The sequence below is a fragment of the Hordeum vulgare genome, chromosome 4H (genome assembly GCF_904849725.1).
Source record: "Hordeum vulgare subsp. vulgare chromosome 4H, MorexV3_pseudomolecules_assembly, whole genome shotgun sequence".
Lineage (NCBI taxonomy): Eukaryota > Viridiplantae > Streptophyta > Magnoliopsida > Poales > Poaceae > Hordeum > Hordeum vulgare.
Genome location: NC_058521.1, coordinates 444,474,487 through 444,546,575, shown reverse-complemented (window position 1 = coordinate 444,546,575; position 72,089 = coordinate 444,474,487). Strand labels below are relative to the sequence as shown.

The 72,089-nt window shown below is 43.7% G+C and overlaps 1 protein-coding gene and 1 pseudogene across 2 annotated transcripts; one reads left to right on the top strand and one right to left on the bottom strand.

The window, feature by feature from the left end:
• Window positions 1-16,372: 16,372 nt before the first annotated feature.
• On the top strand, window positions 16,373-21,464 carry LOC123450600 (annotated as a pseudogene).
• Window positions 21,465-38,022: 16,558 nt separating this feature from the next.
• LOC123448880 (phosphoglycerate kinase-like) lies at window positions 38,023-48,752 on the bottom strand. Of its 2 annotated transcripts, none has more exons than XM_045125914.1 (8): window positions 48,569-48,752; window positions 48,163-48,356; window positions 46,772-46,849; window positions 46,408-46,671; window positions 40,196-40,301; window positions 39,817-40,024; window positions 38,625-38,789; window positions 38,023-38,493 (listed from the first exon to the last, which is right to left on the bottom strand). In XM_045125914.1, exons 2-8 carry the CDS (start codon window positions 48,352-48,354, stop codon window positions 38,394-38,396), a joined length of 1,113 nt encoding a protein of 370 aa, XP_044981849.1. In that variant the 5' UTR covers window positions 48,355-48,356; window positions 48,569-48,752; the 3' UTR covers window positions 38,023-38,393. The 2 variants fall into 2 exon arrangements, with proteins under 2 accessions (XP_044981849.1, XP_044981850.1); XM_045125915.1 differs by having other exon boundaries at window positions 48,184-48,356.
• Between the last annotated feature and the right edge of the window lie 23,337 nt (window positions 48,753-72,089).

Genomic DNA, 72,089 nt, shown 5'->3' with positions numbered 1-72,089 from the left:
AGGGGTAGCGAGGCACGCATCGTGTTGTTGCCATCAAGGGTAAAAAGATGGGGTTTATATCTATTGCATGAATCTATCCCTCTACATCATGTCATCTTGCTTAAGGCATTACTCTATTTGTTATGAACTCAATACACTAGATGCATGTTGGATAGCAGTCGATGTGTGGAGTAATAGTAGTAGATGCAGAAAGCATCGGTCTACTTGTCTCGGACGTGATGCCTATATGTATGATCATTGCCTTAGATATCATCATGACTTTGCGCGATTCTATCAATTGCTCAATGGTAATTCGTTCACCCACCGTAATAATTGTTATCATGAGAGAAGCCTCTAGTGAACACTATGACCTCCGGGCCTACTTCACATCCTATTTTCAGTTCCACAAAATTACTTTGTTGCACTTTTCACCTTCAGATCTCATCTTGCAAATAATCCTGAAGGGATTGACAACCCCTTTGTGGCGTTGGGTGCAAGTTTGTTTGTTTTTGCGCAGGTACATTGGTGCATCATCTTGATACTCCTACTGGATTGATACCTTGGTTCTCAAACTGAGGGAAATACTTACTGGTACTGTGGTGCATCACCCTTTCCTCTTCAAGGGAGAAACCAACGGAAGCTCAAGAGGTAGCAAGAAGAATTCCTGGCGCCGTTGCCAGGGAGTATTCAAAGTGAAGCTTATCCAAGTAACTATCGCAAACTCATCTCTTGCATTTACATTATTTCCTTTTGCCTCTCGTTTTCGTCTCCCCCACTTCTGAAAAAAAACAAAATTTACAAAAATATTTGCCTTATTCGTTTGCCTTTCCTTTGCTTGTGTGCTATGTGCCTTCAATATGCTTGCATCTTCGCTTGCTGAAAATCTATTGATATGGATCCTCATCCACTTGCTAATCTCTTTAAGAGATCCAATTATGTTGAACCAATTGCTAGTGAGTTCAGTGCACTTGACTATCTTTATGAAGTTTTGCTTGAGATGCGTGAATCTGAAAAATGTGATGAAGAAATTTATGAAGTGATTCAGTAGGGCTCCTTGAATGAAAAGCATGATTGCAATGGTTTCACTATGAATTCTATTAATGACAATCATGCTAAAAATATGCAAAAGCCTAAGCTTGGGGATGCTAGTTTTGCTATGTCCACTACTTGTTGCAATGACCATGATTGGAGTGATGATTTTTCTTACGATATTGAAAATTTGTTTAAGCCTCGTGATGAATGTGATATTGTTAATAATGTTTGCAATAAGATTGAAAGTGGGTTTGGAGAAGTCATGGCTTTAGTTGATGATAATCCCACTATTTTTGAAGAGCGCCAACTTTGCATGCATGTGGATCATGAAAAGAATATCCTATGTGATAGTTATATTGTTGAATTTTGATATTATCCCACATGTAATTATTATGAGAGAGGAAAATATGGTTGTAGAAATTTTCATATCACTAAATCACCTCTCGTTATGTTGAGATTGCTATTGTCTCTTTCTTCTTCCTTGCATATGGTAGTTATTGCTTGTCATGATAATTCGTTTTCCTATAAAATGCCTATGCATAGGAAGTATGTTAGACTTAGATATGTTTGTCACATGTTTCATGATGCTCTCTTCGTGTCCGATTGCTATCTTTTATGTGAGCATCATTGAATTATCAATGCCTAGCTAAAAGACTTAGAAAAGCGCTTGTTGGGAGGCAACCCAATGAATAAATTTATTTTTGCTTTTCACTTTCTGTTTTGTTGAGTCCGCACCATCATGATTATGTTATGATTGTTTTTTATGTTTCTTTTAGTGTTTGTGCCAAGTAGAACCTTTATGACTAGTTTTGGTGATGGTTGTTTGATTATGCTGAAAAAGACAGAAACTTTGCGCTCACGAAATTATTTTTCATTCCTATACAGAAAGATATTTTCAGTTTATTCTTTTTGCTGCTGGTTGATATGCAAATTTCCCTAATGGTCATAATGTTTCATAATTTTTGGGATACCAGAGGTATACGAAGTATACAGATTGCTACATACTGGTGTGTTTTTGAGAGATTATGTTTTTGTTGTGTTGATTGCTTATTTTGATGAAACTATGGATAGTATCGGGGGGTACTAACCATGGAAAAGTGAGAATACAGTAATATAACATCAATATAAATATAAATCAAGCTTACTACAATACCTAAAGAGGTGGTGGTTTTTTTCTTATGCTAATGCTATCACGAGTTTCTGTTTAAATTTTGTGTTGTGAAGTTTTCAAGATTTGTGTGATGTTCTCATGAACAATGGGATAAAGAGTGGAAAGAGCTTAAGCTTGGGGATGCCCAAGGAATGCCAATCCAAATTCAAGGACACCAAAAAGCCTAAGCTTGGGGATGCCCCGGGAAGGCATCTCCTCTTTCGTCTTCAATCCATCGGTAACGTTACTTGGATCTATATTTTTATTCACCACATGATATGTGTTTTGCTTGGAGCGTCGTGTATTATAGGAGTCTTTTCTTTTTGTTTTGTCACAGTCATCCTTAATGCACACCTTTTTGATAGGGACATGCACTCATCGTGAATTTGCTAGAATACTCATTGAGCTTCACTTATATCTTTTGAGTTAGGAAATTTAGCTCGCATGTGCTTAACTTATATCTTTTGAGCTAGATAACTTCGCTCTAGTGCTTCACTTAGATCTTTTTAGAGCACGGCGGTGTCATATTTTGAAGAAATAAGAACTCTCGATCTTCACTTATATCTTTTTGAGAGTGCTCTCTCTAAGTAACTTGGTAATTGGCGTGTGCCATGAAAGAGTCCTAAAGATGATATGCATCCAAAGAGGATATAATAAAAACATCCATATTCAAGTGCATTGATTAGTAAAGAGAAGTTTGATTCCTCTCAATTAGTTTTGAGATATGGATATGGTAATATTAGAGTTATGTTAGTAGGGTGTTGTGAATCTAGAAATAATTGTGTTGAAGTTAGTGATTCCCGTAGCATGCACGTATGGTGAACCGCTATGTTAGGAAGTCGAAGCATAATTGATTTATTGATTGTCATCCTCTGTGTGGCGGTCAGGCTCGCGCGATGGTTAACACCTACCAACCCTTCCCCTAGGAGTATGCGTTTAGCACTTTGTTTTGATTACTAATAAAACTTTCGCAATAAGTATATGAATTCTTCATGACTAATATGAGTCCATGGTATAGATGCACTTTCACCTTCCACCATTGCTAGCCTCTCAAGTGTCGCGCAACTTTTGCAGGTGCACGAACCCACCATATACCTTCCTCAAAACAGCCACCATACCTACCTACTATGGAATTTTCATAGCCATTCCGAGATATATTGCCATGCAACTCCCACCGTTCCGTCTCATGACTTGTGTCGTCACTTTCATATTGCCATTGCATGATCGTAAGATAGCTAGCGAGATGTTTCAACGTCATACGCTAAGCTAGATCGTTGCACATCCCGATACACTGCCGGAGGCATTTCCTAAAGAGTCATCATTGTTCTAAGTATTGAGTTGTAAGTAAATAAAAGTGTGATGGTCATCATTATTAGAGAATTGTCCCATGTGAGAAAAAAAAGAGGCCAAAGATGCCCACCAAAAAAAAGAGGCCGAAGAGCCCAACAAAAAAAAGAGAGAGAAAAAGAGAGAAGGGACAATGCTACTATCTTTTTCCACACTTGTGCTTCAAAATAGCACCATGTTCTTCATGATAGAGAGTCTCTCATTTTGTCACCTCCATATACTAGTGGGAACTTTCATTATATAACTTGGCTTGTAAATTCCAATGATGGGCTTCCTCAAATTTCCCTAGGTCTTCGTGAGCAAGCAAGTTGGGTGCACACCCACTAGTGGTCCTTTTGAGCTTTCACACACTTATAGCTCTAGTGCTTCCGTTGCATGGTAATCCCTACTCATTCACATTGATATACATTGATTGGCATCTCCATAGCCCGTTGATATGCCGAGTCCATCTCATCCTTTTTGCCTCACAACCTCTACCTCACTCTATTCCATCTATAGTGCTATACCCATGGCTCACGCTCATGTATTGCATGAGAGTTGGAAAGGTTTGAGAAAGTAAGAGTACGAAAACAATTACTTGGCCAATACCGGGGTTGTGCATGATTTAAATTCGTTGTGTGGGGATGATGGAGCATAGCAAGACTATATGATTTTGTAGGGATAACTTTCTCTTTGCTAGTATGCTTGAAGTACTATTGTTTTCATGTCAATAGTAAACTATTGTTTTGAATCTTACGGATCTGAACATTCATGCCACAAGAAAGAAGTTACAAAGGACAAATATGTTAGGTAGCATTCCACATCAAAAATTTAGGCTTTATCACTTCCCTACTCGAGGACGAGCAGGAGTTAAGCTTGGGTATGCTTGATACGTCTCCAACGTATCTATAATTTTTTATGGTTCCATGATATTATCTTGTCAACTTTGGATGTATTGTATGCATGATTATGCTATTTTATGTCTTTTTTGGGACTAACCTATTAACTCAATGCCAAGTGCCAGTTTTTGTTTTTTCTGTGTTTTTGACCCTTTTTAGAGAAGAATATTAAACGAAGTCCAAACGGAATAAAACCTGCGGAATGATTTTTTCCGTAACAGAAGATATGCAGGGAACTTGAGAACCAAGGCAAAGGACCCCAGGGGAGGTCATAAGCCCCCTAGCCGCGGCCTGGGGGAGCGCGCCTACCAGGCTTGTGGGCCCACGTGGCTCCTTTGACCTACTTCTTTCGCCGATAAATTCCCTAAAAATCCAGAACCACTAGAGAGAGCCACGAAAATACTTTTCCGCCGCCGCAAGCTTCTGTCTCCGCAAGATCCCATCTGGGGACCATTCTGGTGCCCTACCGGAGGAGGATTCGGACACGGAGGGCTTCTTCATCAACACCAATGCCTCTCCGATGATGCGTGAGTAGTTCACCACAGACCTTCGGGTCCATAGCTATTAGCTAGATGGCTTCTTCTCTCTCTTGGATCTTCAATACAAAGTTCTCCATGATCTTCATGGAGATCTATCTGATGTAACCTTCTTTTGCGGTGTGTTTGTCGAGATCCGATGAATTTTGGATTTATGATCAGATTATCTATGAGTATTATTTGAGTATCCTCTGATCTCTTATATGCATGGTTTCATATCCTTGTAATTCTGTTCGAGTTGTGGGTTTCGTTTGGCCAACTTGATCTATAATTCGAAGTGCTTGGTTTTGGGTTCATACCGTGTGGTGTCCTCACCGAGTGACAGAAGGGGTAGCGAGGCACGCATCATGTTGTTGCCATCAAGGGTAAAAAGATGGGGTTTATATCTATTGCATGAATCTATCCCTCTACATCATGTCATCTTGCTTAAGGCGTTACTCTGTTTGTTATGAACTCAATACACTAGATGCATGCTGGATAGCGGTCGATGTGTGGAGTAATAGTAGTAGATGCAGAAAGTATCGGTCTACTTGTCTCGGACGTGATGCCTATACGTATGATCATTGCCTTAGATATCATCATGACTTTGCGCGATTCTATCAATTTCTCGACGGTAATTCTTTCACCCACCGTAATTCTTGCTATCATGAGAGAAGCCTCTAGTGAACACTATGGCCCCCGGGTCCACTTCACATCCTATTTTGAGTTCCACAAAATTACTTTGTTGCACTTTTCACCTTCAGATCTCACCTTGCAAATAATTGTGAAGGGATTGACAACCCCTTTATGGCGTTGGGTGAAAGTTTGTTTGTTTTTGCGCAGGTACATTGGTGCATCATCTTGATACTCCTACTGGATTGATACCTTGGTTCTCAAACTAAGGGAAATACTTACTAGTACTGTGCTGCATCACCCTTTCCTCTTCAAGGTAAAAACCAACGCAAGCTCAAGAGGTAGCAGCAAGTCTCTTTACTCGTTCCGTAATACAAGATCTCGTGACTAACTCCTTAGTCACATTGATTGCAAGCTCATTGTGATGTTGTATTACCGAGTGGGCTCTAGAGATACCTCTCCATCATACAGAGTGACAAATCCCAGTTTCGATTCATGCCAACCCAACACACACCTCCGGAGATGCCTGTAGTGCACCCTTATAGTCACCCAGATACATTGTGATGTTTGATACACACAGGGCACTCCTCCAGTGCATGGGAGTTGCATGATCTCATGGTCGTATAAACACATACTTGACATGCCAAAAACAGTAGCAATAAACTGACACGGTCTTGTGCTACGTCCATAATTTGGGTCTTGTTCATCACATCATTATCCTAATGATGTGATCCCATTATCAAATGACAACTCATGTCTATGGCGAGGAAACCTTGACCAACTTTGATCAATGAGCTAGTCCTTAGAGGCTCACTAGGGACAGTGTCTTGCCTATGTATCCACACATGTATTTGAGTTTCCAATCAATAAAATTATAGCATGGATAATAAACGATTATCATAAACAAGGAAATGTAATAGTAAATAATTTATTATTGCCTCTAGGGCATATTTCCAACAGTCTCCCACTTGCACTAGAGTCAATAATCTAGTTCACATCACTATGTGATTCATGTTTTGCTTGTGAGAGAGGTTTTAGTTAACGGGTCTTAACCTTTCAGATCCGTCTGTGCTTTACAAATATCTATGTCATACTCCAGATGCTGCTACCATTCTCCATTTGGAACTATTCCAAATGACTGCTGCATTATACGAATCCAGTGTGCTACTCAGAGTCATCCAGATTTGTGTCAAAGCTTGCATTGATGTAACCCTTTATGAAGAACTCTTTTATCACCTCCATAATCGAGAAACGTTTCCTTAGTCCTCAAGTTACTAAGGATAATTTTGACCGTTGTCGAGTGTTCCATTCCTGCATCTGTCTTGTACCCCATGACAGACTCATGGCAAGGCACACAACATGGCATACAATAGAACCTACAGCTAAGGCATAGGGAACGACCTTTGTCCTTTCTATTTCTTTTGCCATGGTCGATCTTTGAGTCTTACTCAAATTCACACCTTACAACACAACCAAGAACTCCGTCTTTGACTCATCTATTTTGAACTCCTTCAAAAATCTTGTCACGGCATGTATTCATTGAAAGTTTTATCAAACGTTTTGATCTATCTCTATATATCTTGATGCTTAGTGTTCAAGTAGCTTAATTTGGGTTTTCTTTGAAAAATTCCTTTCAAACAACCATATATGCTTTACAGAAATCTACATCATTTCCGATCAGCAGTATGTTAACCACATATACTTATCAAAAATTCTATAGTGCTCCCACTCAATTTCTTGGAAATACAAGTTTCTCATAAAGTTTGTGTAAACCAAAAAGCTTTTATCATCTCATCAAAGCGTATATTCCAACTGTGAGATGCTTGCTCCAGTCCATAGAAGGATCGCTAGAGCTTGCATACTTGTTAGCATCCGTAGGATCGACAAGACCTTTTGGTTGTATCCCATACAACATTTCTTCAAGGAACCGTCGAGGAAATAATGTTTTGACATCCATCTGCAAGATTTCATAATTGAAAAATGCAGCAATTGCTAATCTAATTCCAACAGACTTTAGCATCTCTACGGGTGAGAAAGTCTCATCATAGTCAACTCCTTGAACTTGTCAGAAACCTCTTTGCGACAAGCCGAGCTTTTCTAAATGGTGACATTTACCATCATCGTCTGTCTTCTTTTTAAAGATCCATCTGTACTTGATAGCCTTACGACCATCAAGTAGTTCTTCCAAAGTCCACACTTTGTTTTCATGCATGGATCCTATCTCGGATTTCATGGCCTCCATCCATTTTGTCGAAATCCGGGCCCCCCATCACTTCTCCACAGCTCGTAGGTTCATTGTTGTCCAGCAACATGACCTCCAAGACAGGATTACCGTACCACTCTCGAGCAGTTTGTGTCCTTGTCGAACTACGAGGTTTGGTAGTGACTTGATGTGAAGCTTCATGATCACCATCATCAGCTTCCACTTCAACTGGTGTAGGCACCACATGAACAATTTCATGCGCCCTTGTACTCTCTGGTTGAAGTGATGGTTCAAAAACCTCATCAAGTTCCACCATCCTCCCACTCAATTCTTTCGAGAGAAACTCTTTCTCGAGAAAGGATCTGTTTTCATCAACAAAAACTTTGCTTTCGGATCTGAGATAGGAGGTATACTCAAGTGATTCCTTTGGGTATCCTGTGAAGATGCAATTATCCGCTTTGGGTTCGAGCTTATCAGGCTAAAGCCTTTTGACATAAGCATCAGAGCCCCAAACTTTAAAAAATGACAGCTTAGGTTTCTCTAAACCATAGTTCATACGGTGTCACCTCAATGGAATTTAAATGGTGCCCTATGCAAGGTGAATGTGGTTTTCTCTAATGCATAACCCCAAAACAATAGTGGTAATTCGATAAGAGACATCATAGTACGCACCATGTCCAATAGGGCACGGCTACGATGTTCGGACACACAATCACAGTATGGTGTTCCAAGCGGCATGAGTTGTGAAGCAATTTCCACATTGTCTTAAATGTATACCAGACTCTCAACTCGGATATTCACCTCCACGATCACATCGTTGACATATCATCCTCTTGTCACGATGATCTTCAACTTCACTCTGAAATTTCTTGAACTTTTCAACACTTCAGATTCGTGATTCATCGAGTAAATACATATGTATCTACTCAAATCATCAGTGAAGTAAGAACATAATGATATCCACTGCGTGCCTCAGCACTCATTGGACTGCATACATCAAAATGTATTATTTCCAATAAGTCACTTGCTCGTTGCATCTCACTGGAAAACGAAGCGTTTAGTCATTTTGCCCATGTGACATGATTTGCATGTCTCAAGTGATTCAAAAACAAGTGAGTCCAAAAGATCCATCTGCATGGAGTTTCTTCATGCGTTTCACACCAATAGGCATGGTTCGCATGTCTCAAACGATTCAAAAATGAGTGAGTCCAAAGATCCATCAGCATAGAGCTTCTTCATGCGGTTTATACCAATATGACTTAAGCGGCAGTGCCACAAGTAAATGTTATCATCATTACTACTTTGTATCTTTTGGCATCAATATTATGAACATGTGTATCACTACGATCGAGATTCAATAAACCATTCATATTAGGTGCATGACCATTGAAGGTATTATTCAAGTAAACAGAGTAACCATTATTCTCTTTAAATGAATAATCGTATTGCAATAAACACGATCCAATCATGTTCATGCTCAACGCAAACACCAAACAACATTTAGGTTTAACACTAATCCCGAAAGTAGAGGGAGTGTTCGATGGTGATCACATCAACCTTGGAAACACTTCCAACACACATCATCACCTTGCCTTTAGCTAGTCTACGTCTATTTTGTAGCTTTTATTTCGAGTTACTAACATTTAGCAACTGAACCGGTATCTAATACCCATGTGCTGATAGGAGTACTAGTAAAGTACACATCAATAATGCATATATCTAATATACTTCTCTTGATGTTGCCAACCATCTTATCTACCAAGTGTCTAGGGCAGTTCCACCTCGGCGATCATTCCCCTCATCATAGAAGCCCATAGTCTCAGGTTTGGGTTCAACCTTGGGTTTATTCATTAGAGTGACAACTGACTTGTCATTCTCAAAGTTTCCCTTCTTTCCCTTGCCCTTCTTGAAACTATTGGTTTTACTAACCATCGACACTTGATGCTCCTTCTTGATTTCTACCTTCGTGGTGTCAAACATCACGAATAGCTCAGGGATCATCTTCTCCATCCCTGGTATGCTATAGTTCATCATGAAGCTTAGTAGCTTGGTGGCAGTGACTTTGGAGAACTATGTCAATCACTATCTCATCTGGAAGATCAACTCCCACTTGATTCAAGTGATTGTAGCACCTAGACAATGTGAGCACATGCTCAACGATTGAGCTTTTCTCCTTTACTTTGCAGGCAAAGAATCTTGTCGTAGGTCTCACACCTCTCAACACGGGCATTGGCCTAAAATCCTAATTTCAGCTCTTGGAACATCTCATATGTTCGGTGACGATCAAAACATCTTGAGTGCCTCAATTCTAAGCCGTAAAGTATGACGCACTAAACTATCATGTAGTCATCAAAATGTGTATGTCACATGGGTGCAACATCCACAAACGGCGCTTGGCATAGCTCACTGAGCGATGCATTAAGGACGTAAGCCTTCTGCACAGCAATGAGGACAATCCTCAGTTTATGGACCCAGTCTGCATAATTTCTACTATCATCTTTCAACCTAATTTTCTCTAGGAACATATCAAAAACAGGGGAGCTACAGCGCAAGCTAATCATCTACAACATAATTTGCAAGGACATTTTGACTATGTTCATGATAATGATTTCAATTGATCATATTACTTAAGAAGTCCCACTCAAACTGACATCCCTCTCGTCATTTGAATCGTACATGATCCAAATTCACCACCCCAAGTCCGATCATCACGTGAGATGAGCCGGTTTCAATGGTGAACATCTTCATGTTCATCATATCAAATGTTTGACCTTTCGGTCTCTTGTGTTCCAAGGCCATGTATGTACATGATTGGCTTGTCAAGTTTAACCCGGGTGTTTCGCGTGTGCAAAACTGTCTTGCACCCATTGTATGTGAACATAGAGTCTATCACACCCGATCATCACATGGTGTCCCGAAACGACGAACTATCACAACGGTACACACTCGGGGAGAACACAATTTTATCTTGAAATTTTAGTGACGGATCACCTTATAATGCTACCGTCGTCCTAAGCAAAAAAAGGTGCATAAAAGGATTAACATCACATGCAAATCATAAGTGACATGAGATGGCCATGAACTTGTGCTTTTGATATCCATCTTCAAAGCATCGACATGATCTCCATCGTCACCGACGCCACACCATGATCTCCATCATTAATCTGCCATCAAGGTTGTCGCGCCAACCATGCTTGTACTACTATTGCTACCATTTAGCTATAAAGTAAAGCATTACCTAGCGCCTAATGAGTGACACGAAGGTCATATAATAATAACAGACAACCCTATGGATCCTGTCGGTTGCTGTAGCATCAACATGCAAGTCAATATTAACTATTACAACATGATCATCTCATACATCAAATATATATCATCATGTCTTTGGCATATCATATCACAACATACCGTGCAAAAACAAGTTAGACGTCTTCTAATTTGTTGTTGCATGTTTTACGTGGCTACTACGGGTATCTAGCAAGAACGCTTGTTACCTACGCAAAAACCACAACAGTGATATGCAAGTTGCTATTTAACCTTCTACAAGGACCACCTCCGTCGAATCCGATTCAACAAAAGTAGGAGAGACAGACACCAGCCAGCCATCTTTATGCAACAAATTGCATGTCATTTGATGGAACTAGTCTCTCGTACGTGGACGAGTAAAGTTGGTCTGGGCTGCTTCATCCAACAGTACCGCTGAACCAAGAAAAGACTAAGGAGGGAAGAAATCCGAATAACAACGCCCACAAACTCCTTTGTGGTCTACTCGTGATATCATCTACGCATACACCTAGCGCTGATACCACTGTTGGGGAACGTCACATAGGTAACAAAAAATTTCCTATGCTCACCAAGATCAATCTATGGAGACTAACATCTACGATAGGGGGTGCATCTGCATACCCTTGTAGATCGCTAAGTAAAAGCGTATATAATGTGGTTGATGTAGTCGAATGTCTTCACGATCCAACCACAACCCGTCCCGCGATCTCATCATGATCCGTCCCGCAATCCCATCACGATCCATCCCGATCTAGTGCCGAACGGACGACACCTCCGTGTTCAGCACACGTACAGCTCGATGACGTTCTCCGTCTTCTTCATCCAGCAAGAGGGGGTAGAGAGGTATATGAGTTATTCGATAGCACGACGGCGTGGCGGCGGTGTTGGTGGAGCTGATCCGGCAGGACTTCACTGTGCATTGCTGAGCCGATCTAGAGGAGAACCGAACTAGAGGGAGGGAGAGGGGGCTACGCCTTGGATTTTGTTGTTGCTGCCCTCTCTCCCCTCCACTATATATAGGAGGGAGGGGGACGGGTGGCACCCTAGGGTTGGCCGGCTATCCCAAGGTGGAGGAGTCCACCTCCAACTAGGAGGTGGGGCGCGCAGGGAGTCCTCCTCCAATTAGGAATCCTTCCCTCTCCCTCCCCGGTGGACCCTCGGAACCCATTCATCACTCCCGGTACACTACCGGTAATGCCCGAAAATTTTCTAGAACCCGTATACCTCTTTCCTATATATGAATCTTCGTCTCCGGACCATTCCGGAGCTCCTCACGACGTACGGGATCTCATCCGAGACTCCGAACAACTTTTGGTTACCAACATACATAACTCAACTATACCAAAACGTCACCAAACCTGAATTTTGCAGACCCTGCGGGTTCGAGAACTATGCGGACATGACCGAGACACTCTCCGATTAATAACTAATATCGGGACCTGAATGCCCATATTGGCTCGTACATATTCTACGAAGATCTTTATCGGTTGAACCTCTATGTCAAGGATTCGATTAATCATGTATGTTGTTCCCTTTGTCCATCGGTATGTTACTTGCCCGAGATTCGATCATTGGTATCTCCATACCTAGTTCAATTTCGTTACCATCAAGTCTCTTTACTCGTTCCGTAATACAAGATCTTGTGACTAACTCCCTAATCACATTGCTTGCAAGCTCATTGTAATGTTCTATTACCGAGTGGGCCTTAGAGATACCTCTCCATCATACGGAGTGACAAATCCTAATTTCTATTCATGCCAACCCAACACACACCTTTGGAGATACTTGTAGTGCACCTTTATAGTCACCTAGTTACGTTGTGACATTTTATACACACAAGGCACTCCCCGGTGCCCGGGAGTTGCATGATCTCATGGTCATAGAAACAAATACTTGGCATGGAGAAAACAATAGCAATAAACTGACACGATCATATGCTACGTCCATAGTTTGGGTCTTGTCCATCACATCATTCTCCTAATGATGTGATCCCGTTATCAAATGACAACTCATATCTATGGCCAGGAAACCTTTACAATCTTTGATCAACGAGCTAGTCCTTAGAGGCTCACTAGGGACAGTGTGTTGTCTATGTATCCACGCATGTACTTGAGTTTCCAATCAGTACAATTATAGCATGGATAATAAATGATTATCATGTACAAGGAAATATAATAATAACTAATTTATTATTTCCTCTAGGGAATATTTCCAACAAACAATTCCCATGCCCCGCGGCCTCCCCTCTCTCATGTTCTTCCTTGTTTGTAGTTCCGGAGGCACTTGATGGATTGCTCCACCACCATCTCCACTACGTTGTCATGCTGGTTGAGATCACATCTATTTTTCCTTCCTCTCTTGCTGGATCAAGAAGGAGAATACGTCATCAAGCCGCACATGTGCTGAACACGGAGGTGTCATCCGTTCGTCTCTAGATTGGATTGGATCGCGATTGGATAATGAAGAGTATGACTACATCAGCCGTGTTATATACGCTTCTGCTTAGAGATCTACAAGGCTATGTTGATGCACTCCCCCTCTCGTAGATGTTGATCTCCATGGATTGATCTTCGTGAGCGTACGAAATTTTTTGTTTCCCATGCGATGTTCCCCAATAGTACCGCCCTGGTCAGCGATGGTACTGCTCTAGGGCGGAAGTGCTTTGTCCAGTGTTGCTGCGTGAGGGTCTCGACACTTTTCGTGTCGTACTGATCCATTTCTAGAGCGGTAGTTTTGGGCGGTAGTACCGCTCAGAGAGTGGTAGTACCCCTTATTACTACCATGCCAAAACGGCTTAGTCTATTTGGGCTGGTACCGCAATGGATCTTGAGCGGATATAGGACGCGGTACTACCCCTTATGGACGGTAATACTGCTCGTGGCAGTGGTAGTACCGCCCCAGTAGTACTACCTCCTTGTGCCCCCGCCCTCCGATCTTCTACTCCTCAGCCACAACGGTAGTACTACTCCCCCTCTGAGTGGTACTACCTCCCATGGGTGGCAGTATCGCTCTCTAGAGAGGTAGTACCGCTCATGTGCGGATTGAGTGAGTGGGTAACGGTTGGATTTGTCCCCCGCTATATAAAGGAGGTATTCTGCTCTAAGAAGCTCACATTTCCCAACCCTAAGCTCCATCGTTGCTCCAAACTTCATTTTCACTCGATATCTCTTCCTAGCCAAAAAAACTTATTGATACTCTAGGGTTTTCTTGAGAGGGCCTTGATCTACACTTCCACCAAAAGAAATTTGATTCCCCCCACTAATCACTTGCGGATCTTGTTACTCTTTGGTATTTTATCACCCTAGACGGTTGAGGTCACCTCAAAGCCAAATTTCTCGGTGGTGAAGCTTCGTGGTTTCGCTAGGAGCCTTTACTTAAGTTGTGGAGATTGCCCCAACCTTGTTTGTAAAGGTCCGGTCGCCGCCTTCAAGGGCACCACCAGTGGAATAATGGCATATATCATTGTGTGAGGGAGTGAGGATAATACGGTGGCTTTAGTGGCATCTTGGGGAGCATTGAGCCTCCACACCGCTCCAACGGAGACGTACTTCCCCTCAAAGAAAATGAACTTCGGTAACTCATCCTCGTCTTCATCGGTTCCACTTGTGGTTACTTCTTACCTTTAGTTTGTATTTGTTAATTGCTTGTTGTTGTTGTTGCTGTTATTGTTGTTGTTGTTAGCATATTATAGGTTGCTCACCTAGTTGCATATATAGAGGACCTATTTGTTCTTAAACTTAATTTGTTGTAGAAAAGCTAAAAAATTCTAGTTGCTTATTCACCCCCTCCTTTAGTCAACCATATCGATCCTTTCACATGGTATGCTCTCCTCCATGGCAGTTCGAGAGCTCCTAGAGCTCCAACATCGGGTATGCCCAAAGTTAACTTTTTATTAGAGTCACACTTAAATAAGTAAAGGCTGATGAGCTACGTTGTAAAGTAGGCTTTACTTCTATTGTTTTATCTAAGAGTGATGGAAAGGCTGGTGGATTTGTATTATTTTACAGAAGGAAAATAAAGTTGTATTAAATTATTTGTCTCCTTATTTTATTCATGTAATGTTCATGAATGAGAACAATGTGGATTGGCGTTTTACGGTAATCCGTCATGGAATGATAAACATTTTTCTTGGTCTGATCTTTGCACTTTAAATTCTTAGGTATCTCATCCTTGGGTTAAAATTGGCGACTTCAATGAAATAATGTACTCTCATGAAAAGGAGGGAGGTAACCCAAGACCAAATGCAATGATGCATGAGTTTCGAAATTGTTTGAGAGAGAGTGGGTTATACGTCATGGGTTTTATCGGCGACTGTTTCACTTGGAGGAGAGGAGATATTAGGGAGCGAATTGATAGAGTTGTTTCTAATGCCGAATGGTCAAATAAATTCCCAAAAGCGGCTATTATAAATGAGGAACATGTGCACTTTGATTGTCACCGTGTAATCCTTGATAGAAATTATTTTGACGGGAATATTTTAAATATATGAAAAGGTCGTGTGAAGCACTTTGAAGCTAGCTGGCTCAAAGAGGAGACCGTGGGACAAATTGTGCAAACAGCTTGGGAGAAGGCCAAACTAGCGGGTGTTGGCCCATCTATTCCCGCGAGAAGGAAGTCCTCGTTTTGATTGAGAATTGGTTAGATCAAGAGGAAATCTTCTGGTTACAAAGAGGAAGAGCTATTCATTCATGCATGGGGATCGTAATACATTTTTCATAATGCAACAATGGCGAGGAAAAAAAGGAATAACATAAAAAAACTCCTTGATGAGTCTGGTGCTTGGCAACAAGGAACGAAGTTAAAGGATCATATAAAGGGGTATTTATCCAACCTGCTTAACTGTGAAGTGGTGCAACTAAATAGGGAAGTCATATCTCACATTAGGAAAAGAGTGTCGCATGAGATGAATAATGCTCTTGTCGTGCCCTACACGGCTGATGATGTGTGTAAAGCTTTTTTTTATATTGGAGATTTAAAAGTCCGTGGCCGTGACGAACTCCATGCTATTTTTATAAAAGATTTTTTCTTATGCTTGAGGATGATCTTGTTCAAGAAGTTTTTGAAGCGGTGAATACGTGTACCATTCTGGAAGGGTGGTACCACACTGCGATTTTCATGATCCCAGGTCAATTGACCAGACAAGGTAACTCAATTAATACCAATTAGCCTTTGTAATGAAGTGTAGAGAGTTGTACTAAAAATGGTTGTTGCTCGCTTAAAGATTTTCCTTCCAAAAATTATCAGTCCAACTTAGAGTGTGTTTGTGCATGGAAGAATGATTACTCATAATATGTTAGTGGCTTATGAATGCTTTCACAAAATAAAGAACAAGAGCGGTGGAAAGGAAGGTATGTGCGCTATCAAACTTGACATGCACAAAGCATATGATCAAGTTGAGTGGGTGTTCATGAAGGAGATTGTGTTGTAATTAGGCATTCAAAAGAATTGGGTAAATTTTATTATGCAGTGTGTGTCCATCGTTAAATATTGGGTTAGGTTTAATAAGGAAGAAATTGGGAGTTTAAAACCGACAAGAGGATTAGGACAAGGCGACCCGTTATCTCCCTACTTACTTTTGCTACGTACTAAGGGGTTGACCACTCTATTGTCACATGCGTAGGGGAGTGGAAAAATTGAAGGTGTGAAGGTATGTAAACAGGCTCCATCTATTACAAATATTCTTTTTGTAGATGACTCATTCATCCTGATGAAGGCAACCTTTCACAACGCACAGGCCTCGAAAGATATTTTGGACTCCTATTGTGCAGCCTCTCGGTAATTGGTCAGTGTTGATAAATCAAGCATATTTTTTAGTTCCAACACAAATGTGGAGGTTAGGGAGCAACTTTGTGACATCCTCAAAATTATGAGTGAAGCTCAGAATGACAAATACTTAGGGCTACCGGCGAATGTGGGTATGGATAAGTTTGACTATTTTCAGTACTTGATAGATCGTATCATCATGAAGATAAGTGGATGGTGAAAGGATCGATATGGTTGACTAGAGGGGGGTGAATAGGCAACTACCAATGTTTACTCTTCTTAAAAAATTAGGGTTAGCAACAAAAGGTTCTCTAGATGAACAACTAGGTGAGCAACCTATATGATGCTAACAACCATGACAACAAGTGAAAGCTAGGAATACACCACAACAAAAATAAATACAAAGTAAAGGTAAGAGATAACCGCAGGTGCAACTGGTGGAGAAGAGGATGTGTTACTGAAGTTCCTTCCCTTTGATAGGAAGTACATTTCCGTTCGAGCGGTGTGGAGGCACAATGCTCCCCAAGAAGCCACTAGGGCCACCGTATTCTCCTCATGCCCTCACACAATGCGAGATGTTGTGATTCCACTATTGGTACCATTGAAGGCGGCGACCGGACCTTTACAAACAAGGTTGGGGCAATCTCCACACAATGCTTGGAGGCTCCCAACAAGACCACGAAGCTTCACCACAATGGAATGTGGCTCCAAGGTGACCTCAACCGTCTAGGGTGCTCAAACACCCAAGAGTAACAAGATCTGGAAGGGATTAGTGGGGGGGAATCAAATATCTCTTGGTGGAAGTGTAGGTCAGGGCCTTCTCAACCAATCCCTAGGAAATCAACAAGTTTGATTGGCTAGGGAGAGAGATCGGGCAAGAATGAGCGTTTGGAGCAACAATGGAGCTTAGGGGGCAAGAGGTGAGCTTCCACACGAAGGAGACCCCTTTATATAGTGGGGGGGAATCCAACCGTTACCCTCCACTCACAGCACTAGCAGAGCGGTACTACCGCTGCGAGGAGCTGTACTACCGCTTCTAGGAGCGATACTACCGCACAGTAGGTTCACCAACCACGGTAGTAAAAAATTAATACCGTGCCTACCACTGCTGAGGGAAAAGGATGTGCAAAAAGTCTGACGGAGCGGTAGTAAAAAACTACTACCGCCGTGAGAGCGTTACTACCGCCCAGAGAGCGATAGTAAAAAACTAGTACCACCTAGAGAGTGGTACTACCGTCTTGCCTATGGTACTACCTCTGGCACCAGCAGTACTACCTCTGGCCCTTCTCCACAGACAGTAAAAGACATGTTGGAGCACCATTGAAGTAAGGGAAAGATGGTGCAGTAGAAATGTGTACGTGTTGATTCCACCCAAACCTTTCCGATGCGGACCCCCTCTTAATAGTACGGCTTTCCTACAACTCAAATCCACTGAAGAGAAATGTAGAAAGCAACCATCTATAAAAGTCTCCAAGGGGCACCGAAACGTCTTGTGCCTTGTCATGAATTATCTGAAATGCTCAATGCACGCGATTAGTCCGCACACGCATTGTCATCAATCACCAAAACCACTTAAGGAGAAATATGCCCTAACATATGGAAAAAAACTTTATACGCGGGAGGGAAGGAAGTCCTCCTAAAATCTGTTGTATAAGAGATCTCCACCTATGCGATGCCCGTCTTTAAAATTCCTAAAAAGGTTGTAAAGTAATCATTGATGCGATGTCTGATTTTTCATGGGGAGACAAAGACAATGAGAAACGGATGCATTGGATGGCCTGGTGGAAAATGTGCGTACCCAAAAACCAAAGTGGGTGGGATTTCGAGATATTCATTGTATTAACTTGGCAATGTTGGCGAAACAAGCTTGGCGTATTCTTGAAAATCCAGAATCTTTATGTGCGACCGTGTTGAAAGCTATATACTTTCCAAATGGTGATTTATTGAATACAAAGCTAAAGAAGGGCTCCCCCTTTACATTGCAAATATTATTGTAGTGGTTATTTGTCTAAATCATGGCTATATATGGCGTGTTGGTGATACGTCCCAAACGAATCTATAATATCTTCTTGTTCCATGATCTTTTGGGTGACATTGTCATATGTTTTGCTACACTTTTATATCATTTTACACATATTTGGACTACCAACTAACTCAGTGCACCCAGTGCCAGTTTCTGTCTCCTGATGTCTATTTTGCACGGGCTTTTACCCAATTTTCCGAAGCCCAAAAAATACAAAAAATATATATAAAAATCAGCGAAACAGAAGCTTCCGGATCACCGAAGGAGGGCCAGAGGGGGGCGAGGAGCCTCCCAGGTGGCCTGCTGGCGCAGCCAGGCCCTAGGCCACGCCAGGAGGTCACCTGGGTGGGTCCCACCTCCTACAGTGCCCTCCTTTGGCCTATATTTAGAGTCCCGAGAGGAAACCCTCGCAAACTTTCTGGAATCGCGAATTTCTCCATCGTTCCGCCGCCGCGGTGCTTCCGAGATCGGGAGCGTCAGGAGACCTCTTCCCGGCACCCTGCCGGAGGGAGGATTAACCTCCAGGAGCTTCTCCACCGCCATGTACGCTTCCCGGACGTGCCGTGAGTAGTCCTCCTTGGACCATTAGTCCATGACCAGTAGCTATGTGATGTCTTCTCTCCAATCTTGTGCTTCAATGGTTAGTCCTTGTGAGCTGCCCTACATGATCAGGGCATCTATGTAATTCTCTTGCTATTGCTATGCTCGGTTTATTGGGATCCGATGGATTATGAGGTTATGTTAAAATTGTTATGAGTTATATATTTGATTATCCTCTTATATTATGTTCCTTAGTGATTCATGCATGTTCTCGCTTTTTATTGCTTTGGCCAAGTAGCAGATCGTGACTCCAAGAGGGAGCGTTATGCATGATTGTGGGTTCATGCTCCTCGATGTCTAGCTTGAGTGACAGAAACATGAGACTAGGGGATGTGCTTGTTGCCACCAGGGAGAAAACAACGGTGCTTGTGACCAGAGTTGCAAGGATTGTTTACCTTACGCATAGTTCGTTAATGGAGTTGTCCGTTGCTTTGAGTTTACACTTTGGATGCGGCTCGCAACTTAATACCGGAGATATGTTCTGAATAGATATCTCAAGATGGATGATTAGTAAGTAGATGTTGATGAATAAACGGTCTACTTGTCTTCGTGTAGTGCCCATTACTATTGAACCTCTAACTATCAAGGAGCATAATTAGCATTGCGGTGCGATCGTAATTCTGTCAATTTCCCAACTGTGATTTGCTTACCCTAGCATAGTTGTTTATCGTCTTTTGGAAGAGAGACATCACTAGTGAACATCATGTGACTCCGGTCCATATCACCATCATTGTTTACACCTCCATCATTTATCGCTTTCTTTACTTTTCCATTGCAATCACTATTACCTTCTCAGTTGTGTTTTGATCCTTTGCAAACTACAAGTCTGGAGAGATTGACAACCTCTCTATACTCCTTGGGAGCAAAGTTATTTGTTGTGTGTGGAGGTCCACGTCTTCTGCTAGCGCCAGGGTGGAAGACACCTACTTGTTGAGCCTAGGAGTCCTCCTGATTCGGTAAACCTTACAGTCTCCGCGTAAGGGAAATTTGCTGCTGACTACATCTCCACCTTCCACTTGGGGTAACCAACGAGGGGCGAGAAGTATATACATCAACTCATCATCAGTTGGCAATGGTCGCAATATTGCTATTTGGGAAGATCCTTGAATCCCGAATTGTGCAAATAGAAATGTAGTCACACCTAGAGGTACTAATTAGATCTCAAGGCTCTCGGATTTAGTTGATCCTACTACTAATAATTGGGGCATAGATCTAGTTACACAAATGTTGTGTCTAGAGGGTCCTTGCTATGCCTTTCTCCCAACATGATATGTTGGACTTTGTTGCTTGGAGCTATTCAAAGAATGGAAGTTTTTCTATGCGATCAGCCTATGCAGTGCAATGGGAACAACAACACGGGAGGTAAATAAGACTTGTTGATGATATGGGACATATAACTAGTAGTCCTAGCTAGAGCAAGATTTGTAAGTTATCTTGTTCCTCGAAGGTAAAAAATTCATTTGGCGAGCATTGCATGGCACTCTTCCGTGTAGAGTTAATCTGGCGAATAGACACATAAAAGTTACCCCCACTTGTCTTGCTTGTCCCTTTGGATTAGAAGCTATGAAGCATATGTTACTTCAATGTCAGAAAAGCTAGGGATGTTTGGAGAAAGCTGCGACTAGATCAGGTCATTAAAAGAGCTTGCTAAGTTGATTATGCTGGAGAGGCGGTTCTGGAATACTTACTTTCGATGCCTGAAAGGGAGCTCACTGTCTTGGGTCTTCTGAATGTACGTGAGATGATTGCAATTACAACTTGATACTTTTGGTGGGATAGGCGAAAATTGATCCATAAAGAGAAAATCCAATATGCTAACCAGATCTCTATGGGGATCCCTGCTATTACGTTAAATTTTGGGAGGGTTGTATCTCCAAAGGCTACTACGATTAGACGGTATTGGGTACAACCTCCAAGGGGTTTTCTAAAACTTAACGTGGATGCCTCTTTTGATTATCACCTGTTGAGGGACACGACAGGTGCTATTCTGAGGGATGATAGAGGAAAATTCATTGCAGGGGAAATTGAAGAACTTATTGGTGCACGGATGTCCTGATGGTGAAGCGTTGGTGTTTAGATATGGTCTATCAATTGCTCAACGGGCTGGTTGCAATCGCCTAGTGATTAACTTAGATAATTTGGAAGTTATCGAAACCATGAATTATGAAGGATGGTCCGAGAGCACAACGGCGATGTTGTTTGACGGTTATTATTTTAAGCTTGTGATTTTGCCATCACAAGATTTGTGCACTGTAATCACGAAGCCAATAAGGTTGCTCATGAACTTACCGAGTAAGCTAGATTTTCTTCATCTTTGAACTAGTTTGAGGAGCCATTGACTGAAATTGTACCTGTCCTTATAAAGGATGTACTTATTATTATGAATGAATAAGGATATGTATTTTTGAAAAAAAGGTAGAGATAGAGATTCAATCTCGCCGCCCATCGCCTCCTTCGTTGGGTGTCTTGACCGCTCGTTGTCGCCGTTGTGCGCGGTAATCCGGCAGCCAGCCTGCTGTTGCGCCGTGCGCGGCCATGCCATCTGGCATTCGGGAATACGTTAAACGTATGTGAGCGCCTCACAGTAGTACGTATCCATGTTTCTAATCCATTCATCCATCCCCAGTCTCAGAAGTTTGTTTAGTATGTATTCAACTATTCATTCAGCCATGCTCCATCCCATGAAATTTCAATTTTTTATGTATAAATTTTCAAATCAATCTTTCATAATATGTATTGAACCATCCTAACCTTTTGTAATTCTATGTACATGCCTAGAGTTTCAAACATCCGATCTACAAATTTCTAATTCTTTTTATCCTATTTGCCTCATAATTGTAGAGCATTAGCATGCCATGTTGCCTAAGAAGAATTTGCATCAAGAAACACGTGAATAAACATTTTATGAAGCACTCAAATAGTATTATTGTTCATGGAATTAGTCCCATTTGTCTCTTATTTGATGTAATCGTGTCATGTTAGTTTTATGTTTCCATATTTTAGTATTTCCGTCGTAATATTGCATTGTCCAACCATTATTATAGTCAAATATCAACATAAATATGTGCGGTTGAAAGTTTACTCTTAATAAAGTTATAATGTCTCTGTCCTAAAATTCTTGTCTTACATTTGTCTAGATATTAATGTATCTACTAGTCACGTTTTAGTATTTAGATACATCCATTTCTAGACAAACCTAGGACAAAAAAATTGGGACGGGGGAGTATATGTTTACGTATCATTCACACACATACCTATATATGGTGTTAGAGCATCTCCAGCAGTTCGGCCCCTAGGGGCGTGAAATAACGTCGTCTGGGGGTGTGCCGACAGAAAAATCGGTGTGGGGGGAGGGGCTCCACAAGGTCGCCCCACAGCCGCCGAATTCGGCCCATTTTCAGCACAAATTGGCCCACTTTTGACCTATATTGGGCATGCTTCGTCACAAATTAAACATATCCTTTTTTTTCTATCACGTAATTCATCACAGAAATCAATACAAATCAAAATTAGTTCAACAAATCAAAATAGTTCAACGAATCAAAACTCATAATTCATCACACATCGAGCTAGGCGTTGCCCTTGAGCCTCCATGGGTGCTCCACCAAATCGTCCTGCAGTTGTTGATGCACCTGTGGATCTCGGATCTCCTGACGCATGTTGAGGAAGGCAGTCCAGGTTACCGGTAGCTAGTGATCAACTTGGCCAAAAGGACCCTGTCTGTAATACGATTAAATGTCAAACACTGGCTCTTCCTACTCGCTCTCAATGATCATGTTGTGCAAGGCGACACAGCAAGTCAGGGGCGAGGACCATGAGGTGCTCTTCATCCTGGGTGTCAGCATCGGCTTCCTCCTCCATTAACGTCGTGAACGCCTCCTCGTCGTAGGAATCCATCGCCTAAGAAAATCACCGAACACCTGACGGGCGTGGCGGACACGCAGCCGTGTGCATGCACGGAGCGCCGAAAAAACCCGCCAAGAAGCAGGGGAGGCGAAGCCGCGGTGAACCCTCCCTTCGTCGAAGGGGAGATGGCCTTTGTAGCGACGGTAGGTAGGTGGACGGCGCCGGGATCGGCACGGCGGCGAAAGATGTAGTGCGTGAGGGATGAATCTGGAGGAGGAAAAAACCTATTTCCACCTGCCAGGGGGCCGACACGCTGTTTTTCCTTCCGCCAGCGCCCCCGGACGCCCCCGGTGGGCTAGGTTTGCCTGGGACCACCGGGGCTAATTTTGGCCCTAACCGATGAAAAACAGGCTCCTAAAGGTACGACTTTTTTTAGAAAAGGAGGGATACCTCCGGCCTCTACATCAGCACGATGCATACGACCCCTTTATTAAGAAAAAGTAACAAACAATCCACGGTTTCACATAGTCTCCGACCAAATACAGAATAATGAAAAGTAAAATAAAAGGCGCCACAACCGACAAAATAGACCTAGATGCCTAACGATCTATCCTATTACCGGACTGCCATCCAAACCGGTTGTAGATATCCCGTGCTAACATCTCCCATCGGGTAGACCCAGTAACCAATCACTCCCTGGTTTTCGTAGGAGTGAGTAATGACCACGTATGGATCAATGCCGCAGCTCTATGTAATACCTGCAAAAAATGTATATTGACATGTCTATGAAAAAACACATCATTCCTACAGTTCCATATAGCCCAAAGGAGTGCACAAACTCCTATACAGATGTGTCTCGCTATCCTCGTGTCCACTTCATCTAGTCACGTTCCAAATAACGTGTCGATGCTATCCGGAGGCATAATGTTAAATACTATATGAACTGTCTGCCAAAGAATTCTCGCAAGTGGACATTGGAGAAAGAGATGTTTAATGTTTTCGTCATTATCACAGAAGCTACATCTTCACTACACCACGACACTGCTTCCCCGACAGACAGTTTGGTTGGGAATACGAGTTTTTCCAACAAACAGTCGGACGGGAAAAACTATTGCCGACCGACAATTTTGTTGGGGAAAGTCCAGACGGGAAAACCCTTTCCCGACGGACATAGATTTCCCGACCGACTGCTTGACGGCTATGGAGTATCTTTCCCGACCAACAGTCTGTTGGGCCTGTCATGGGCCTTTCCCGACCAACAGTCTGTTAGGGAAGCCATGTGCCTTTCCCGACCGACTATTGGACAGGGTATTCTTTCTCGACCAACATTATGTTGGGCCTGGTGTTAGCCTTTGCCAACCGACTATCAGACAAGGTTTGTTTTGCCGGCCAACAATTAGAAAGGGTTTTTCTTCATCGACCAACAGTTCATAAACATTTTCTTCAGCCAACCACACCTTACATATGGTACTGATTGTCACATACATATAGTTCATGTGTTCTAAGTACAATCACCAAGACACCGATCAGGCTCACTTCAGGTCCACCAAACATTTTTTATTCAATTAACTATTTGTCACATACACACACTTAAGTCGGTTCTAAACATAACTACTCAGATACCATACACCGTGTTCACAAAAGGATAGGTAAAAGATGCATGTATGAGACGTAAGTTGTACAAAATGAGCATACATCAGGTTCACAAAAGTACATGTAAAAGATGCATGCATGAGACATCAGCTGTACAATATAAAATATCAAACATCTAGTTGACGTAGATCATTGGCTTCATGGTTCCATGGGAGTGAAGTCCTTTTGTTTGCTTCCTACAAAATTTAAACAATTTTCAATTATAATACACTATTAGAAACTACACTACAAAATAAAAAACCAAACATAGAGGATCATCACATTCTCAAAAATATAAATAATAATAAATACAGAGAATTCAATAGCCATGTGTTAATACTAAAGTTGATCCTCGACTGAGATCACCCCAGCCGACCACCATCTCCATAAGGAGTTGATAGGTCAGCAAAGGCATTTGTTTCTTCACATTAAAATAAGATAAATTAATCTATTGGCATAGGCAAGAAAAAACCTTGAGTGCGCATGATCTTGAGCTAGCCAGAAGGGTAAGCATTTATTTGTGTTTATACAATTATTAATTTTGTACGATATAAATCATTCATTCTTGTGCATTCGTAGTATTGTCAACATTTCATTGAGGTCATTTCACTTTTTGGCATCTGACAACTAATGAGCAATGCTTATCTAGCTATTTAATTTGATTTTCAAAGACTACACTTGTGCAAACTTATGATACAAATTTGTAGATCTTACTAAGACAACTTAAGTAACATGTGTGCTAAGCATAAAGTTTTTTGTACTATTCTTCATGAAAGGAGGTTGATTAGTTGGTGAATACATCCCTTATTTTGACTTTAAATTTCACAAAATAAACAGGATGGATCAAGTTACCTTCACATGTCAGCTCAGGAAAGATGTTTTGTGTATAGCTATACTCTAGATAAACGCATTGAAAGGACGTGGATGTCACCTAGAGGGGGGTGAATAGGCGCTTTAAAATAATTACGGTTTAAGTTATTAGGAAGAGATGTATTGAAGTGAAGAGATTCCTTGTCCCATGTTTCATATGCAATATTATTTTTAGAATATAATCCGAGAGCGTTCTTAAATTTGTTTTTGCAACCGTTTTATTTTTTAGCATCTATTTATGCATATGTTTTATTAAGGTTCCCTCAGCAACGTGCGGGACATCATCTAGTTATATATAAAAGACAATGTATACCTCCTTGTGCACCTAGCGAACGGAGCGCTACGGTAATCAATTCCCTAGGCAAATGGCATGTTGCGATTACAAGCTCCACTCCTCTCACTGTCGCTACTAGGTCCGAATAAAGTTGCCTGTCCACAACATGTTGCAAATATGATGGTCCCTGTAGTGGCATCAAGAGTTAACATTTGCACGCTACATTAATAGTCAGGACAAAGGAAATTAACAGCCAAAAAATTGATTACGGGTAGGTATATATGGATGTTTGTGCATGCAGCACTGAATGAAATATGTCACACACTAAGTGGTGCAAGGAGTTGTTTGCAAGTTGTTATGCAAATTCAACATAGGGAAGAAGAGACATAAATGATTCTAGATGGTACCTGTCAGTTGTAGTAGCTAGAAAATTGAAGCACGTAATCATGTAGTGTACTACCCGGTCCCAGTGGTTGAAAACCTTGATCTGCAGGAACGACATCCATCTTCTGCCCGTCTTCATCCTGAATAGACTCAGGATTAGTGGCAGTGGGAGACGCGGGGACTTTTATTCCAATGCTTGTAGTAGAGGGACTGACGTCTGACATGAGATGGTTTAAAACATGGCCATTTCGCTCGCTGTTAATGCTCTCGCTCCGGCTTTTGCTTTTGTGGCCTGTTTGACTTGTATTCCCTGACATTTTGTCTACTTCTCTCGTATCATCCTGCAACCCAAAGCACAAGTTAATCTAAGCTCGCAGAATTGACTGAAAGAAATCACAAATCAGGAAAATAACCAAGTCACCTGCAAAGCAGGCAGAATAACAGCAGATGGTACGTGGGGACGGTATCTAGGCAAAAATACGGGCAAAGAAAATTCTTCAAGACGAGCTAAGATAAGGTCTTTGATGGAATCTTGAAACAGCCTGTCCAACAAATACCTACTCTCTGTCCCCATCTGATTTCTGCTAGCCAATCTTGTGTGTCTAAAAAAATGATGTTGACCAACTATCTGTTGAACTTCTTCATCCAATCAAACCTCCACAGTGCCTATTTAAACACGCAAGGCAACCATTAGTTTTTGTTCAAACACAAGTTCATCAGCTTCTCAAATTAAAGATGGATCCAAACTGGGAGCATGCAAGTCATAATTCCCCAAATAACCAACAAGAAGATGAAATTCTGGAGTCTACTACTGAGAGGTTCTAGCCACACCAGCCTACCACAAATTCCCTCCAAATCCCATATAGCCAAGCCTTTCCACCACCTAATTTCTTCAATCTCGTTCCTCCTTCCAACGATTATCAACATGCTCCAAGTCAAGCAAGTTTTCAAGGTCAACATCAACAAAATTTGTTGCACTCGCGCCAAGGAGTATTAGGACCTGCTGGGAGTCAACAATTAATGTTTCTTCCACCTATTGCTTTTTCTGATGGTCTGGGCAGCACATCCTCTCATGGAGTGAAATCAGCCACAACAAGATCTAGGAGACAAGACAAGCAACCAGTTGTCCACCACCAACAATATGTGGCAGGAAGATCTGGTAGATAGGAGAGGAGGGATACCATATGCGGGAGGAAGATCTTACCCATGTTGTTGCCGCAATGTTCCTAGTTCGCCAGATACGAAGGGAGCAGAGGCCACACGCCTCGCTTCAGGCCACCGGGAGCGAAGGGCCCTTGCCCCCCCTCTTCAGATCTGCTGCCATGGAAAGGAGGGAAGAGGGAGCTCGGCATGGGTTGGGGCAGTGGCGCCATGGGAAGGAGCGGGCGAGGTGGCCTCCGTAGGCGACCAGTGGGAGGAGGGTCGCACGCTCACGAGTTGGGTGGCTGGTGGTGGAAGGAGCGATGACTTTGGCTATGGATGAACGAGGAAGCAGGGACGGCTCCTACGATGGCCGTCGGCGGCAGCGGCGGCGGCGTGAATCGGAACCCTAGCGACGCCGCACGAGAGAGAGAGAGAGGGGTGGATCGAGATGAGGAGAAAGGGGATTGAGTGAGGCGCCCTCTGTAGTATTAGGTTCACAGACAAAAATTCACGGGCTGGGGCGCGCTAAAAGTTTTCGATTGTGCGCGCTAAAAGTTTTCGACCATGCGCCCAGGCCCATTTACTATCCGCTGTTGGTCGGTAATATTTTCCGACCGATCGTTGGATGGGAATACGATCTTTCCCGACCAACCTTTTGATAGCAACGACTTATGTATTCCCGACCGACCATCTCTCGGCGTACAAATGTTTTCCCAACCGACACTCGCTTAAAAGTTTTTCCAATGAACTGTCGGTCGGCGAAAATGACTTTTGCCAACAAACGCCAGTAGGGAATTGACGGGGATATAGCCCTAGGGTAGGGTCATAGGTCTGACCAATACGTCCTACCCAAGGGCACCTCATTATTAGTTTAAGGACTACAAGGGAAATTCCTACTGGATCATGACAACATCTAATCCACTCGGTACGGATCCACTCAGACAAGTACATTCCATCCACTCAGATGACAGTCAACCACTCGGCCGTATGACTCACTCGGTCATGCAAATACCAACAGTCGGCAAGACATCTGTAGTGGGCTGACATTATGGCATCAATGCCCCATCTTGTAACATAAGAGGTGAGGAGGTGGCGCACTCTATATAAGCCACCCCCCTCCACATAGCTAGGGACATCTTCTTCTCCTCCTTCTTCGGGCTCATTCTTCCCCTGGAGCTCTAGCTCTCTCTCTATACCATGTAACTCATGTCCATGACAGATAAAATGAAGCCTCTCCGGAGCACGAGACATAGGGTTGTTATCTCCACTGCGAGAGGCCTGAAATCGCTAAAACCATCGTGTCACCCATGTGCATCTTGATAGATCATGTTCCGTTATCCTACCCTCTTTCTATTGTCGGAATCGTTACCACGACAGTTGGCGCCCACCGTGGGGCATGGCGTCTATCGAGCCATGATGCATATGGTTATTCCTTCAACCACCGGCGTCGTCCGCCTCATGGTTGTCATGCGCGGCCACCGGCGTCCTTCGCCTTATGGTTGTCATGCGCGGCCACCGGCGTCCGCTGCCCTCATCGTTGTCGTGCGCGGCCACCGGCGTCCTCCGCCTCGGTCATCGTGTGCGGCCACCGGCATCGTCCCGATCATGGTCGTCACGCGCGGCCACTAGCGTCCTCCGCCTCATCGTCGCCACACACAGCTCCGGCGCCTCCCGCTTCGTCGTTGCCACGCGCAGCCTCCAGCGTCGCCTGCTTCATCATCGCCACGCGCGGCCTCCGGTGCCGGCTGCTTCATCGTTGCCACGCAAACGGCCACCGACGCGTCGATGCATCATACTCATTTGCGACATAATCGTCGAGCCCTTGCAAACGGCCACGACGCAATCCATCCCGTCGTTTTCGGCCTCTAGGACACCACCGTCGAGATTCCACACATGGCAGCCCCGTTTTGTGGCATCGGCTCTGCCTGCAACCCATGGAGCGGCATCTCGGTGATCATGTCCGTGCATTCGACACAATATTTTCTGCCTTGTATGCATACAGTAATTATCTATGCCAGACTTCATGCATGGACTGAATGCGATCAGTTTCGCATGCATGGATTAAACGTTTTCAGTTTCGCATGCATAGAGTAACTAGCTTTACCTCAATCATGCATGGAGTAAATATCTTCAGTTTCACATGCATGGACTAAATAACATTACCTCACGCCATGCATGCTGGACAAAACGTCACGTTGAGAGTAACTAGCTGGTCGTTCAATGCCGATGGTAAGTGCATGCGTTACATGACCATTTGGTCGATCAATTAACTACATGCAGGAAAAATGAAAATGGAAGGACGTGGTGGCCTTCAACGCCGGGTTAATTGGCTCGAGGATCAACTCCATGCAGTAAACGTGGGCTAACCGTTTTGGTTGAGATGAATTTTGCATACAGATGACCAACATGCAGTGACTCGGTCGCCCTACATGTTGTCGCTCGGTCGGACGCGTCGTCATCACTCGGCCGCTCTGCGCACTATCGCTCAGTCGGACACGCATCGTCCGCACTCGGCCGCCCCACGCGTCGTCACTCCATCGGATGCGTCTTCATCACTCGGCCGCCCTGCATGCCGTCACGCAGTCGGACGCGTCATGAGCACTCGGTCGCCCCGCGCGCCGCCCCTTAGTCGGATGTCTCGTCATCACTCGGCCGCCCTGCATGATGTCACTCAGTCGGACGCGTCATCAGCGCTCAGCCGCCCCGCGCGCCATCCCTCACTCGGATCCGTCGTCAGCACTCGGTAGCTTCACGCATCGCCAGTCTGCAAGACAAGCCATCCTCACTCGGCTGGAGACTCCCTCGTCACTCGGCAGCTCCGCGTGCCGCCACTCGATTGGACGCTCTTTCGTCAGTCGGCAGCTTCGCGTGTCGTCACTCGGCTGGAGGCTCCTTCGTCACCTGGTTGCTCTGCGCGTCATCACTCGGCCGCCCCGCGTGTCACCACTCAGCTAGACGCGTCTTCATTGCTTGACCGCCCAACACGTCGCCACTCAGCCAGACGTGTCTACTTCGCTCGACCGCCCCGCGCGTCGTCAGGCAGCTAAGTCATTTTTTCACAGACTGCATTCTATTAAATAAATCATTACCGAGTGTCGAGGAAGTCGCACATGACGTTCACTCGGAGGCCACACCACTGAGTGTACCTCTGCACTCGGTTGTTTATTTTTATGTGGGAACACTTCACTTCCGCTTCGTTTGGGTCCAGTACACAAACGAGTTCAGCCGGATCCTTCACTCTTTTAGACTCTTGCTGGTTCCGAACCAGCAATCACGTGGCACACCCAGCGGGTGTCTATGGGTGCAGTTTACACAAACTATTTCAAAAAAGATCATATTACTTTGATAATTTTTTATGCTGGCTTGTGCTATTTTTCATACACAGGTCACTCGGCGCATCTGTGCGCCATCCTCGTCGCTGCTCAGGCTCAGTCACCGCAACGATCATTCATGCATTTTCATGTGTTCGGAAGCCCCTTCAATGACGTGCTGGACACGGCCGCCCCGCGAGCCGTCAGTGGGTCGGACGCCTCCTCGACATACATCACTTGGCCGCCCCGCGCGTTGCCACTCAGCCAGAATCGTCTACCTCACTCGGATGCCATGCGCATCGCCACTCCGTGTGGCACGTCTTCATCATTCGGCTGCCCCGCGCGCCACCGCTCAGCTTAGCTGTGATTCTGTATCGCCTAAGTAAAAACAACTCTGAGTGCGGACATGCTCCACACTCGGGAACTTAGCTGCGACTCTGTATCGCCTAAGTTAAAAACAACTCCGAGTGCGGACATGCTCCACACTCGGGGACTTAGCTGAGACTCCGTATCGCCTAAGTTAAAAACAACTCCGAGTGCGGACATGCTCCACGCTCGGGGACTTAGTTGTGACTCCGTATCGCCTAAGTTAAAAACAACTCTGAGTGCGGACATGCTCCACACTCGGGGGATTAGCTGCGACTCCGTATCGCCTAAGTTAAAAACAACTCTGAGTGCGGACATGCTCCACACTCGGGGGCTTAGCTGCGACTCCGTATCGCCTAAGTTAAAAACAACTCCGAGTGCGGACATGCTCCACACTCGGGGACTTAGCTGCGACTCCGTATCGCCTAAGTTAAAAACAACTCTGAGTGCGGACATGCTCCACACTCGGAGGCTTAGCTGCAACTCCGTATCGCCTAAGTTAAAAACAACTCCGAGTGCGGACATGCTCCACACTCGGGGACTTAGCTGCGACTCCGTATCGCCTAAGTTAAAAACAACTCCGAGTGCGGACATGCTCCACGCTCGGGGACTTAGCTGCGACTCCATATCGCCTAAGTTAAAAACAACTCTGAGTGCGGACATGCTCCACACTCGGAGGCTTCGCTGCGACTCTGTATCGCCTAAGTTAAAAACAACTCCGAGTGCGGACACGCTCCACACTCGGGAACTTAGCTGCGACCCCGTATCGCCTAAGTTAAAAACAACTCTTAGAGACTTGACTTTGATCTAGAAATCATATAATGCAGATACAACAAACATTCAACATGACGAGCATTGGATGACTTAAACCTTCTGCCGGACTCATCTAGTCCGACAGAGGCTCGGGGACTACACCCAGTGGGTGCACTTAGCGTGCCCCCACTAGAAGGGAAAAACAAAAAAGAAACATTCTGCTTGGTCAGGTCACTCGGATCTACTTCAATTCTTAAGTTCACTCGGACGTACTACTCAGCGGAATCGATCAGGCCGAATGATGAAGACTTCAGTCAACGCATAATTTTGCAAGGCCCTGAAGCACGTTCAAGTTCGGTCTACTACTACAAGATTTACATCGACACCTTCACCACTCGGACCTGATCCATTCGGGGGCTAATGACGAGGATATAGCCCTAGGGTAGGGTCATAGGTCTGACCAATACGTCCTATCACAGGGCACCTCATTATTAGTTTAAGGACTACAAGGGAAATTTCTACTGGATCGTGACAACATCTAATCCACTCGGTACGGATCCACTCAGACAAGTACATTCCATCCACTCAGATGACAGTCAACCACTCGGCCGTATGACTCACTCGGTCATGCAAATACCAACAGTCGGCAAGACATCTATAGTGGGCTGACATTATGGCATCAATGCCCCATCTTGTAACATAAGAGGTGAGGAGGTGGCGCATTCTATATAAGCCACCCCCCTCCACATAGCTAGGGACATCTTCTTCTTCTCCTTCTTCGGGCTCATTCTTTCCCTGGAGCTCTGGCTCTCTCTCTATACCATGTAACTCATGTCCATGACAGATAAAACGAAGCCTCTCCGGAGCACGAGACGTAGGGTTGTTATCTCCACTGCGAGAGGCCTGAACTCGCTAAAACCACCGTGTCACCCATGTGCATCTTGATAGATCATGTTCCGTTATCCTACTCTCTTTCTATTGTCGGAATCGTTACCACGACAGGAATAGAGTGTCGTGGTGTAGTGCTTGTACTATCCCCCAATTACGTTTTGTCAAATGATCCTTAGTCAGAATCATCTTCTTGTGCACAAACTACATGAAGACTTTGATCCTTAAAGGTACCTTGACACTCCAAATATTCAAAGATTTGGGGATGTTAGTAGTATCAATAAGATTCAGATACATTGATTTGATAGTAAATATTCCGCTATTCGTAAGCTTCCAATGCACCCTATCAGACTCTACTGATAACTGGACATCCGTGTGTCTCCTCACAAGGTGGAGCCAATCCTCCCAACGATGTCCAATTAATGATCTACGAAATTAAATATTTAGAGGATTTGACTGTAGCATTGTGGCTATGTACGCATCCTTACGTTGCACAATATTATATAGGACTGGATATTGAATGGCTAGAGGCATGTCCCCCAACCACGTATCCTTTCAGAATCTCGTTCCCTTACCATTTTCAATAATAAATTTAGTCTTTAAAAAAAGGCATGACTCGACCGTTTGTTTTCGTCGACGATAAAAAATGATCTGAGACGCTTTTAGGACTTAGGGGTCCATTCCGTCAAGTTTGTCTAGGACCTTCCAAAACACAAGACCGGCCCTGGTCACGCAGCAGTGAAAGGAGGGCGTTGAAACGGAGCACCTGATACATCCAATCCGCAGAAACAAGTGCCAAGCTCCCACCAGCCAAATGGACATGGAGTTACCACACTCACACACACCGTCCATCAAGCTCCAACCACGCCACCATCCACCAAAGACGATCAGAACCAACACAACCACCCCAAGCTCATCAAGACACAATGGTTTCTATGCAAAATCAATCTCCTCCCAAATCGTTCCTACTTTTCTTCTCCACGTAGCAATTTATTTACGTATATTATTTACCACCGTTCGTTTACATAGATCGGTTCAAACACAATTCTGTATTTTTCTCTGATGGATAAATCACAAGTAAGAAAACAACTGGCACAATGTGTCGCCGCGCCTCCGTCCACTATAATAACATCATATGCGTGCTTATGTTTTTTTAGAAAAAAGAATTAACATCGGCCTCTACATCAAATAAATGCTTATAACCATTTTATTAAGCAAAGTAGCCATAAAGTATGTAATTTAATACAAGTTCACAAGCCAAACCCAAATAAAATAAAAAATGCAAAAAATGCAAAAATAGGACAAGATGACTATACACCTATCGTATTCTTGGACCGATATGCAAACCGGTTGTGAGTATCTCGTGCTACCGCAATTCATCGGTTGCACTCATATACTAGATGCTACGTAACTCTCACATAGCTGAGTGACGATCACATACGAATTCAACAAGTTGTTCAGTAAATGACCCGTGAAAAATTGTAATGTTTTGTCTGTTAAAAATCATGACATTCTGACAGTTTCATAAACTCAAATCAATACACGCAGTCCAACTTAAAGATGTGTTGTTGTTTTAGCCTCTAATTTATTTAGCCATGTCCTAAATAACGTGACAACTAGAAGGACTAATATTAAAGGACATATGTAATGTAATTGAAGGACATATGTAATGTACGTCAGAGTAACTTGGCTAGTGGGGAAAATATGTTGTATAGATTCTGGAGCAGCGTTTTGCCATTCAAGATGTGAGCCAAAATCAGTTTTTAAAGCAATACACAGCCTATATGCAAAAGAATACATAATGTACTGACATGTACCACGTACATCAAGCCAACTGTGAGGCACTCGGTGTCCTTCCCCGTCCTCTCTCTCCCCGTAATAATGGCTAGCCAGCTGCCTTCGAACTTCGAAGCAGACCTGTCCCATTGCTCCGGTGCCAGATTCGAGCGTGAATCTGTTCTTCTCGTGTGCATACGATCGCCCTGTCGTGGGGCGAGCTGTTGTGGTGGTGCAGCACGCTAGGGCAACACACACGAGAAGCACGAAAGATTAAATCCATCGTTCTGATGAATTCAATTACGTTCACGATAACATGTTGAGTTGCATCGGCGTGTTGAACGATTGAGCATCTGAGCAGCACCATGGATTCAATTCCTCTTTCCATGTCATGTTTTTTTCTTTCTCTCACATATCTGTAGTGCTATCTGAGCAGCACGGCTTCACACCGACACGCCGATAACGACAAGGACGCGAGGCACATGCATGGAGCACACTTAGCAGGTCTCGTGCGTCACGTCGAAGTACTAGAGCTGGTGAGCCTCAACTCGGTGTGAGTATCCATGGCAGCGGCTGAGACGGCTGGCACGGGGAGCACCCGCAGGAAATCCTAAAAAGCGTCCTGGTATAGGTAGCCAATAAATGAAACATGGGTCACGCGTGGGCCGTCCTTTCTAAAAATTGACTTAAAGCAAATACAATAGAGCTGACCTGAATCAGCTGGCTATAAAAAATAAACTAATATATTTTTATTTAGTTAGTGAAAAGAGAAAATGAGAGATAATGTAAGTGGGCTCTTAGTTAAGAGTCAGATCTAGCACTTGCTCCTAGTCCTTTTGTGAGTACGAAAGATGGATCATATGATAAAAAAAATGTACACTATTGCAATGAATTATTATACATGTTCGTTATAAGATGGGCTATAGATGAAATGATAATGGCTTATAACCAGCAGCTGGCTATACTATTATACTTGCTCTTATACAACCATATACGGGAGTAAAATACGTGCACCATTCCAATCTCAATACCGACTCACGGTATAGATATGGGAAGCATATGAGCTCAGTCTTCAAATTGCATTTTCGGATAGGTTCATCTTACTAACCTCCCAACAACGCTTTGCCAAGTTGTTCTTAGCCAAGAACACTTCCTTGTGAACAAATCATAAAAAAATAATATACTTTTAAAGGCACCTTAATTTTTCAAATGTGATGTGGCTATTGGATTGGATCAGTTTTTATCAAATATGTATACATAAATTTCGCTAAGAATAGCCTGGCATCAAAAGTTTTCAATGCAGTGTATCTACCTCATCAAAAAGGTTAACTCCATCAACCTACACACAAGATATAACCATCTATCCCATTATTCCCCCACCATGGATCTTTTGAACTGAATGTTTAAGGGAACCAATCCCATTTATGAAAACGTCTTTACAAAGGGTTGGATATTGCATGACCAGCTACGTCTTCTCAAAATCTAATAATATACCGATCAGTTACGAATATAGGTCTCGACGAGTAATGTTGAGTCGAACAAAACATTGATGGGCTATGGACTGGATAGACGATCAAGATTAATTGTATCCCAACGGCCGAGTTACAGGCGCATATGCTTGGGATACCAGAAGTTTTACTTCATGGCCAAAAGGCACAAAATTTTGGACAGAAACCAACTCGGGGGTCTCGCGCCGCCACCGGCCCCCATCTCCGCCCCCTCCCCGCGTCGTCACCGGCCAACCCTCCCGCGTCGCCACCGGCCCCCCTCTCCGCCCCCTCCCCGCTTCGCTGTTGCCAGAGGGGACGCCGGTGAAGCCGCGCGCGCCCCGGGGATGGCGGCGGCGGGGCCACTCGCGTCGGCCCTCGGGCTCTGGCGGCGGCGCCCCGCGTCGGCGGCTGCGGGATCCGGCGAGATCTCGCCCACCGACGGCGCCTGACGACGGATCCGGGGCTGCCATGGCTGGATCTTGTGCGGGGCGCGCGACCATGGTGGTAGGGAGCAGCGGGGCGCGGCTGCGGTGGCAGAGAGCGTCAGCTAGGCGCGACTGCGGTGGCCAGGGCGCGCGGTGCGGTGACCCGTGACCCTGCCTGGGGGTCGTGGTGGTGCGTGGCGGCAATGCTCAGCGGGACGGTGGCGGTGGATGTTCAGCACAGCTCCGGGAGAAATCCTTGCTCTGGTCATCATCGGAGCCGCGACGGCGACGCCCGCGGGTGCCGCTATCTTTCTTGGAAGCGTCGTTGTGGAGGTGTGCTGCTCCCCTTCGTCGGTCGCTGCCTGGTCAGCCGTCACGTGGCTGCTATGGCGGCCGGCGGCGCCAGATCTGGCCGCTGTCCTCCGGCCCTGATGTGGGCCTCTCTCCTGCAGATTCTTGGCGGTGCCGACGTGGTTGCCGGGGCCCTACCTGCAGGTGAAGCCGGTGGAGGAGATTCGGATTGGGGGAAACCCCTTGGTTGGCCCAGGCCGGCCGCGCCGACGACGACGCTCAAGGGCGCCGTTATTCTTTTTGAAGACGTCGGTATACATCTGCTCCTCTGCTCCCCTTCCTTGCCTCTCGGGTGAAAACCCTAACTCCGGTGAGCGGCGGCGGTGTCCTTGACGTCGCGACCTTCCTGAAGGCGTCGCCTAGAGGGCTGAGTGGTGGTGGGCACTGTGTGGGTCCTGAACGGTTGCTGATGGTGGGCACTGCTTCGGGGGAAACCCTAGGATCTGGTCTTCCAGATCGGACGATGGCGGTACTACGGTGCCGTTTCTCTCTTGGGAGCATCGTTTGTGGAGCAGCGCTGGCAGACTGAGGCAGGAGGTGGAGCGGCTTCGTCTTGCACGGAATTTCGGTGGAGCTGTCAAGTCATGCCTGGCCGACAGGTGCTACGCTGAGTCATGCCTGGTTGGCAGGTGCTACGCACGACAGATCTACCGGAGTCTTCGCATGTGGACGGATGAGCGCAGGGCGGTGGCGCCGTTGGACGCCGTGGTGGCGTCGACGGATGTTTGGACTGGCATGGATGATGCAGATCTCTTTCCTGAAGATGGGTCAGTGGTTCGATGATGATGGCGGCTTGTAAAACGTGTGCGTGAGGTGTGCGTTTTAGGTGTGCTGCACCGGCTGTTGCTTCCAATACGTTATGTGGATGGATTGGCGACAACAACGGTCTGAGATATGTGGAGCGAGAGCACTCCACATTATCGAGTTTGTAGATGTGAGTGATAACTTTGGGTAGATTGATGTATACTTTTGTTAGACCTTTGTGAAATAATTAATAAAGATGGCTGCATGCATCGATTGATGCACAGGCCGGAGGTTTAACCTCCTTTTCTAAAAAAAAGGCACAAAATTTTGAAACGAAAAGAACATCACAAAGATGGCCACAAAAGGCTTCAGCTAGGAGCACTAGCTCAGTGGAACTTTTTCTTTTTGAAACAGAGGCAAAAGACTTGCCTTATTCATTAATAAAGGAGGGAAGTTTTAGAGTACAGGTTAATGGCTCCACATCATAGCCCGCCCAAAGCTCGGTGGAACTGGCGGGTACTGCATCTGCGAGTGGGTGGTCGAGTAGTCTCCTCCTTGAGCACTAGCACGTCGACCAACGGCAGAAGCTTAGGCTTGGGCTGCCATTGCTGCAAAGAGATGGTTTACCGCCTTACTACCACGACTCATGCAAAACAACCACAAAGCAAGATCCAGTCTACAATGAATTTGCTTGCCGACACAAAGGGGTTCCATCATGCCTGTCTACAAAATTTACCCCCGGGCGACAATCAATTCTTCGATAAGTTGGCAGAGGGCGCGAATCTCCCTAAGCTGCCGCAATTTGTCCTCAAGGAATTCCGTGCGTCGATACCTTGCAGAGATAAGAGCAGATGTCAGTATAAGAGCAGATGTCAGTCAAGCCGGTGAAACAGGAAACAGTTTGGTCCAGCTATATTCCTTTCCACTAGTATGTTCCGAACAATGCTATTGTTCTTTCTTTACCTCGTCCTCTCCTGTTTCACATGCCGCTCGCGCAATTCCACCACAGTGCGCAGACGTGTTATGTCCTGACAAAGCCCAGGGATTTCAGGGATTTCATGCTTACCTGCGGACTCACACAACTTCTTCAAAATACCACATGCGGTGAAAGACGCTTCACTCTTCTCGCTGAGGGTATAGGTAGAGAAATTTCATGTTAGGAAATACGGGTTATAAGACAGCCATGTTTTCCAATATTCTGAAATCAGAACAGAAGGGCAACTAAAGCACAAATTTCAAAACATTGAAGGTGATAAGAGTTGGGGTTTGTATAGACAACCAAGTTGGCTTTGGGAATACAAAGGCTACAGCAACTTAACTTAAACATGGGATGTTTACAGTGGAACACCAGCTTTGGTGGAACTTCCTTTTTTAGGATGTCAAAATGGGCTGGACGCATCCTTATGATGTACTCCCTCCGTTCCTAAATATAAGTCTTTTTAGAGGTTTCACTAAAGAACTACATACGGATGTATATAGACATACTTTAGAGTATAGATTAACTCATTTTGCTCCATATGCAGTCACTTACGCCTCATTTGGTTAAGGGGGATTGGGAAGGTTTTGAGAGGAAAATCCTCGGGGGGGCCAGAAACCCCACAGATCCTCGGGCGTCCATTTGGTAGGAGGGGTTTGCTTAGCCCAATCCCCTCCGTTCCCCTTCAATCCCTTCCTATCCATGTGTTTTAAAATCCTCCTCGGGGGACTAGTGAAAGCAAAACCCCGGGGATTTGAGAGGATTGGGTGGAACAAAGGGATTCACTCAATCCTGTGAAATCCCTCCCTCTCAAAACCTCCACAATCCCCCTTAACCAAACGAGGCCTTAGTGAAATCTTTTAAAAGACTTATATTTAGAAACAGATGGAGTATTGATGTAATCATGCCAGGTGTGCTAGTAAGTAAGGGGGTGTTTGCATTGAAGCCACAACCTGTCCCGCCACAGCCACGTGTTAGGCATGCAGCTCTTTCATTCTAGTGACTGGTTCTTTGTCTCACTTATGGTGACCATACTTTCTAAGCATCCTATACCACTCATATTATACATAGGAGTATTGCCAAAAGTGTGTCCTTATATTTGCTCGCCACAAAGGTTGTAACTTGCAACCGTTTGGCACAAAAAGTGCAGCAGGGCACTGAATACAGTGAAGAAATTACCTTATCAGATCCGTGAACAAAGTATTAACCAGTGAGTCGTAAGCAAGAACTAATAGAAGATGTGGGAATTGTGCAACGTTCCACAGTGTATAGAGTACTTGATTCCGGACTTTCTCGTTGGATCGATGCATTAGATTCTCCAGTATGTGTACGCCACTGGCAACGACAAGTGCCTCACAGCAGTCTTCGGAATCCACTGTAAGAGTGCCTGGAGGAGAAAATGTACAGATATAGTAAACCACAAAGCAAGTGCCCAGCGAAGGATCAGAAAACATTACGAATGTTAAGAAAATCAGTATGAAACAAAAAACACAACAAGAGTGACATGAAACGAGGCTAGAGAAACTCAAAAAGGCAGACTTAAAGAATTTGTATTTACTTAATTTTAAGATGGCTTGTTGAATGCTGCTGGTGTTCCTTTTACAGTCAGTAATTCGTGACAGTGCTCCTTCGATGAGTATTTTCTTGTCAACTTCTTCAGAAGGCTGCAAAGTTCAGTTGGTTGAGTGTCAAATGAAAGGAATGCACCATCGGAAATCCAGTACAAGAAAATGCTATCAGCAAACTGAAATATCATATGAAAATGAACTTGAACAGTTTTTGCTATATGTATATCGATGGAAAGAGAAGTGTCCTTAATTCCTTATGTAAAATAATCAAAATACTGGATATCGTTCTCAAGCTGACTAAAAATAGATAGGCACTTCTTTCCTGTAATAGCAGGATGTCGTGCTATCCAACCATGAACATGGGACTGGATAGCAGTCACAGCTCTTTTCCGCAATTCAAATATTTAAGGGGAACTTATAATCAAAATACAAAATGTCAAAGTTCAGCATTATGCTCCATATTGATTGTTCTTCTGAGATCATTTTTTACATAAACTCAGTCAGAGCACAGCAAAGCAATCACACGTATCTTAGATGAGACCTTGGATCCACCAAGAATGGCAGAAAATGGCTTCTTTGAGTTGGCAACAACTTCAACAAGATAGGAATGAAGAATATTAGAATAATTGGGCAACCTGATATTTTTTTTCTGATATACTTGTGCCAAAGCTTTTTGAAAATATTGTTAAACATCGTTTATATCTGTACCTGGAACGTGATTATCTATAACACGTATCCAGGATGGTTTTGTTTAAACCCTCGGTTACTAGAGATAGAACCGAAGCATCTCTTTTATCTTGTAATAGATCCGATCTCTCCTTATCTCTTTCTTGACTTGTACTCCAAGTATGTATGCCTATCAGGGAGATCGGCCCCTGCATATAAACATGCAACCGCCTGCCGTAGAGAGGTACGGCGCTTCCAGCTATTCTTTCATGGTAATCAGAGCAATCCTCTTCCACTACATCTAGCTGCCGCAAATACCCTCCACCATCCCCTCTCCTGCCATGGCCTCCTCCAGCTCCACCGCTGCTGCCCTCTCCGGTCAGATCACCGAGAAATTAACCCGCAGCAACTACATCCTCTGGCGGACTCAGATCACGCCACAGATCAGAGGAGCTGGGTTCTTCGGCTACGTTGACGGCTCCATGCCGGAACCCGCCAAGATCATCATCGTCAAGGACAAGGATGGGAAGGAGGAAGCTACGCCAAACCCTCTTCATCCAATCTGGGTCAGGGAAGATCAGCAGGTACTTGGATATCTCCTGAATAACCTGTCAAAAGAGGTGCTCGTGCAGGTGACATCGATCGCCCATGCTAACGAGCTCTGGACGGTGCTTGCGAACATGTTCTCATCACACTCGCTGTCCGGTGTGAACAATATCCGCATTGCGTTGGCCAATGCTCGCAAGGGGAACCAGACGGTGGCGACCTACTTCGCCCAGATGAGGTCCCTCGCCGATGAACTCGCTGCAGCCGGCAAGCCACTACCTGATGAAGAGCTTGTCTCCTACATCTTGGCTGGACTCGACATGGAATACCAGCCTCTGGTGTCTGCACTCGATGCACGCACCACCATGGTCTCCCTTGACGATCTGTTCGCTCAGATGAGCAACTTCGATCAGAGGGTGGCCCTCTTCCAGCAAGTACATCCAGGCGGCTTCAAATCCTCCGCAAACGCGGCCACACGTGGTCGTGGCGGTGGATCTCGTCATCGTGGACCACCCCCGCAATTAGGGGAAGAACACAGGCGGAGGGAACAACACCAACCCTTCCCATCGCCAGAACGGTGGCAATGGTGGGCGATCTTCCTACACCAACAACAAAGATCGCCGCCCCTCCAACTCCAACAAATCCCGCTCCGACGCCATCAAGTGCCAAATCTGCGGCAAGCTTGGCCACTCTGCCAAGGACTGCTGGTACAGGTTTGATGAGGATGAAACTTCGTCCCAAGATGAAAAGGTGGTCGGAGCAGCTGGCGGATCCTATGGAGTAGACACAAACTGGTACGTCGATAGTGGAGCTACCAACCACATCACTGGTGAACTGGAAAAAGTGACCATGCGGGAGAAGTACCGAGGCCAAGATCATATCCACACGGCCAGTGGAGAAGGTATGAAGATCCACCATGTTGGTCACTCAATTATTAAAACCCCTCATCGCAAAATTCATCTTAGGAAAATCTTGCATGTTCCTAGTGCCTCTAAAAATCTTCTCTCAGTTCATCGTATTGCCATTGACAATCACGTTTTCTTAGAGTTTCACCCCTTCTTCTTTTTGATCAAGGACCAGGTCACGAGGAAGGTGCTCTATCGAGGTAGATGTGTTCGAGGGCTCTACCCCTTGATCCCCGAGCTTAGGCGATCCAATAAACAAGTTCTTAGTGCCACCAAATTATCTTCATCAAGATGGCATGATCGATTAGGACATGCTGCTTTCTCTTTAGTTGAACGAGTGCTTAGGAAAAATAAGCTCCCATATGTTGGAGAGCATGATAATGAAATAGTTTGTGATTCTTGTCAAAGAGCAAAAAGTCATCAATTACCTTATCCAACATCTACTAGTGTGTCTACGAAACCACTACAACTCATTTTTTCTTATGTATGGGGTCCTGCTCCTTCCTCTGTTGGTAGACACACATATTACGTTAACTTCATCGATGACTATAGCAAGTACTCTTGGATCTATCTTCTCAAGAAAAGATTCGAGGTGTTTCAAGTCTTTCTCAATTTTCAAGCACTCGTTGAACGAAAATTCGACAGCAAAATCCTTGCTGTCCAATCTGATTGGGGAGGAGAGTACGAAAAACTAAACTCTTTCTTCCAAGAAATTGGTATCTCCCACCATGTGTCTTGTCCACATGCCCATCAACAAAATGGGTCAGCCGAAGGAAAGCATCGCCACATTGTTGATGTTGGCCTATCTCTCCTTGCTGGTGCATCCATGCCCCTAAAATTTTGGGATGAGGTTTTCCTTGCTGTTGTTCACATTATAAATCTATTGCCTAGCCGTGTTATCAATTATGAAACTCCCATGGAAAGGCTTCTTCACACTAAACCCAATTACACATCTCTTCGTGTCTTTGGTTGCGCATGCTGGCCAAACCTTCGTCCCTACAACAATCGAAAACTTATGTTTCGATCCACACAATGTGTGTTCATTGGGTATAGTGCTCTCCACAAAGGGGTGAAGTGTCTAGATGTATCCACCGGTCGGGTTTACATCTCCCGTGATGTTATTTTTGATGAAACCAAGTTTCCATTCGCCACACTTCATCCCAATGCCGGTGCTCTCCTTCGTCAAGAAATATTACTCCTACCACCTAACCTTGTCCATTGTGATCGAGGGGAAAATAATTGTGTTAATCAACAGGTGACTAATCCTCATAACCATCTACTTGAGCCGATGATGCAAATCCAAATAGAGAAGAAAGATGACGCCCCGGATGATGGCTTGGATGCTCAAAATAATCATCATTTTATGTGTCTCCCGTCGGGAGGCAGATCTTCCTCGGGATCGGCGCAGCAGCAGGACGCCAGAAGATCCTCCTCGGGCTCGGTGCAGCAGCAGGACGCCAGGAGATCCACTCCGGGATCTGCACACGTCTCGGCGCCAGACACCGCGCCTCCTGCATCGGCGCATGCACGACGCGGCGACCCGAGCCCCCCATCTGCCACGCGGACCCATTCTATTCGCTGGCCGGCGGGTGGTCCGCAGACATACACGCGACGCCACCGCTCTCCCACGGGCGAGCCGACACCGACCGGTGGTGCTGATTCCAACGCGCTCACGGGTGGGCCGACCGGCGCTGATTCGGCGCATTCATTGCGTGATCATGCGCCTGATGCATCTGCTCCAACCGCCGCCGGATCTTCTGCGGATGATTCGCCACACCCCCATGCTGCTGACGCTGCTGACTCTGTAGACAATCCGAGCGATTGTGACGAGGCTGGTGCACCAGCAGGATCTGCCTCGGGATTAGGCATTGGATCTTCTGTGCCTAGTTCAGCTGTTGCGTCTTCTCCACCAAAAACAAGGTTACAAAAAGGAGTTCTTAAACCATTTAATTACAAAACTAAGTTTGGTTTAGCTTGTTCTACAGGTGAACCTGCCACTCTTAGTGAAGCACTGGCCGATACAAAATGGAAAAAGGCAATGGAAGAAGAATATATGGCACTTCAGAAGAATAAGACTTGGCATCTTGTTCCTTCAAAACAAGGTAAAAATTTAATTGTCTGTAAATGGGTCTTCAGAATTAAAAGAAAATCTGATGGCACCATAGATCGTTATAAAGCAAGACTAGTTGCAAAAGGGTTTAAGCAACGGTATGGCATAGACTATGAAGATACTTTTAGTCCTGTTGTAAAAGTTGCTACCATACGGTTAGTCTTGTCTATTGCTGTATCAAGAGGATGGAGTCTCAGACAGCTAGATGTACAGAATGCGTTCCTTCATGGTATTCTGGAAGAGGAAGTTCACATGAAACAACCTCCTGGGTTTGAAAACAAACATGCATCCACTCATGTCTGCAAGCTTGACAAAGCTCTCTATGGTTTAAAACAGGCTCCAAGAGCATGGTACTCACGCCTTAGTCAAAAACTGCAAGCTCTTGGTTTTAGACCTTCCAAATCTGATACATCTCTCTTCATCTATAATAAGTCACATACATCTGTTTTTGTGCTTATTTATGTTGATGACATTATTGTCACGAGTTCATCTAATGAGGCAGTGGCAGGATTGTTGAAGGATCTAAATGCTGAGTTTGCTCTTAAAGATCTTGGTGATCTTCATTTTTTTTAAGGATTGAGGTTAAGAAATTTGGAACTAGCCTTCACCTATCTCAAGAAAAATATGCCACAGATTTGGTCAAAAGGGTTGGATTGCAAGGATGCAAACCTCCATCAACTCCTTTGTCTAGCACAGAAAAATTGTCACTTACAGAAGGAGATCTCTTGAATCAATAGGACAACACTAGGTACAGAAGTCTGGTAGGGGCACTCCAATATTTGACTCTGACCAGACCTGATATTTCTTTTGTTGTTAACAAAGTATGTCAATTTCTTCATGCACCAACTACTGTTCATTGGACTGTTGCTAAACGTATAGTCAGATACATAAAAAATACTATGAATGTTGGCTTAACCTTCAACAGGTCATCATCCACACTCGTCAGTGCTTTTTCAGACTCAGACTGGGCAGGATGTCCAGATGACAGACGTTCTACTGGAGGGTTTGCTGTTTTTCTTTGGACCCAATCTTATTTCATGGTGTGCAAAGAAGCAAGCTACTGTATCTAGATCCAGTACAGAAGCAGAATACAAGGCATTAGCCAATGCCACTGCAGAAATTATCTGGGTACAGTCCATGTTAAGAGAACTTGGTGTAAAATGCACTCAGGCTCCATGTTTGTGGTGTGACAATCTTGGTGCCACATACTTATCTGCCAACCCTGTGTTTCATGCAAGGACTAAACACATTGAGATAGATTTCCACTTTGTCAGAGAAAGAGTTTCAAATCGACAGTTGGAAATCAGGTTTGTGCACTCACGAGACCAAGTGGCTGATGGGTTTACTAAAGCTCTTCCAACAAAGAATTTTGAAGAATTTAAACGTAATCTCAACTTAACAAAGTTGTGATTAAGGGAGAGTGTTAAACATCGTTTATATCTGTACCTGGAACGTGATTATCTATAACACGTATCCAGGATGGTTTTGTTTAAACCCTCGGTTACTAGAGATAGAACCGAAGCATCTCTTTTATCTTGTAATAGGTCCGATCTCTCCTTATCTCTTTCCTGACTTGTACTCCAAGTATGTATGCCTATCAGGGAGATCGGCCCCTGCATATAAACATGCAACCGACTGCCGTAGAGAGGTACGGCGCTTCCAACTATTCTTTCAAATATAAGTAGGCATCTTAACTAACCCTAAGGTTGCAAAATGAACAGATAGGGTCATAGGAAAGGATCCATGTACTACCTTGGAACTTGAAAATTCTATGCCATGTCCTATGATAAATTCGCAAATAGCATTGATAGAATCTAAGGGGAGTGTTTCTTCTCTCAAAACAAGGATAGAATCATTTAGGCAAATCATACCATAATAATATAACTAACAGCAGTCTGAACTGGTAATTACACAAACATGTATTTATGATTCCAAGCAAATTATGTGCAAGAAATGAGATTTATTTCAGCTATACCTTCTGCATCAGGAAGAAGCCAGCAACTATAGGACTCAAAAACTTGGTTACACCCTTTGTTGAAGCATGAGGCCAATGTGGTGTGCCGAAAGCATCATTCACGTAAAGGTCAGCAACTGATGCAAGCTTCTTAGCAAACTTAAGATCATTATTTACTTCCCCTTTGTAGAATCTAACATTCTCTAGGAGTAGAACACCACCCTCTGGCAAAGCAGCAGCCAATTTCTCAACTTCTGCACCAATGCAGTCATTGGCCATCACAACCTATAGACAGATGTAAAATGATCTATACATATAAATGATTTTCATCTAGTTCAAAGAAAGAATAGAAGTAATTAAGAGCTTCTATCGTCCGATAACATACATCAACTCCAAGGAGCTCAAACAAGCGTGGAACAAGAGGCTTCAAGCTGAACTTGGGGGTGACACCTTTTGGGCAGCCCTGAAAATTGCAACAAATGTATTACAACATAGGAAAAGGAGGAGCAACAAACATAGTTATTTCAGTTGCCAGTAATTTTTCACTGTTCTTTAATCATATCAAACGACACGAGTAACATTAAATAACATTAAATTTTTCACAGATGATATAAAATCTATATTGGTTGGGACAGCATACTAATCCAAAGATCACAGCATAAAGTAGCTTGTTGGCGACATAAATCAGGCAAAAGCAAACAAGATTAAGTCAGGATAGTTGTCAAATCAGTAAACCGTCTAAGGGTAAAAATAGTTACAGGGTACAAGATCTGTTTTAGTTATCAGGAATAAGAGATAACAATAACATACCCTCCCATCAGATGTTCTAATACTAGTTATCATGTATGTCAACATTAAACAAAATTCTCTATATGTCACATGTCACATGTGGAATGTAGAGGTGCAAACAACTTGAAAGGTCTTTGTAGCCTGGTCCTACTCAAAATCAGAACATCATACTGAACAACCATATGACACATGTCACATGTGGAATGTAGAGGTGCAAACAACTTGAAAGGTCTTTGTAGCCTGGTCCTACTCAAAATCAGAACATCATAATGAACAACCACAAGTGAAGTTCACTTTTGGAACAGATCAAACATAAGAGGAGAACGATAAATAATATCTGTAGACATGAGAAAACGAAGCTGATGCATAAGTTTGGCAGGCACCCCTTAATTACAATGGCCTCAAGCTTGAGGTACAAGAACTAGTTCATAAGTACAATGGGGGGTAACCGATCTAATGAAGAGGACCATATATGCATAAAAAAGCGCTAATTACTGGCTATGTATAATTAAAGTAGAGGGGGGCATCAAGGAACCTCGATGCAACACCCTCATCTAATGGTAAACTCATTACAGGTAGGAACTTGCATAAATAAGAGAGAAATAAGGGGAACTGGGCATCGACCAGTTGGCTAGTGCGTGCAGCTGTCTGCGTGCCAAGCCCGCACCCCCGGGTGCTTCTTCTTATTTTTTTTTGCCGTAGGGGCTCCTCCCCCAGCTGGCTTCTTTTTTTATAAGGAGAGAATTCCTTAATTGATAGTGATTAAAATTTCAATTCACTATTTGGCCTTGAAACCTTTTTCTTCCCTTTGATTCTAGGTGTATGGTTTTGCCCCTTGTGCATTATGTGACCAATTTTAATTCAAAAACTGGTCCTTGGGTTAGCAAGTGACTTAAATTACAATTGTGGGGGCCAACATAAACCACTTTTGACTAATGTCGAATCAACAAGCATGGGCGGGACCGTGGGACTCTGGTGCATGCCCACCAGATGGCTGGCCAGAATGACCTTGGCGCCCTTCTTAATGAGGAACTTGATGGTGGGAACAGAGGCGCGGATGCGGGTGTCGTCGGTGATCTGCGCATTGTCGAGCGGCACGTCAAGGTCGGCGCGCACGAACACCTTCTTCCCCTTGAGATCCGCGTCACCAAGGGTGCGCAAGCTCTTCTCGATCTTCATCCCTGCATTAAATACAATGCAGCAAGCATCAACAACAGCCCGCGAGATAGGCAGCGGTAAAGCAGCAGCAGCAGCAGCAGCGCAGAGCTAGCAGCAGAAGCAAGCGGCGGCACCGTTCCTCGCGCGCACTCCGGCGGACGAGGACGAGCCCCAGTCACGTAATCCTAGGGGCGGAAGAGGGGGCAGGAAAGGGGGGCAGGAGAGAGGGCCTCACCTTCCTCGTGGGGAGCCAGCCGCCGCCGCTGATGTGAGGGTAAGATACGAACTAGCTACACAGAGCTTGCTAATTTCATGGCGGAACCGATCTCAGGTTTGAATTTGGGAATGGACAGAGGAAGTCCTCCGAAGCCACCCGCACCTCTCCGTCATCTCCCTAGCCAACCTCGGCATCAGCCGATTCAAATTCTACCCAAAACTTACACAGAGCAACTAGTCTATTTAACGGTACACCCGTTAATCGGGCCTTATTTGGGCTTACAAACCACTGAAAAAGGTTCTTGGATCTCATAGATTTGGGCCTCATTTGCATACACAGAGCTTGCTAATTTCATGAAGGAACCGATCTCAGGTTCGAATTTGGGAATTCACAGAGGAAGTCCTCCGAGCCAACCGCACCTCTGTCCTCTTGGAGCAACTAGCTAGCGAGCGCTTCCTCGGAAACCTTCCACCAATCGCCCCCGCGCGTCGTCACTTGACGCGTTACCAGCCATCGTCACGTGTCGCGTTTTGAGCGTTCTCTTTGAATTTTGTCTTTTTTATTTTTTCACACGCATTTTCGTTTTTTGAGTGGTTTTTTTCTGAATTTTTTTGGTGTTATGAATTTTCATTGGTATTTCGTAACTTTTGAACAAATTTTTTTTCCGGAAAAAATGCGTTTTTTTATACGGATTTTTTTTGTTTTTTTACGAGAGGCACGGCCGTGCCTTTTGAAGAAAAAAAACGCGTTTTTATTTTTTGCGAGAGGCACGGCCGTGTCTCTTGGAAAGGAAAAAACGCGTTTTTATTTTTTTTGCGAGGGGCATGGCTTTGCTTTCACGAAAGGCACGATTTTGCCTTCGCGAGAGTCACGCCGTTCCTTTTAAAAAGGAAAAAAACGTGTTTTCTGTTTTTTACGAAAGGCACGGTTTTTCTGTTTTTGAAAGGAAAAAAAACGCGTTTTGTGTTTTTTTTTGCGAGAGACATTGTTTTGCTTTCGCGAAAGGCACGGTTTTGCCTTTGCGAGTGGCACACCCATGCCTCTCCCGAAAAGAGGAAAAAACGTGTTTTTGCTCTCTTTTTTACGAGAGGCACGATTTTGCTTTCGCGGGAGGCACGGTTTTGCCTTCGCAAGAGGCACGACCCGTGCCTCTTGGAAAGGAAAAAATGCATTTTCTATTTTTTCTATCGCGTGAGGCACGGTTTTTTCGTCCAGTTTTTTCTTTCGGTTTATTTTTTCATGAAAAGAAAAGTTCATCAAAACCTATCAACATGGGATCTAGTTTTGAAGATCTCGAGGCCAGAAAAGCCAACGGTGAAAACGGTTCAAGATTTGGACGCACGATTTAAGAGAAAAAACGTTTTAAAAATATGGATCTACGACAAAAAGGAAAACTCTCAGGTTGCAACAAGTGACACGCATGTAGTGCGCCACTTGTCGCAACCTGTGAAGGTGAGAGTAATCGTTGGAAGATGTATTAATCTTCGCTAACTAGTGATTTCACTGTCCTCTCACTCGCCAACCTTAGCCTCAGTCAATTTAAATCCTACCCAAAACTTACATAGAGCAACTAGTCTATTTAACGGTACACCTGTTAATCGGGCCCAATTTCGGCTTACAACCACTAGGAAAGGTTCTTGGAGCTCATGGATTTGGGCCTCACTTGCATTTCATCTCGCGCTTCTATCTTGCGTGTAACATCTTCACCAACAAAAGTGTCGGGAATTCCCTGTACGTCGCATATTACGGCAAGTAGTCGCCGCTTCGCACAGGGCGCAGCTCACGCCGGGCCGACCCATTTGGGTGGTTTTGCTTCGCGAGATAAAAAACCACAAAAAGAATTATCGCAAGGTATCGAACTGGCCACCTCCTGATGAGGTGCATGCAACGATAGCTACCCCGACAGAATCGAGGACATGAATGAATACAATGTGAAACCTAAGAAAACTAAGAGCAACGACAAAACTTAAAACCAGTTCACAGAATCTTTTATCCTTCAACTTGTTTTTTCTGGTTTTCTTTACTGTCCTATTTTGTTCTTTCTTTTTTCGTTTTCTATGTTTATTCTTCTCGTTTTTTATATTATTTCCCCTTTTTCTTTTTATGCTTTTCAAAAAGTAAAAATATTGTTTATAATTTTCAAAAATGTTCTTGTTGTCAATATTTGTTCATATTTCAAATTTTTGTCACAATTTTCAAAAATGTTTCTGTTTTCAAATTTTGAAAAGGCTCAAGAACAAAATTTAAAAAAATGTTCCAAATCTGTTTTATATTTAAAAAAGTTTAAAAAATTGTTTGCGCTTTAAAATTTGTTCGCGTTTTTTCAAAATTGTTCTTAGTTTTAAAATCTGTTCTCAAGATTCATTGTTCGTGCTTTCAAATTTATTCTTCGTTTTAAAAAAATTCAAAATTGTTGGCGCTTCCAAATTTGTTTGGGTTTTATTCAAAATTGTTATACATTTCAAAATTTTATTCTCAAGATTCAAAAAATATCCATGCTTTAAAACATTGTTCGGCTTCCAATTTTGTTCAGGATTTTCCAAATTGTTCTCGGTTTTAAAATTTGTTCTCAAGATTTAAAAAATATTCATCCTTTAAAAAATTGTTCACACTTCTAGATTTGTTCGGATTTTTTCGAATTTGTTCTCCATTTTAAAATTTTGTTCTCAAGATTAAAAAAATGTTTGTGCTTTAAAAAATTATTCGAGCTACCAAATTTGTTCGGGATTTTTCAAAATTGTTCTTGGTTTCAAAAAAATTCTCAAGATTCAAAAAATATTCATGCTTTAAAAATTTGATCGCGCTTTCAAATTTGTTAAGGATTTTTAAAAATTGTTCTCCTTTTCAAAAAAAATTCTCAAGTTTCAAAAAAAGTTCGTGTTTTAAAAAATTGATCGCGGTACCGAATTTATTAAGGATTTTTCAAAATTGTTTTTGGTTTCAAAATTTATTCTCAAGATTCAAAAAATGTTTGTTCTTTAAAAAATTGTTCTGGGTTTTTCAAAATTGTTCTCCTTCTCAAAATTTTGTTCTCAAGATTCAAAAAATGTTTGTGCTTTAAAAAAGTATTCGCGCTTCCAAATTTGTTCAGGATTCTTCTAAATAGTTCTTGGTTTCAAAATTTGATCTCAAGAATCAAAAAATGTTCATGCTTTAAAAATTTCTTCGCCCTTTCCAATTTGTTTGGTGTTTTTCAATATTAAAAAAAAATCGTGTTTTCAAAAATAGTTCACGCTTCCAAATTTGTTCACATATATTCAAAATTTGTTCCCAAGATTCAAAAAATGTTCGTGCTTTAATAATTTTCTTAAATTTCGAATGTTCTTGCTTTTAAAAAATGTTCCAAATTTAAAAACTTTATCATTTTGCAAACTTTGTTCATAAATTCGAAAAATGTTCTGGGTTTTCAAAAAATGTTTTTGCTTCAAATACGAAAAGGAAAGGAAAAAGAAAGAAAAACGAACCAAAAAAAAGCACAAAAGGAAAAAAAAGAAACAAAGAAAAGCAAAAAAAAAGTAGGGAGAGCCTAGTTGGGGCGAGCCCCGTGTGCGTTGTAGCGCTTCCGTGCCGCAAAATGCGGCACGTAGGAGCTCCCAAAGTGTCGCGCCCTCCCGCTTCCCATGCAATAGCTTCGGGTGTGCTGAAATACCCCCTTCGATGAGAAACGCCTTGACCCCAAGCCGTAGCACGTGGAAACTTCTCGCGAAGAGACTACAGTTCTTCCCAAGTAGCATCTTGTGGAGATGATCCGCTCCATTGGATCAATCCTTGAGGCAGAGTGTGTTTGCCATGCTGACACACTCTTTGCTGCAGGATGTGTAGGGGTACCTGAAGATGGGCATCGGATAATGGCAGATCAATGTGGACAGGACAATTGGGCAACACCACCTTCTTAAGTTGAGAAACATGGAATAGTGGGTGGATTATGCTATTAGGAGGAAGCTCCAGCTTATAGGCTACGTCTCCTATCTTGCCAGTGATTGTGTAAGGACCAAAAAACTTGAAAGCCAATTTATGATTTGCTCTCTGGACCACTGAAGATTGGACATAAGGCTCTAGTTTCAAGAATACACTACAGGAAACAGCTTCTTTGCCGTCTGCCATCACAGACGGCAAAGACGAAATCCCGGACGGCAAAGACAAAATCACAGACGGCAAAGATTCTCACGGCCGGCAAAATTTTTGCGTCAGCCTACGACGGCATAGGACCTTCTTTGCCGTCTGCCCCCCCCAAAGCGGACGGCAAAGCTCTTTGCCGTCAGCTTTCCTTAGGAGCAGTCGGCAAAGTGCTCGAGACGGCAGCCGACATGCGTTGCCTCCGTTAGGGGTTAACAGAGGCTTTGCCGTCTGCCTCCCCCTCCATCTTTGTCGTCTTCCCCCCCCCCCCCCCTCCATCTTTGCCGTCTGCCTCCTCCACCATGTTTGTCGTCTGCCTACTCCTCCCCTCCCCCCTCCATCTTTGTCGTCTGCCTCCCCCCTCCATCTTTGTCGTCTGCCTCCCCCTCCATCTTTGCCATCTGCCTACTCCTCCCCCCTCCACTCTTTGTCATCTGCCTCTCCCCCCTCCACTCTTTGTCGTCTGCCTCCTCCTCCCCCCTCCTCTGTGCCCTCTTCTTTGCCGTCTGCCCAGGATGCACAGCTGGCTGCCATGTGGCACCTTTGCCATCTGCCAGCTGATGGCACAGGTCTTTGCCATCAGCTGGTAGACGACAAAGAGCCCATATAGTACCTTTTTTTGTTTTATATTATTTCACAGCATATATATATATATATATATATATATATATATATATATATATTTGACATCACATTTATATAATTCACCACACATATATGATATAAAGTTCACCACACATATACTTGCCAACACATATATATAATTCACCACACATATATGATATACATATAAATCAATGTACATCCCCATATATCCAAAGAACCAACATACAAAGTATTGCACTTTTTATCCATATATACATATACATATAGTTCGACATTGTTCATCACCTCAAATGAAAACTAGATGATATACATATAAAGTTCATCCATCGACATTGTTCAACTCCATGAATGCCAGCTTCCATGCATGTAGTATATCCAATCTGCAAAAATGTGAATAAGAAAGTCAGAAGAAGAACAAAATATGATGTTTTTCAGCTAATTATGTCATTTTTAGCGGAAAACAAGCTAAGAATATAATATTCATGAGCTAACCAAGGTTCTTATGCCATTTTTAGCTTATTATGGTATTTTGGAGCTAAATGGGTTAATTAAAGCAAGGATAATATGAAAGAGGAGAAGAAAGAGGAGGAGGAGGAGAAGAAGAAGAAATCAAGAAGAAGGAGGAGGAGGAGGAGGAGAGGGACTAGAAGGTCCTTGGCCTTCTCCTCCTCCTCCTCTTCCTCCTTCTCCTTCTTCTCTTCTTCTTCTTCTTCTTCTTTCTTTTCATTTTGCCTATTTCTTCTCCTCTTCTCCTCTTGTTGGAGCTAAATTACCTAATTATGTCTTTTTGGAGCTAAATGGGTTAATTATCCCATTTTAGAGGAAAACAAGCTAAGTATATAATATTAATGAGCTAACCAAGGTTCTTATGCCATTTTGAGCTTATTATGGTATTTTGGAGCTAAATGGGCTAATTATGTCATTGTTGGGGAAATTAAAGCAAGGATAATATGAAATAGGAGAAGAAAGAGGAGGAGGAGGAGAAGAAGAAGAAATAAAGAAGAAGGAGGAGAAGGAGGAGAAGGAGGAGGAGAAGGACTAGAAGGTCCTTGGCCTTCTCCTCCTCCTCCTCGTCCTCCTCCTCCTTCTCCTCCTTCTCTTCTTCTTCTTCTTCTTCTTCTTCTTTCTTTTCATTTTGCCTATTTCTTCTCCTCTTCTCCTCTTGTTGGAGCTAAATTACCTAATTATGTCTTTTTTGAGCTAAATGGGCTAATTATCCCATTTTAGAGGAAAACAAGCTAAGTATATAATATTCATGAGCTAACCAAGGTTCTTATGCCATTTTGATCTTATTATGGTATTTTGGAGCTAAATGGGCTAATTATGTCATTGTTGGGGAAATTAAAGCAAGGATAATATGAAAGAGGAGAAGAAAGAGGAGGAAGAGGAGGAGAAGAAGAAATCAAGAAGAAGGAGGAGAAGGAGGAGAAGGAGGAGGAGGAGAAGGACTAGAAGGTCCTTGGCCTTCTCCTCCTCCTCCTCCTCCTCCTCCTTCTTCTCTTCTTCTTCTTCTTCTTATTTCTTTTCATTTTGCCTATTTCTTCTCCTCTTCTCCTCTTGTCGGAGCTAAATTACCTAATTATGTCTTTTTTGAGCTAATGGGCTAATTATCCCATTTTAGAGGAAAACAAGCTAAGTATATAATATTAATGAGCTAACCAAGGTTCTTATGCCATTTTGAGCTTATTATGGTATTTTGGAGCTAAATGGGCTAATTATGTCATTGTTGTGGAAATTAAAGCAAGGATAATATGAAAGAGGAGAAGAAAGAGGAGGAGGAGGAGGAGAAGAAGAAATCAAGAAGGAGGAGAAGGACTAGAAGGTCCTTGGCCTTCTCCTCCTCCTTCTCCTCCTCCTCCTCCTCCTCCTCCTCCTCCTCCTTCTCCTCCTTCTCCTTCTTCTCTTCTTCTTTTTCTTCTTTCTTTTCATTTTGCCTATTTCTTCTCCTCTTGTTGGAGCTAAATTACCTAATTATGTCTTCTTGGAGCTAAATGGGCTAATTATGTCATTTTAGAGGAAAACAAGCTAAGTTTGGAGGAGAAACTTACCGTAGTGGTCATCAGGGAGGAGAAACACCACGGTTGCTCGCGTCAGCTTCGTTTGGAGACGGTTGCCCTGGAGAAGGGTCGTGTGATGCCGCTCGGTAGTTATTCTGCAGAAAAGATATTTTGCAATGTCTCAGTTAGCATGATGACACTCAATTATTAATACTAGTTATAATGAAACTCACCGTGCCAATCGAAGAGAAGACGGGCATCGGCGGAGGGACTTGACCGCTCTTCTCGCACAGACCCTGAAGAGTGGGTCGCATTAGTTAGTATTGAAACAGACATTACACACATGATTTGGCTAATGCGAAAAAAACATACCACAAAAAGCTCGTACAGGGCCCGTTGACCCGCCTCATTCCGCGCCCTCTCCTCCTCAAGCAATCGTGTCGTGGTCTGGTCCCTCTCATCAAGAGCAGCCTGAAGAGCAACCTGGCTTGCCAATCTCTCTTTCTCAAGAGCAGCCTGGTTTGCTGCTCTCTCTTTCTGAAGAGCAGCCTGAAACACCATTCCTCATTACCACAGTAATGATCTATGGTGATACACATAATGAAATGGATGAAAGTGTTCTAAGTCCGTACAACTAACCTCGATGGCAAGTTCGACTGGCCGTGGACGACGCGTTATCTCAGGACAACTGCTCGACTGGCGCACCTTGATCTCCGGAAGAGTGAGTGGACAACGAATTATCCCATCTCCAATGGCTATCGAGCCATGGGGCCTCCCGCCACCAGATATCATCACCAGCTCTGGATCCAAAGGTTCCTGGTTAGGGTTAAAGTCATCCCCTTTCGTAGCCTTCCCCGCGTCCCTGTATGCCACGAGCTTCTGGTGGGATGATATGTTGGTGAAGTTATTGGGATCATCCAGGTCAGACTCAGAGAATGCCTTCGCCTTCTTGTACGAGGCAGTATGGGCCATGCCATAAAGGTCGTACAAGTGTGGCATCTCAGTCTTATTGTGATGCGCCTAAAAGAGAGGAACAAAATATTAGCATCAAGAATGAATTGCATGAATCATGAAGCAAATCACATACCCAGTTTCGTCCAAACTGAAGTAAGTTGGCGCTGCCTTGATGGTGTGGCACACCAACCATTTGGCTACACCGATCCTTCGCATTCTCGTGGACGGCTCGCCAGCTGCCTGTGCACCTCTCATCAACCAACGCCTCCCAACAATCCATCTTATCCGCACACCATCTCAGGGGCACCTGTAAGTTATTAGAAAGAATTTTCAGCGCTACGCCTATGAATGAAATCAAGAAAACGACGTAGAAGGACTTAAGAATAGGTAATTACCTTCATGTATTGCGCCTTCTTCAGAAACTTTCCACGGCAATCCTTCTTCTGCTTCTTAATACCACACGTGGCGTAGTAATCTCGAATAGCCTGCGGCCGAGCCTCGTGGCGCAAGTTCTGTAGTAACCGCCTACATTTAGCCTCGAGAACCCTGGCCGCCTCCTCCTCATATCCATCCTCACACCTATAGAAGGTCTGCAATCAAACGTGAAAACACCGATTAGTACAATAATTAGCTATATTATTAATTTTAGATTCTGTAAAAGGATAATTTACCCAAAAGCTCTTGATCACCATCTCGGCCCTCGTGTGGCACAAGACACCATCTATAATCTCCTACGGTGGGGCCTGCGCAGCCTGGTAGTGCTCCCAGGTAAATCCTAGTGTAGGAACCTGACCCTCACCAGGCAACGTGACAAACCCCGGGAAATTTGTCCGGCAAAGCACACCAAGGACGGAGTTCGGCCTGCGGACTCCAAGAGGGTGTACCCATCCCGTGTAGTATGATAAGGTCAACGCATTAGATATTTGAACAAACTTGAAGGCAAAAGCTAAAAGAAGGGTAAATGTACTTACCTATCTCCTTCACGTTTAATCACCGACCTCTGCTCGCGGGTAGCCGGGGCGACCAGGAGACATGTACTACCACGCTTGTACACGGTGGCCCCGTCCACCTGCACATCGCCCTCACTATCCGTAAGCTCATCCCCACCATCCCCACCCCCTGAGCCACCCGAACCCTCGGTCCAATCCGGCAACTCGGTACGATCCGGCCAGGTCTCCCATCCGGGCCTCTCCACGTCGGGTGAAGCCTCCGGAACCGTAGTCTCCTCCGGCTGCTCCTGGGCCGAATGCACCTCGACCCGAGGCTGCTCCTGGACCGGAGTCTCATGGGACGAATGCCCGTCAACACCAGGCTCCTGGACCGGAGTCTCATGGGACGAATGCCCGTCAACACCAGGCTCCTGGACCGGAGTCCTCGTAGCCTCCTCCATAAACGGGTCGACCATACTAGTCCTATGCTCCGGTGAATGAGCTGGTGGTGGTGGCGAGGATGGCTCAACAGTCCTCCTGGATCTTCCGCGGCCACCACCTCTCCGTGTACCCTTTCCCTTCTTCCCTACCCGACCAGCACCTCTCCCAGTGGGCAATGCCGCCGACGAAGAAGAACCCACGGGTGGTGTCGACAGACTGTCTGCCAAGGCTCTACGGAGAGATAGGGTGGAAGGGAAGTACCACCCCTCGTGCGGGGCGCCTGGGAAGAACCCGTCGAGCGCTCTGGACCAGCGCCCACCATCTTTCCACACCTGGTGACCTGCCATGCTAAAGATTAAAATAAATTAGTACAACATAAAAAAATGAATAACTGACATGAATAAGAATATGTACATGAATAATAAATATTAAAATATATATAATTTAAGTTGTGAATCTTACAAACTAATAATCATCATCAATAAATGCATCATCATCATCACTATCACGCATGTCTTCATGAATGACGTGCTCGTCGGGTTCAACGTCGTGAAGTTGTGAAAGGCCTTCCTTTAATCGTTGAAGCATTGACAGGTCATCCGCATCAGTAACCTCTATGAGTTCCAGGTCTTCTGGTTCCGGCTCAGGGCTGGAGTCGGATTCATTGTCGCTGTCTACTTCCATGTTCTTGGGTGAAGCACGACGGTTCTTGAAACATTTCTTGGAAAGACGTGTTTCTTGGAAGAATTCTCCATCATATGTGTCTGGGTTAATGTGAGGTTCATAATCTTGTTCATTTGGGAGAGGTGGTCTGACATGTGGCGGCACTTCATAAACAACATACCAACCTTCCAGATTCTTATCCGTTTGGCATGCCCACGGTAGATAGAAAACTTGGGTCGCCTGTTGAGCCGTAATATAGACATCGGGAACATCTAAATGGGTGTTTGGATTGATTTCGACTAGTCCTATATGTTCATGAGTCCTTCTAGTCTTTTTCGGCTGGAACCAATAACATTTGAAGACTACGACGTTCGGTGGGTTTTCACCATAGAATTGAAGTTCATAAATTGCTTCAACTCTTCCATAATACTCGATAACACCTTCGCCGATAGCAGAGACACCACAATTTATAGATTTCCGGTCGGGCATAGATAGCTCTTTGCCAAAGGTACGAAAGAGATACCCGTTGATGTTGCATTTCTCAAATGAATGGACCTTATAGTCAAAACCATTAGCGACTTGTCTCAATTCGGCGTCCATAGACTCTGAATTAGCCTACAAGTTTAATACGAAAAGGTTGTTGCATTAGCCGCAAGTCAGACCAAGAATGAAATGGTCCATTATTGATAATCACCGTTTGTTTGAACCAAGAGATGAAACCGGGATAGCCGCCTCCTGTCTTTGACAGAAGCTCATACTCTTCGACGGAATCATTTTTGATCACTGCTCCATCCGAGAATTTGATGATGTAACGGTTGTTTGAAATATCCGGGAATAAGAGCAGTTCAAATGAATTAGAAGTTACGGGAAAATGTGCCGAGAACTCACTCGATGTACGGCCGCACTTCTGTTAGGTTGTTGAAGATATACAACGAAATGTTCCGCCATTCTTCGACATCCAACGTTATTGGTTTCGAAGCACCGGCTGGTGCGAGCTTCCCTTTGAATAGGCTGAGGTTGGACCCACCTTTTTAGGGTCTGCATCATTGTGCCGAGGCTTCGGATTATGCAAATGATGATTTTTGGCTTCGTAGTGTGCTGTCACAAAGTTTGCCACCTCCTCAGTAATGAATGCCTGAGCCATCGATGCTTCAATTCTACGCTTATTTTTACATTTAGCTCGAAGGGTCTTCTGCATCCTCTCAGTTGCATAGCACCAACGATCTTGCACGGGCCCACCCAATCTTACCTCGGTCGATAGATGTAAAATCAAATGCTGCATTGGATTAAAGAAGCCCGGTGGAAAGATCTTCTCTAACTTGCACAACAACTCCGGTGCAAACTCCTCCATGTCTTCTACCATGCCAGGCGACAATTCTTTCGCACAAAGAACACGGAAGAAATAGCTCAGCTCCGCCAGTACTAGCCATTCATCCTTAGGAATAAAGCCACGTAACATCACCGGCATTACCCACTCTAGCCATATGTGCCAATCATGACTCTTGAGACCAAAGATTTTTATTTTTTCAAGACTCGCTCCCCTCTTTAGATTCTCTGCATACCCATCGGGGAACATCAAGTGCATTTTGACCCACAAGATAATTTCCCTCATAGCTGGCCTTCCAAGATTGAACCAGGCCTTTGGCTTCGACCACTTCTGCTTTCCTTTGCCTTCTCGCATGTTTTGTAACGGTCTATGACATAGTGTCTCTTGATCGACTCTAGCCTTAATATTATCCTTTGTCTTCCCATCTATGTCGAACAATGTACCAAAAATAGCCTCTCCAATATTCTTTTCAGTGTGCATCATGTCGATATTGTGTGGAAGAAGGAGGTCTTTGAAGTAAGGCGGATCCCAGAAGCATGGCTTGTGAGTCCAGGCGTGTTTTGAATTATACCCCTTGAAATACCCTGGACGCTCTGGATCAGGCTCGAGGGCGTTTAACTGATCCAGGATCTGTTGGCCTGTGAACGCAGGTGGTGCCAAGTTTTTGACAACTTTACCTTTGGTAAAGTTCTTCTTGTCTTTTCTAAACTGATGGTCAGGATCCAGGAACTGTCTATGCAAGTCAAAGCAAGAATACTTCCGACCCTCCTGCAACCAATGAAACTGAAGAGCTGCCTTGCATTGGGGGCACGGGAACCTTCCATGCACACACCATCCAGAGAATAGCGCATACGCTGGCAAGTCATGCATAGAGTACATGTACCACACATGCATTTTGAAGTTTTCTTTTCTAGTGGCATCGTATGTCTTGACCCCATTTTCCCAAGCTTCTTCCAATTCATCCTTAAGCGGTTGCAGGTACACATTCATATTCTTCCCTGGATAATTAGGCCCTGGAATTATCAACGTCAGAAATATGTTCTTTCTTTGCATAATCTACCCGGGGGGGGGGGGAGATTGAGTGGAATGACAAATACAGGCCAACAACTGTATTGGGTTGCCGTCATGCCGAAGGGATTAAAACCATCCGTGGCGGCGCAGACTCGAGGATTCCTTGGATCTGCCGCTTTATCCTGATGCAATCCATCGAAATGTTTCCACGCTTCCCCATCCGATGTGTGTACCATCATCTTATTCCCATCTGCATCTAGTTCGGTTCTTTTGCCCAATTTGTGCCATGTCATCTGTCTGGCTGTCTCTTCGACCATGAAAAGACGTTGAAGTCTTGGTACGATTGGCATATACCGAAGAACACTAACTGCGATTTTGGCCTGCCTCTTCTCACCCATACCGTTGTCTACCACAAGATACGTGCAAGACTCGCAATTGGGACAATAGTCCAAGTGTGCATACTCCTTCCTAAATAAGACACATCCTTTCTCACATGCATCTATCTTCTCATAGGGCATCTTAAGTACACGAAGTATTTTGTCCGACTGGTACAGGTTTGCAGGCATGACATGGCCTTTGGGTAGGAAACGTCCAAATAGTGTCATCATCGCATCGTAGCATTCTCTTCCCAAGTTGAACTGAGCCTTCAGAGCCATTACTTGTGCAATTGCATCCAGCTGACAGAGCCCAGTGTGCTCATGGAGAGGACGTTTTGAAGACTCCAACATTTCATAAAAGGCCTTTGCAGATTCCTCCATCTCATCTTCCGAATCCCGAGCATCATCAAAGTCTTGCACCATGTATTCAATCCCGGTACCATGCTCGTCCGTGCGACGGCGGACGACCTCAGCTCTTGTGCGTTGTATAGACTCACCATGAAATGTCCACACCATATAATTAGGCTTAAAACCCCTCCTCTGCAGGTGTTTAATCATTACAGCCTATGTCGTCTTTTTATAGTTGTCGCATCCAGGACAGGGGCAATAGTTTCTTTCCTGGCCATTTGCGAATGCGGCTTTCACAAATTCCTTTGTTTTTACAAACCATTCTTTCATCATCTCTTTCTGACTAGGGTGACCGGTATACATCCACGCACGATCACTCATCTTGCGTAGCTACTAAAGATAGAAGAAATATATTTATATATAATTTGGCATTTATATTCATTGATTAATCAGGTTTGCCATTTTTATTACGTCCAGGCAACCTACACGCTAATAGGTAAAGATAGGTCCTAATCCCACCCGAGTATGTGTAGATTGGGTTCGTTTTCCCATGCTCTACTCTGGATCCAACGCAAAATTTCGGCAGCACCTCCCCGTTGTTCTCCTGATACACGTCTCCGCAATAAACAGAGAGGATGTGCATCTGGAGAACAACAGGGAGGCACTGACGAAATTCCGCATCGGATCCAGAGCACAGCATACGGGAAAACGAACCCAATCTACACATACTCGGGCTGTCCATGGATAACGTTGGACAATTCGAAAGGATGGCGGTTATAAATATGCAAAGACATGCATATTTATAGATGTTGCCCTTTCGAACGGGAGACGCATACTGGTCACGCATACTGATAAATTAATTGAATTACCTAAATCTAGAAAGTTTCATCCGGAAACCGAGCCACAGTAAATGAAGGGGCGGGGAGGAGATGAAATTTGTACTAACCCACGAATGCAGGGGCAGAGCTCGTACAACACACTGGCAGGTCTTCGCACAGGAGACCTCACAGTGACGAGACAACTATCACATGTAAATCCACCCGATCAACACAAATATTCCAATTATGTCATTTTAGAGGAAAACAAGCTAAGTATATAATATTCATGAGCTAACCAAGGTTCTTATGCCATTTTGAGGTTATTATGGCATTTTGGAGCTAAATGGGCTAATTATGTCATTGTTGGGGAAATTAAAGCAAGGATAATATGAAAGAGGAGAAGAAAGAGGAGGAGGAGGAGAAGAAGAAGAAATCAAAAAGGAGGAGAAGGAGGAGGAGGATAAGAAGGAGAAGGAGGAGAAGGTATTTTTCTTCTCTTCTTCTCTTCTTCTTCTTCTTCTTTCTTTCTTTTCATTTTTCCTATTTATTCTCCTCTTCTCTTGTTGGAGCTAAATTATCTAATTATCTCTTTTTGGAGCTATATGGGCAAATTATCCCATTTTAGAGGAAAACAAGCTAAGTATATAATATTCATGAGCTAACCAAGGTTCTTATGCCATTTTGAGCTTATTATGGCATTTTGGAGCTAAATGGGCTAATTATGTCATTGTTGGGTTAATTAAAGCAAGGATAATATGAAAGAGTAGAAGAAAGAGGAGGAGGAGGAGAAGAAGAAATCAAGAAGAAGGAGGAGAACGAGGAGAAGGAGGAGGAGGAGGAGAAGGACTAGAAGGTCCTTGGCCTCCTCCTCCTCCTCCTCGTCCTTCTCCTTCTTCTCTTCTTCTTCTTCTTCTTCTTCTTCTTCTTTCTTTTCATTTTTCCTATTTCTTCTCCTCTTCTCCTCTTGTTGGAGCTAAATTACCTAATTATGTCTTTTTGGAGCTAAATGGGTTAATTATCCCATTTTAGAGGAAAACAAGCTAAGTATATAATATTCATGAGCTAACCAAGGTTCTTATGCCATTTTGAGCTTATTATTGTATTTTGGAGCTAAATGGGCTAATTATTACATTGTTGGGTTAATTAAAGCAAGGATAATATGAAAGTGGAGAAGAAAGAGGAGGAGGAGGAGAAGAAGAAGAAATCAGGAAGAAGGTGGAGAAGGAGGAGAAGGAGGAGGAGGAGAAGGCCTAGAAGGTCCTTGGCCTTCTCCTTCTCCTCCTCGTCCTCCTCCTTCTCCTTCTTCTCTTCTTCTTCTTCTTCTTCTTCTTGTTCTTCTTCTTTCTTTTCATTTTGCCTATTTCTTCTCCTCTTCTCCTCTTTTTAGAGCTAAATTACCTAATTATGTCTTTTTGGAGCTAAATGGGCTAAATGGCCTAATTCTTCTCCTCTTCTCCTCTTGTCCTCCTTCTTCTTTCTTCTCCTTCCCTTCCTTTTCCTTCTTCTTCTTCTTCTTCTTCTTCTTCTTCTCCTTCCCTTCCTTTTCCTTCTTCTTCTTCTTCTTCTTCTTCTTCTTCTTCTTCTTCTTCTTCTTCTTCTTCTTCTTCTTCTTCTTCTTCTTCTTCTTCTTCTTCTTCTTCTTCTTCTTCTTCTTCTTCTTCTTCTTCTTCTTTCTTCTCCTTCCCTTCCTTTTCCTTTTAACCCCTCTGTTCGTGCGCCACCACAACATAAGCCCCCCTGTTTGCCTGGCTCCCTTTTAACCCCCCAGTTGTGCTAATGATGTTGCTAATGGCCCCTTTGAGTTGATTGGCTCTACATTAAGCAAATAATAGCACCGACTAGTCTAATTATTTTCTGAAATGACAAAAATGCCCTCCCTCATCTATTATAAGTCACACGAGCTGGGAAGAAGCTGCTCCCGTTCTCTGCTTGTTCCCCTCCCTGACCTAGCCGCCCCAAGCGCTGCTGCGCCTTGCCTCCGCCGCAGCTGCCCCAGCCGCCCCATCTCCATTGCTGCTCCAAGGTAAGGCAAGCCTATTCCCTTCCCTAGCCGCCCCATTGCTGCTACACCAACAAAGTCTCCACCAAAAGGAAAGAAGAAGAAGATGACTCCAAAGAAGAAGAAATTAAGTGAACTGTGAACTCGTTTGTGCTGCCATGAACTATTTTTGCTGCTGCTACACCAACAAAGTCTCCAGCAAAAGGGAATAAGAAGATGATGACTCCAAAGAAGAAGAAATTAAGTGAACTATGAACTAGTTTTGTCTATTGATGTACCCATTTGTTATTTATCCATTGACAAATCTGTTAAACATTGCAAAGGGGGGCATCAGCTACAGCATGGTGAAAACTGGGGGGGGGGGTTAAAAGGGAGCCAGGCAAACAGGGGGGCTTATGTTGTGGTGGCGCACGAACAGGGGGGTGATAATCAATTCTCCCCTTCTTCTTTTCCTTCTTCTTCTTATTTTTTTCTTCTCCTTTCTCCTTCTTCTTCTTCTCTTTTCTCCTTCTTCTTCTTCTCCTTTCTCCTTCTTCTTCTTCTCCTTTCTCCTTCTTCTTCTTCTCCTTTCTCCTCCTTCTTCTTCTCCTTTTCTTTTTTCCTCTTATTCTTCTCTTCCTCTCCTATTTTTCTTCTTCTTCTTCTTCTTATTTCTTCTCCTTCCCTTCCTTTTCCTTCTTCTTCTTTTCCTTCTTCTTCTTATTTTTTTCTTCTCCTTTCTGCTTCTTCTTCTTCTTCTTTCTCCTTCTTCTTCTTCTCCTTCTTCTTTCTTCTCCTTCCCTTCCTTTTCCTTCTTCTTCTTCTTCTTCTTCTTCTTCTTTTGCTCCTTCCCTTCCTTTTCCTTCTTCTTCTTCTTCTTCTTCTTCTTCTTCTTCTTCTTCTTCTTCTTCTTCTTCTTCTTCTTCTTCTTCTTCTTCTTCTTCTTCTTCTTCTTCTTCTTCTTCTTCTTTCTTCTCCTTCCCTTCCTTTTCCTTCTTCTTCTTTTCCTTCTTCTTCTTATTTTTTTCTTCTCCTTTCTCCTTCTTCTTCTTCTCCTTTCTCCTTCTTCTTCTCCTCCTTTCTCCTTCTTCTTCTTCTCCTTTCTCCTTCTTCTTCTTCTTCTTCTTCTCCTTTTCTCCTTTACTAAACAGGAAACTAACCTAACTAAACCTAAACTAAAACTGAACCTAAACTAAACTAATTTAACAACCTAACTAACTAGCCTAACTAACCTAATAAACTAAAAAACTAACCTAACTAATTTAACATAAATAAAAATAAGGAAAAACAAAAAAAATGGGGGGACTCACCGGCGGGGGCGGCTGGGGCGGCGAGGAGGACGGGTGCGACGGGGCAGTGGGGCGTCGTCGGGGGCAGTGCGGCGGCGGGGGGCAGTGGTGGCGGCGGTGGGGGGCAGGCGAGGGGGCGGCGCAGGGGGTTGCGCAGGGGTCGGCGTAGGGGGCGGCACAGGGGTGGCCGGCCGTTGGTGGTGCAGGAGGGAGGCGCGCACGACGGTTTGAAGGAGAGACAGAGCGGGGAGTGGGGAAGTGGAGCGGGGGGGGGGGGGGTAGGGGATAACGGCCGTCAGCTTTGCCGTCTGCCCCCGGACGGCAAAGGGCCCAACGGCAGATGGCAAAGGCCAGGCTGACGGCAAAGAGCCCGTCCGTTGGACCTGGTCAGGCCCAAGGTCTAGTGGGACCCATCTGCCCTCTTTGCCGTCTGCCCTAGGTCTCTTTGCCGTCCGCAGGCAGACGACAAAGCCATGGCAGATGGCAAATATTCTTTTTACCATCAGTGAGCCCTTTACCGTCCGCTTTAGGTCAGCTGACGGCAAAGAGGGTCTTTGCCATCAGCCAGCAGACGGCAAAGAACTGGCTGATGGCAAATTACTGTTTTCCAGTAGTGATACTTGTTCACCCACTTCAAAAGATCTTTTAGTTATGTTCTGATCAGCCATTTGCTTCATCGTCTGTTGAGCTCTTAGCAAATGTTGCCTAACATAAGATGTCACTAATTCTCTGTCTCACAACCATTATTGAATGTCTGTAGGGATAATGGTGTCACTAGCAGCAATACCAAAATATCCGGGAGCATGTCCATAAAGCACTTCAAAAGATGATTTCCCCATAGCTGAATGGCAATTCGTATTGCACCAAAACTCACACATGGTACCGATATGATGAACTAGGGCAGTTTCCAAATCTCGGTGGTACCGATTTCAATCTCGGAAATTCCGATTCTTGAAATGGAGACACGAGAAAGTTGGTCACTTTCTTTCGGTGGCACCAATAGAAAACTTGGTGGTACCGAGAGATTAGGGTTGTGCAAAGGATCCGTCACTTGGAAAATTGGTAGGAACGAATGGGAAAACTTGGTGGCACCGATTTTGCTGTTTTGTCTTGGGACAGAGATTTTTGTGGGAGAACGAATGAATATTTTTGGTGGCTATCTCTAAGAACTTGAGCAACCAATTCATCATAATACCTCACCCCCTTTTAATAGTATTGGCTTTCCTATGGACTCAAAAGTGATTTCTCACAAATGTAAAATACAGAGTCCTCTTGCTTGGAGCTTGAGACAATCCTATTTCTTTCCTTGCATCAAGGGGTTTCTCCTCACAATCCTTTAGCCAATGCATCTTTGAACTTCTTTGAAATATACTTGGATAAGATCATCAGTTGAATGATACATATGTTGTGATTAATTACCAAAACCACCTTTCGGAGCAATTGTGCTTTCAAACTCATTATGCTGATGTGCGGTGTTCTTCTCAATATGTGCCAACAGGCGGTTGGACTCACGCTTGTTTCTCTGAGCGTCTAGCATAAATTGTGCAAATGAAGGTGAATTCGGCAGAATTTCAGCATCTCTGGTTTACACGTCTCTGGCCCTTCTTGCGGCCAGTGGCAACTCGGGTACTGCATGACATCCTGGGGATCAGAAACTAGGATTAATCAGGGTGACATACCAAAAAGATAGGAAGGAATGTAAAAGCATTAGATCCTCATAGAAATCCTTGGGAGAATTAGACAACATAACGACTGGAATTACATAGTATATGAGGCATCGTGCATAAGATTTGGATAGCATGATATTCAACATCATAATCTCGGGATATGATCATACTAACAAGCTACATAGAAAGCACTCGAGGATTGGAAAGCGACTCACATAAACCATTCCTATAAGTCTACAAAATAGTAACTCGAGATCCTAGTTGATAGATAAGAAACCTAGTTCTTAATCCCGGTAGAAAAGAAGAGGGTGGCTCAGAATCAGAATGACATGGGAAAAGGAGTAAAAAGAGCCTTACGTTCCCCTCCACAATTAATTCCCTTATTTAACTAAAGAGTGGCTAGAATCAACATCGATCAGTTTGGCTTGGTAATCCTACAATTAGTCAGGTTGTGATACCAACACTATCAGGATCCCGATCCTAAGCCATAATAATTTAGCATGTAAAACACCACATCACTTTGCGGCCTCACACACAGTTATCCCCATGGCTTCCACCTTACCTTGGTTGGGACTGTTTGCGTCTTTTGGCTCACGCATGTTAATATGTCACTGCTACTTCTTGAGCTTGCGTTGGTTTTTCCCTTGAAGAGGAAAGGGTGATGCAGCAAAGTAGAGATAAGTATTTCCCTCAGTTTGAGAACCAAGGTATCAATCCAGTAGGAGTATCAAGATGAGGCACCAATGAACCTGCACAAAAAGAAACAAACTTGCACCCAACGCGATAAAGGGGTTGTCAATCCCTTCACGATTATTTGCAAGGTGAGATCTGAAGGTGATAAAAGGTAAAAAGTTAAAAGTGCAGCAAGGTATTTTTGTATGTAGATCTGAATATATGATGTGTAAAATAGACCCGGGGGCCATAGTGTTCACTAGAGGCTTCTCTCATGATAGAAAGTATTACGGTGGGTGAACGAATCACTGTAGAGAAATTGATAGAATCGCGCAAAGTCATGACGATATCTAAGGCAATGATCATACATATAGGCATCACGTCCAAGACAAGTAGACCGATACTGTCTGCCTCTACTACTATTACTCCACACATCGACCGCTATCCATCATGCATCTAGTGTATTAAGTTCATAACAAACAGACTAACGCCTTAAGCAAGATGACATGATGTAGAGGGATAAATTCATGCAATATGATATAAACCCCATCTTTTTACCCTTGATGGCAACAACATGATGCGTGCCTCGCTACCCTTCTGTCACTAGGTGAGTACACCGCACGGTATGAACCCAAAACCAAGCACTTCTCCCATTGCAAGAATTATAGATCAAGTTGGCCAAACGAAACCCATAACTCGAAGAGAATTACAAGGATACGAAATCATGCATATAAGAAATCAGAGGAGACTCAAATAATATTCATAGATAATCTCATCATAAATCCACAATTCATCGGATCTCAACAAACACACCGCAAAAGAAAGTTACATCATATAGATCTCCATGAAGATCATGGAGAACTTTGTATTGAAGATCCAAGAGAGAGAAGAAGTCATCTAGCTACTAGCTATGGACCCAAAGGTCTGTGGTGAACTACTCACGCATCATCGGAGAGGCAATGATGTTGATGAAGAAGCCCTCTGTGTCCGAATCCCCCTACGACACGGCACCAGATCGGTCCCCATATGGGATCTCGCGGAGACAGAAGCTTGCGACGGCGGAAAAGTATTTTCGTGGCTCTCTTTGTTGGTTTCGGGATTTTAGAGAATTTATAGGCGAAAGAAGTAGGGCAAAGGAGGCACGGGGGGCCCACAAGCCTGCTAGGCCCCCCTAGGGTGCGCCTAGGGGGCTCGTGACCTCCCACGAGACCTCCTACCTTGGTTCTTTAGTCCTCTGCGTATCTTCTGTTATGGAAAAAATCATCCCGCAGGTTTTATTCCGTTTGGACTCTGTTTAATATTCTTTTCTGAAAAAGGTCAAAAACACGGAAAAAACAGAAACTGGCACTAGGCACTGAGTTAATAGGTTAATCCCAAAAATGATATAAAATGGCATATAAATGCATATAAGACATCCCAAGTTCATAATATAATATCATGGAACCATCAAAAATTATTGATACGTTGGAGACGTATCAAGCATCCCCAAGCTCAACTCCTGCTCGTCCTCGAGTAGGGAAGTGATAAAGACCAAAATTTTGATGTGGAATGCTACCTAACATATTTGTTCTTTGTAACTTCTTTATTGTGGCATGAATGTTCAGATCCATAAGATTCAAAACAATAGTTTAATATTGAGATGAAAACAATAATACTTCAAGCATACTAGCAAAGTAATCATGAACTTTTGAAATAACAAGGGCAAAGAAAGTTATCCCTACAAAATCATATAGTCTGGCTATGCTCCATCATCCCCACACAAAGAATTTAAATCATGCACAACCCCGGTATTGGCCAAGTAATTGTTTTCGCACTCTTACTTTCTCAAACTTTTTCAAATCTCACGCAATACATGAGCGTGAGCCATGGATATAGCACTATAGGTGGAATAGAGTGTGGTGGAGGTTGTGAGGCAAAAAGGAGGAGATGGTCACATCGAATCGGCATATCAATGGGCTATGGAGATGCCCATCAATAGATATTAATGTGAATGAGTAAGGATTGCCATGCAACGGATGCACTAGAGCTATAAGTGTATGAAAGATCAAAAAGAAAACTAGTGGGTGTGCACCCAACTTGCTTGCTCACGAAGACCTAGGGCAATTTTGAGGAAGCCCATCATTGGAATATACAAGCCATGTTATATAATAAAAATTCCCACTAGTATATGAAAGTGACAAAACAAGAGACTCTCTATCATGAAGAACATGGTACTACTTTGAAGCACAAGTGAAAAAGATAGTAGCATTGTCCCTTCTCTCTTTTTCTCTCATCTTTTTTTGTTTGGGCTCTTTGGCCTCTTTTTTCATTTTATTGGTGGGCATCTTTGGCCTCTTTTTTTTACTCACATGGGACAATGCTCTAATAATGATGATCATCACACTTTTATTTACTTACAACTCAATACTTAGAACAATAATGACTCTATATGAAATGCCTCCAGCAGTGTACCGGGATGTGCAACGATCTAGCTTAGCGTATGACGTTGAAACATCCCGCTAGATATCTTACGATCATGCAATGGCAAAATGAAAATGACGGCACATGTCATGAGACAAAACGGTGGAAGTTGCATGACAATATATCTCGGAATGGCTATGAAAATGCCATAATAGGTAGGTATGGTGGCTGTTTTGAGGAAGGTATATGGTGGGTTTGTGCACCGGTGAAATTTGCGCAGCACTAGAGAGGCTAGCAATGGTGGAAGGTGAGAGTGCATCTATACCATGGACTCACATTAGTCATGAAGAACTCATATACTTATTGCGAAAGTTTTATTAGTAATCAAAACAAAGTGCTAAACGCATACTCCTAGGGGAAGGGTTGGTAGGTGTTAACCATCGCGCGATCCCGACTGCCACACAAAGGATGACAATCAATAAATCAATTATGCTCCGGCTTCCTAACATAGCGGTTCACCATACGTGCATGCTACGGGAATCACTAACCTCAACACAAGTATTTCTAGATTCACAACACCATACTAACATAACTCTAATATCACCATATCCATATCTCAAAACTAATTGTGAGGAATCAAACTTCTCTTACTAATCAATGCACTTGAATATGAAAGTTTTTATTATATCCCCTTTGGATGCCTATCATATTTAGGACTAATTTAATAGCACATGCCAATTACCAAGTTACTTAGAGAGAGCACTCTCAAAATGTTATAAGTGTAGATCAAGAGCTTTTATTTCTACAAAATATGACGTCGCCGTGCTCTAAAAAGATTTAAGTGAGGCACTAGAGCAAAATTATCTAGCTCAAAAGATATAAGTGAAGCTCATGGGAGCTAAATTGCCTAGCTCAAAAGATATAAGTGAAGCTCATTGAGTATTCTAACAAATTCACGATGAGTGCATGTCCCTCTGAAAAAGGTGTGCAGCAAGGATGATTGTGATAAAACAAAAAGCAAAGACTCCTATAATACATGACGCTCCAAGCAAAACACATATCATGTGGTGAATAAAAATATAGCTCCAAGTAATGTTACCGATGGATTGAAGACGAAAGAGGGGATGCTTTCCCGGGGCATCGCCAAGCTTAGGCTTTTTGGTGTCCTTGAATTTGCCTTGGGATGACATGGGTATCCCCAAGCTTAAGCTCTTTCCACTCTTTATTCCATTGTCCATAAGAACATCATCCAAAACTTGAAACTTCACAACACAAAACTTAAACAGAAACTCGTGATATCATTAGCATAAGAAAACAAACTACCACTTTTTAGGTACTGTAGTAAACTTGATTTACATTTAGATTGATGTTATATTACTGTATTCTCACTTTTCCATGGCTCGTACCCCCCGATACTAACCATAATTTCATCAAAATAAGCAATCAACACAACAAAAACAGAATCTGTCAAAAACAGAACAGTCTGTAGCAATCTGTATATTTTATATACCTCTTGTATCCCAAAACTTCTGAACAATTATGAAAATTAGGGCAATTTGCATATCAATCATCATCAAAAAGAATCAACTCAAAATATCTTTCTGGATAAGAATTAAAAATAATTTCGTGAGCACAAAGTTTCTGTCTTTTTTCAGCATGATTAAACAACTATCACCAAAACTAATCATAAAGGTTCTACTTGGCACAAACACTAATTAAAACATAAAAAACACAATCATAACAGAATTATGATGGTGGGAATCAACAAAACAGAAAGTAAAAAGCAATAAATTTATTCATTGGGTTGCCTCCCAACAAGCGCTATCGTTTAACGCCCTTAGCTAGGCATAAGGCAATAGAATCAAGTATCGTCATCTTTAGTGCTCAAACCACGCATAGGGTGAACACTCAATATTTTAAGATATTCATATCTCTTACTAGATGGT

Bases quoted from the DNA above. Each gene is read 5' to 3' on its own strand.
- LOC123448880 (XM_045125914.1), bottom strand. From the start codon at position 48,354: ATGAAGATCGAGAAGAGCTTGCGCACCCTTGGTGACGCGGATCTCAAG. The intron at 40,025-40,195 runs GTAAATACAAAT...TTTCTCCTCCAG, and splicing joins ACAAGCCATCTTAAAATTAA to GCACTCTTACAGTGGATTCC. The intron at 38,790-39,816 runs GTAATTTCTTCA...CTATACCCTCAG, and splicing joins TTGTTCACGGATCTGATAAG to CGAGAAGAGTGAAGCGTCTT.